General features: G+C 42.5%; 3 protein-coding genes and 1 pseudogene across 7 annotated transcripts; 2 read left to right on the top strand and 2 right to left on the bottom strand.

The window, feature by feature from the left end:
• Nucleotides 1-4,356: 4,356 nt before the first annotated feature.
• LOC130869719 (zinc finger protein 60-like) lies at nucleotides 4,357-52,304 on the bottom strand. 4 transcript variants are annotated; one of them, XM_057762119.1, is made up of 7 exons: nucleotides 52,272-52,304; nucleotides 20,755-21,029; nucleotides 20,543-20,612; nucleotides 18,332-18,382; nucleotides 17,255-17,381; nucleotides 15,080-15,178; nucleotides 4,357-8,992 (listed from the first exon to the last, which is right to left on the bottom strand). In XM_057762119.1, the coding sequence occupies exons 4-7, from the start codon at nucleotides 18,362-18,364 to the stop codon at nucleotides 6,390-6,392; spliced, it is 2,862 nt and encodes a 953-aa protein (XP_057618102.1). In that variant the 5' UTR covers nucleotides 18,365-18,382; nucleotides 20,543-20,612; nucleotides 20,755-21,029; nucleotides 52,272-52,304; the 3' UTR covers nucleotides 4,357-6,389. The 4 variants fall into 4 exon arrangements, with proteins under 4 accessions (XP_057618102.1, XP_057618106.1, XP_057618105.1 ...); XM_057762123.1 differs by lacking the exon at nucleotides 52,272-52,304 and having other exon boundaries at nucleotides 17,255-17,339; nucleotides 20,755-21,250; XM_057762122.1 differs by lacking the exons at nucleotides 20,543-20,612; nucleotides 20,755-21,029; nucleotides 52,272-52,304 and adding an exon at nucleotides 21,268-21,347.
• LOC130869720 (zinc finger protein 60-like) lies at nucleotides 27,655-52,485 on the bottom strand. Of its 2 annotated transcripts, XM_057762124.1 has the most exons (5): nucleotides 52,002-52,485; nucleotides 47,189-47,239; nucleotides 44,325-44,451; nucleotides 41,534-41,632; nucleotides 27,656-31,482 (listed from the first exon to the last, which is right to left on the bottom strand). In XM_057762124.1, the coding sequence occupies exons 2-5, from the start codon at nucleotides 47,219-47,221 to the stop codon at nucleotides 29,621-29,623; spliced, it is 2,121 nt and encodes a 706-aa protein (XP_057618107.1). In that variant the 5' UTR covers nucleotides 47,222-47,239; nucleotides 52,002-52,485; the 3' UTR covers nucleotides 27,656-29,620. The 2 variants fall into 2 exon arrangements, with proteins under 2 accessions (XP_057618108.1, XP_057618107.1); XM_057762125.1 differs by lacking the exons at nucleotides 44,325-44,451; nucleotides 52,002-52,485 and having other exon boundaries at nucleotides 27,655-31,482; nucleotides 47,189-47,233.
• LOC130862520 (beta-klotho-like) lies at nucleotides 34,389-37,362 on the top strand (annotated as a pseudogene).
• A 10,356-nt stretch (nucleotides 52,486-62,841) lies between the features above and the next one.
• Nucleotides 62,842-64,024, top strand: LOC130869722 (heterogeneous nuclear ribonucleoprotein A3-like). The gene has a single exon (XM_057762127.1). The coding sequence runs from the start codon at nucleotides 62,842-62,844 to the stop codon at nucleotides 63,946-63,948; it is 1,107 nt and encodes a 368-aa protein (XP_057618110.1). The 3' UTR covers nucleotides 63,949-64,024.
• Nucleotides 64,025-64,903: the final 879 nt, after the last annotated feature.

The following is a 64,903-nucleotide window of genomic DNA, read 5'->3' as shown; positions in this document are numbered from 1 at the left end:
ACACCTGTGGATCCGAACCCCTTTTCTCCTCTAACGGTCTCTTTGGCAGGAAATTTGTTGTGTAAGCTTGGCAATATTAATAACTGGGCTATGAGATCCCCTAGCGAGATAACTGAGATTCCGCGAGGGGATGCACACATGACTTTAACTACTCCTGTATAATCTGGGTCTATGAATCCAGGAGTCACCACCAATCCCCTCAAGGCTGAGGAGGACCGTCCCAACAAGAAGCCGACCGTGTCCTTTAGTAAGGGACCTCGGAAGTCAGATTCAAGGGGTTGCACCCCCATCTGAGGGGTTAGTACCATCCGGGTGGTGGCACAGATGTCCAACCCTGCGGAGCCTGAGGTTGCTCTTCTGGCTTCTGTGGGAAATGTTCTGTCTGACCCTGCAATGCCCCATACATTTGAGGGCCCTGGGGACGAGGGCCCCGTTTGCCGTTTTTTGACCCAGGTGGTGTTATTATGGGTCGCCCATTAATGTCCTTGACTGATCTACATTCATTGGCCCAGTGTTTCCCCTTTTTACAACGAGGGCATAAGCCTGGTTGACGGCCTCCCTCACCAATTCTCTGGCTTCCATTTGGGCAATTCTTTCTCACGTGTCCAGGTTTCCCACACTTAAAGCATGCTCCATTCTTTCCCCCTGAGGTCCTGGCAGCAGCTAGTACTGCGGCCGCTAAGCCTGCGTTGAATAATGGCCCTCCAATTTCTCTACATGCTTTCATCCAAGCCTGAAGGCCATTCCCCTTCCAGGGTGTAATAGCCCTTCAGCAATCTTTAGTGCATTGCTCGAATATAAGCTGTTTGATCAAGGGCATAGATTGATCTGCGTCTCCAAAAATTCTTCCTGCAGCTTCTATCATACGAGCCACGAAGTCTGAAAATGGCTCTGTGGGCCCCTGAATAACCTTAGTCAAGTTGCCAGACACTTGCCCTCTATTGGGCAAAGACTTCCAGGCCCTAATGGCCATTTCATTAATCTGCTGATATACTTGTATTGGAAAAACTGTCTGGTTATTAATCCATTGCCCTTGTCCTAGCAACATATCAGCCGTCCAAGTGGCATTGCCATTAGTCGCATTAGTGCGGGCCTGTGCGATGGCAAGATCAGTATATATAGATTTAAAATCCAGGTACTGTCCTAAAGAAATACATGCTTTCACTGTGCTCATCCAATCAGCGGGGGTCATAGCTGACTGCCCTAAATGCTCCACCAACCCTAGAGTAAAGCTGGCTGATACTCTGTAAGTCCGTGTAGCCTCCGCCAAATCCCTTAGTTGTTTATATCCTATTGGCTCGTGATATCTCTGTCCAGTATTGGGGTCTTTTTTTTTAATTTTCATTTTTATTCTTTTTTAATTAAAATTTCCACCTGCTCCCCGTTTCCCATTTCCCTCCCTTCCTCCCAAATATTCAGTATTGGGGTCTTGAAAAACAGGGTAAGCGCTGGCCAATTTGTTCCAGGTGCTATGCTTGATAAAGGAAGCAGACGCCGCTGAAGGCGCTGTTGGTCTATGACAAGAATCGTAGGGCGGAGGCTTAGTATATTCTGGACTATACCGCTCTCTCTCGCACTGTGCCGCTGCTTCCTATAAGTCTTGCTCCTCCTCCTCATCCAACCAATCCTCCTCATCCGAAGATTGGTCAATAGAAAAATTAGCAAACTCATCCAAAGGTGGATATATACTTTTCTTTTCTGGGGTAGCACTATTCTGGAATTCCTTTTCTCCGTTCTGAGAGCTATTGTCGCTCTCCTTAGTTTCTTTCCTTTTAGGTCCTCCCTTTCCTTTTGATTCTGACTCTGACATGCTGTCTTGGTAGGCAGAGAGTGCTCTGCGGCCTTCCTTCAATGCCTCAACACACTTACCTTCCTTCAGACAAGCCTTCACTAATCTCCATAGGGGAAATGTCCCCCGCCGGAGTGTGCCCTGTTCTTTGGCTGTCTCAAGATCTTTACCCAATTTCTCCCAGCAGGGAAGATTAATGTCCCCTGAACCGGCGAACCAAGGAGCTGCTTGATACACGTCCTCCAAGAACTTCCTCAAAGTTCCGTCCAAGACTTTCAGATCTCGGGTTCTCAGTAGTTGCTGGAGCAGACGCAAAAATGAGCTCACATTCGTTGAACCGGAGGCAGCATTCCCCAAGCGGTGTGCTTACCTACGCACAACTTATACACGGGGGAAATGCCGAGCTATCTATGCTGGACTTACTTTCGCTTTGCCTATGACAGGTATCAGCGGACACACTCCCGTCCTGGCTTATGACAGCGTAAGAAGAAACAGCACAACAAAACAGCGATGAACGCAAGAAAAAGGGCCAGAGCACAGATCAGTGGATCGGCTCCCCCCACCAGCATGTCAGGAAATTAACTTTCGGAGGACTTACCGGCGCCGCCGCTCCGCACGTCCAAGTTCTGAATCCTCTCACTGATGCAAGGATCTTTTGCCTGGTGCCTGGATGTCAAAGTCTCGGGTTTCGGCACCACTTGTGGCGCGCAACTCTGCCAGCAGAGAAGACGACCATAACAGGATTCTTTTTTTTTTTTTTTTAAATATTTATTTATTTATTATGTATACAATATTCTGTCTGTGTGTATGTCTGCAGGTCAGAAGAGGGCACCAGACCTCATTACAGATGGTTGTGAGCCACCATGTGGTTGCTGGGAATTGAACTCAGGACCTTTGGAAGAGCAGGCAATGCTCTTAACCACTGAGCCATCTCTCCAGCCCCCCCCCACAACAGGATTCTTCTTGGAACATACTTTATTGGAGCGCAGAAGACTGAAGATAAGATGGAGGCGAAAAGACCCCGAGCCCGACCGCGCGGGGGAATATATACAGCGCCTGGTCCGCCTATGATGTGTCATTGCATGATTGGCTCGGCCCACACTGATGCGATCGCAGAGGAAGACGTGTGAGCAATTGATAGGTGGAATTCAAACCACTCTTGGGCCAGAGGCGAGCGTGCGCAGAAGTTGTTTACTAACTAGGGACAACTAGCAAATGGCGGCAACGGGCTTAGTGCCAGACCCTGAGAACATGACAGCACCGTGGCGTGCAGAGTGCCATGGCGCACTACAAATAACTTTCAGTTTTGAATTGTTTCAGACCGGCTCTGACTTCGGCCACGTGGACTCAGGTGCATTTCTTTCGCCACCACTGGCAGGAACCGGTCATTACAGGTAAAAAATTTTCTTTTAAATACTGATTTGATTGAAAATGTCTGAAAACGTTACCATTCAAGATTTTAACAGCCTTTTTGATTGTACCATGTGGGAGATTTTACAAGAGGTGTCTGTCACCCCACATCTATGAATTTTTCTGGGATTCGTAGTCTTCCTTGGTACTATATGGTTTGATAATAGAAATATGATAAAGTCTTTATGAGACGAATCCAGGATTCTTAAGGCAGAGGTTGAACGCTTAAAAACAATTGAGAATGACAACGATCTTCTTAAGAATCAGTTTGAAGTTCTCCAGGAAGAGAACAGATCTTTGTTTAACATGACTCGATCAACCGAGCAAAATTTAGAAAAGGTACAGGCTGATATTAAGGAAAAATTCATTACTATGAAAGAGGGAACAGCTGATTTGGATCGTAAGCTTCAGTCCCTTTCTGTAGGAACTGAAACATTAACTGAGAGAATCAAAATTGCTGAATGTGACAATCGGATTTTGTCTAAAGCCTGTGACAGATTGGCGGAAAGATTGTCAATTCACGAAGGCATGGTTTATGCCATGAAAATTCTGTCCAAAGATGAGATGTTATCTCTAATGGACAAACTTCATACTTTAGAATCCTCAATGAAGGCTTTGGAACATAATTCTGGACAGGACATTCAGACATTGCAGAAGGCAATGGTGAATAGAATTGAAAAGATTGAGGAATTTCTAAATTCTGATGAAGAGGAGCTAGGGGTAGAAAGGCAAATTTTAACTCCATCTGTGGGTAAATCTCTCCGGGACAATTCCCACAAAGCTCGACCTACAGCTCTACCTGCATTTCCAGTAATAACATTAGAGAACGTGATTGGTTCCAGAAACCCTAGAGTCATCAAGGAAGATACATGGGAGCCTGTCCGTATGAATGATCTCAAAGAAATTAAACAGGCTGTGATAAATAAAGGATTTATATATTTATATAACACCAACATAAGAAATTGATAACAATTTTAAATCTAGATGATGATACAGATTAGTGTTAACTATTCAACTTTTCTATAAGTATGAAAATATTCATATTTTGGGGGGGGGGGGTGATGGAGATAGGGTCCCTCTGCGTAGCCCTGGCCATCCTGGAACTCATTCTGTAGACCAGGCTGGCCTCACTAAGATCCACCTGCCTCTACCTGCCAAGTGCTGGGATTAAAGATGTGCACTATCACTGTCTGGCTCACACATGTATTTTTATAAATGTTTTTTATTTAGCTATTTTTGTTAATGTGTTAGAGGGAGCCCACCAGAGAAGATCACTCCGACAGTTTATATTAACTAAAAGGATTTATTATAACCAGCTGAGATTACATTCAGGTATTCAGGACCTAAGTGTAGCTCTAAGCATTTAGACTAAATCCCACATTCTGTAATCTTGCTCAACAGTGCAGAGGGAGATTTTGCCCAAGCAGACAGTTTAACAGTAGCCAAGATAAGCAGTAGCTGGAGGGGAAGTTTTCAACATACGGGCCCTTTAAGTGAAGCCAGGCAAACTATCAGGGGTAATTTGACCTCAGATTCTCTGAATAGAGTTATGTAATTTTTCATGAGATTCTCCATCAAGACAATCAAATTCTACCCAAACATGACAAGCCTCAGCAAGACTAAGAGATGGACGATCCTGTGAACTTTTTTGCCCTGTCACAAATGTACAGTTTATCTTACTGTGTGGGTGGAGGACATAAATCAGAGATCTTTTACCTTTTGAAATTCTTAAGGGTTTAAGTCCTTTAGAAAGTACTTATTCATCGATAGCTGTTTTTAATATCTCCACACAAATACTTAAGGAATGGATTTGCGACTCAAATCCTTTCATATTCCTTTTTATGCATTACATGTATACAGAATGAAGTTGTTTAAAATCTAATAGAAAATGAATGCATGAGGTTTTCTAAACTATCTAAAGTACAATGGTCTGTCATATCAATTACAGTAATGTCAGGGGAGAAAAATGTAAAACCTATTTTACAGAACACAGGCATTGACCAAATACGCTGAAAAATCATATTACTTATTATAACTCTGTTCCCACTACTTTGACTGGTACTGGGCTGGCCATTCACAAATTCTGCAATAAGAAAGCAAACATTCAGTATGTTTATGTTAATATGACAGGAGACATACAGCATTAATCGTGACAAGGAAGGTGCCTCAGATAAACCAAGTTTGAGTAACTGCTCTCCCTAAGCTGACTGTCCTGGGTTAATAGTGTTTGACAAATTAAGTTTATAGAATGAGATGAGTTAACTCAAGAACATGAGGTTATCCTTTATTTCTGACATTCAAAGATATTCTCAATAGAGTTTCATCTCTAAACAACAGACTTCCCACACTCTGATTCGCTAAGGGTTTCTTGGAATACTTTGATGTTGACCAAATCCTAGGTCAGATTAAAGTTCTTCCCACATTCTTTCAGCCACAGTCTTGCCAATGAATTCTCTGACGTTCAGTAAAATTTCCATACAAAGTCTTGTCCATCCTCCTTACATGCATAGGACTCCTAACAATGATGGATTTTCTGATGTGTAAGTTCATGATTGACAATAAAGGCTTTCCCACATACTTCACATTTATAGGGATGCAGAACTAGAAGGGCTCTGATGACATTTAAGAGCTCAGCTAAGGGGCTGGAGAGATGGCTCAGTGGTTAAGAGCACTGACTGCTCTTCCAGAGGTCCTGAGTTCAATTCTCAGCAACCACATGGTGGCTTACGGCCATCTATAATGAGACCTGGCGCCCCCTTCTGGCTTGTGGGCACACATGGAAGGAATGCTGTATACATAATAAATATTTTTTTTTTAAAAAAGAGCTGAGCTAATTCTATAAATGTTCCCACATTCCTTGTATTCACAGGGTTTCAATCCAGCATGGATTCCCTTATGTTAAAACAAGGCCTCAGCTCGAATTGAAAGTCTCTGCATTCTTTACAGAGACAGTGTTCATGCCTGTATGACTGCTCCACTGTGCAGTGAAGGCTGAACTAAATCTAAACATTTCCCAACCTTTCTTAGATTCACATGGTTTCTCACCAGTGTGAATTCTCTGATATACTTCTAGATTAGAATTATCACTAAAGGCTTTTCCACATTCCTTACATCCGTAAGGTTTCTTACCAATATGAATTTTAGCATGCCAAACCAAGCTTGATTTTCAACTAAAGGCCTTCCCACATTCCTAACATTGGTAAAATTTCTCACTAGTATGACTTCTTTGATGTACTTCAAGGTCTCTACCACAAGTAAAGTACTTCTCACATTCTTTACATTCATAAGGATTCTTATCAGTATGAATTCTAAAATGTCTAAGAAATTGGTACCGATATTGAAAGGCTTCCCCACATTCCTTACACTGAAAGGGCTTCTCACCAGTGTGGATTCTCTGGTGAATTCTAAGGCCTGTACTACGAAAAAAGTCCTTCCCACACTCCTTGCACTGAAAGAGTTTCATGTTGGTATGAATTCTCTGATGTTGACGAAGTTGGGACTGAAGTCTGAAGGCTGACCCACACTGCTGACATTCAAATGATTTCTCTCCAGTATGAATGTTCTGGTGCCGAGTGAGCTGTGCCAGAACAGTGAAGGATTTTCCACATTCGTTACACTGAAAGGGTCTCTCACCAGAGTGAAGTTTCTGATGTTGCATGAGGTTTGAGCGACGATTAAAGGTTTTCCCACACTCTTTACATTCATAAGGCTTCACACCAGCATGAATAATCCTATGTTCAACAAGGCTGGAGACACGCTTAAAGGACTTCCCACATTTCTCACACTCAAATATTTTTTGACCTGTATGAAGAATGTTTTTGTGGTAATGAAGCTGGCTGGGAAGATGGAAAGTCTTTCCACATTCCTTACATTCGAAAGGTCTCTCACCACTATGAAATCTTTGATGTCGAATGAGATGTATATTAAGTCTAAAGACTTTCCCACAGTCCTTACACTGAAATGGTTTCTTTCCAGTGTGAATACTCTGATGTTCAGTAAAATTTGAACGTCGACGGAAGTTTTTCCCACATTCCTTGCACTGATAGGGTCTCTCATCAGTATGGATTCTATGATGCTCACTAAGTTGGTTCTTACGTCTGAAGGCTGACCCACACAGCTTGCACTTGAAAGGCTTCTCATCAGTGTGAGTTTTCTGATGTTCAGAAAGGTATACCTGAAGCCTAAAAGCCTTCCCACAAACATTACACTCAAAAGGTTTCTCACCGGTATGAACACTCTGGTGACGCAAAAGGAATGAGCCACAACTAAATATCTTGCCACACTGCTGACATTCAAATGATTTCTCTCCAGTATGAATGTTCTGGTGGCGAGTGAGCTGTGCCAGAACAGTGAAGGCTTTTCCACATTCCTTACACTGAAAGGGTCTCTCACCAGAGTGAATTTTCTGATGTTGTGTGAGGTTTGAGCTACGATTAAAGGCTTTCCCGCATTCATTACATTCATATGGTTTCACATCGGCATGAATAATTCTATGTTGAACAAGGGAGGAAACACGTTTGAAGGACTTCCCACATGCATTGCATTCAAAGGGTTTTTTGCTTGTATGAACAGTTTTATGGTTATTCAGCTGACTGGGAAGATGAAAAGTCTTTCCACATTCTTTACATTCAAAAGGTCTCTCACCACTGTGAGATTTCTGATGACGAATGAGAAGTATATTAAGTCTAAAGACCTTCCCGCATTCTTTACACTTGAAGGGTTTCTGTCCAGTGTGAATACTCTGATGGTCAATCAAATTTGAACGTTGACGAAAGAATTTGCCACATTCCTTGCACTGATAGGGTCTCTCATCAGTATGAGTTCTCTGATGTTCACTAAGTTGGTTCTTACGTCTGAAGGCTGATCCACACAGTTTGCACTTGAAAGGTTTCTCATCGGTGTGAGTTTTCTGATGCTCAGAAAGGTATACCTGAAGCCTAAAAGCCTTCCCACAGACATTACACTCAAAGGGTTTCTCACCAGTATGAATACTCTGGTGTTGCACAAGGTATGAACCAGTTCTGAATATCTTCCCACACTGCTGACATTCACATGATTTCTCTCCAGTATGAATGTTCTGGTGGCGAATGAGCTGTGCCAGAACAGTGAAGGCTTTTCCACATTCCTTACACTGAAAGGGTCTCTCACCAGAGTGAAATTTCTGATGTTGTGTGAGGTTTGAGCGACGATTAAAGGTTTTCCCACACTCTTTACATTCATATGGCTTCACACCAGCATGAATAAACCTATGTTCAACAAGGCTGGAGACTCGCTTGAAAAACTTCCCACATTCCTCACATTCAAATGGTTTTGTACCTGTATGAATGGTTTTATGGTACTTAAGCAGGCTGAGAAGTTGAAAATCCTTTCCACATTCCTCACATTCAAAAGGTTTCTTACCACTGTGAGACTTCTGAGGTCTTATAAGTTGTTGGTGGAATCTAAAGGTTTTCCCACACTCCTTACATCCACAGGGTTTCTCTCCAGTGTGCATACTCTGATGCTGAATAAGAGTTGAACTACACTCTTTACATTCATAGGCTTTTTCTATATTGTGAACAAGAGTCTGACAGGTGCAAGTAGGCAGATTTTCTTTGTTACTAATCTTTTGATCAACATGTCCTTGATAACTCTGTAGTTCCTTGAATGTACTATAATTGGGGCCATTACTGAAACTGGAGGCCTTGAGGGCAAAAGCTTTACTTAATTGTTGTATACTCTGTTTGAGTAAATTTCTATTATAAATATGATTTTCTGGAGATGTATTTTCAGCTTCATTACATGACTCCAAATCTGAAAGAAAAGAAGTGAAAATACATTATTTTCTATAACAAAAACACATTTTCCTGTAACATAAAATTTTAAATGAACAGACAGGCTCTAAGTCAGACTCTGAAGTTTCAGAGAAACTGAACAGGAGCAAGTACAGCAGCAATAATAAGGCTTATATGAGACAATACTCTTTATAGCAGAACAGATTGTAAATGGGAAGAAATATCTGTTTAATGAAATTATAACAAATTAATCTGAAATAGTCTTATGTCCTTCCTTCCATACTACTTAAAATAAACACCTTTTCGTAAAGCTTTTTGAAACAAATCATGAAAAAAGAGTATACCACATAAATATATAATATGTGTCATGCTTTAAGAAAACTGGCCTGACTGGGACTTCTTATAGAGGACGTAAAAGTCTGTGCTGATGGTGGCGTACAATTGTAACCCAAGCAAAAGGGATCCAGTAGTAACACCAGCTTAAGTTTCAGGCCATCATTGTCTATATAGTAAGATCTATCTGTGAAAAAAAAACAAGCTATAAAACCAAAGCAAACCAACAGAAAGAAAGTAGGGAAGAGAATTCATTAAAAATTTTAAGAAGACTAAGGATCTCCAGCCAGGGAAACAAGTCTTTCCCTGCAGATCTTTACCTAATTGCAGATCTTCACCTATCTCTCCTCTTCTCCTAATCCAATCCCATAGTCTTATCCCTAGCTATGTAGCAGACCACCTGCTGTGGTCTCCTCTTCATTCCTGCCTTGATCTCCAATACATCCAAACTTAAGGAACACAATGAAGCCAGTTCTATGAGGCACATTCATAGCACTGTTTACATACATAGAACAACTGGGAGAGATCTCTCTCAAGCAACTTAATAGCACAACTAAAAGCTCAAAAACAAAAACATGAAATTACACCCACAAAGAGTAAACAGAAAGAAATAATTAAACTTGCAGCTGAAATAAACAAAATAGGAACAAAGGAAAGAAATACAAAAAACAAAACAAAACAATGAAATAAGAAGCTGGTTCTTTGCGAAAATCAGTAAGATTGACAATCCCTTAGCCAAATTAACTAAAAGTCAGACAGAAGATCCAAATTAACAAAATTAGAGATAAAAAAAGACATAACAACCACACCTAGGAAATCCAGAGAATCATTAGGACATAAAAGCCTAAACTCTGTCAAATTGGAAAAATCGAAAAGAAATGGGTAATTTTTAGGATACATATAACTTATGAAAGTTATATGAAAATCAGATAAGAACAGAATAAGAATAGAATCAGTAACATTAGTCTCCCAAACAAACAAAAAACTGTATAGGGCCAGATGATTTTAGTGTAAAAATCTACCAGACTTTCAAATAAGAGTTCAGGTCAATACTCCTCAAATTATTGTCCAAAATTGAAACGGAAGGAACAGGCCTTAGGCATCCTGATACCCAATCTACATAAATATCCACAAAGAAAATTACAATTCAATTTCCCAGATGAACATAGATGCAAAAATTCTCAGTAAAATAATTTCAAACTGAATCCAAGAACACTAAAAAAGATCATCCATTAGGAACAATTAGGCTTCACCCAGAGATGCTGGGAGGGTTCGACAGATGTAATCCCACCATGTAAACTGACTGGAAGACAAGGCAATAGGGTCATTGCATTACATACAGAAAAGGCCTTTGACAACATTCCACACCATTTCATGGTAAGAACCCTGGAGGGATTAAGGGGAAAACAAGGGACATAACTCAACATTAAAAGACAGTGTACAAGCCGGGCGGTGGTGGCGCACGCCTTTAATCCCAGCACTCGGGAGGCAGAGGCAGGTGGATCTCTGTGAGTTCGAGACCAGCCTGGTCTACAAGAGCTAGTTCCAGGACAGGCTCCAAAACCACAGAGAAACCCTGTTTCGAAAAAAACCAAAAAAAAAAAAAAAAAAAAAAAAAAAAGACAGTGTACAGCAAGCCCATAACCATCACCAACTTAAATATAGAGAAATTCAAAGCAATTACACTAAAATCCAAAAAAAGGCAAGGCTGCCTACATTCTCCACACCTGGACAATAAAGTACTTGAAGTTTTACGTGGAACAGTAAGACAACTGAAAGAGATCAAAGGTGTTGAGCATCATGAGTGCCAGGCGTGAGGCCCAGTGTAATTTTCTGAGCCTAACTTGAGATGGCATGAGGCCTAGTGTAACTTCCTGAGCCTAGCTAGAGTTTGGAGACCTGTCTCTGGCTACCTGACCTAGACCCGCCTCCACCCAGCCACCTCTAGTTATGATTGGTCCTTGTTTCTTGATCTGCCTTGGGCCATCCCAGGCTTCTCCACGCCATCACAACCCTATATAAGGCCCTGCTTGATACCATTAAAGGAGTTCCTGTTTTGACAGTCTTCCAACTCAGTGGGTGTGTTTCTCCCCAGTGCCCAGAGGGAGGGCTGAGTCAGGAAACTCAACATCCTGTTTAGCCCCAGGGAGAGTCCCAGGATCTGCCAGCCAACCCAGCAAATAAGATGCAAAGCAGAAAGGTCAAAGAATCTTGTTTGTAGATGATACAAGTGACCTTGAAGATTCCACAGGGGAACTCCTACAGCTGCTAAACACATTCAGAAAAGAAGGCGGATACAAATGGCAAATATCTTACACCCATCAGAATGGCTAAGAGCAATAAAACAAGTGTCTGCCCAGGGAGACAGAGGCAGGCACAGGCAGCTCTCTAAGTTCGAGGCCACCTTGGTCTACAAAACTTGGAAGGCAGAGGCATGTGGATCTCTGGGAGTTCGAGGCCAGCCTAGTCTACAAGAGCTAGTTCCAGGACAGGCACCAAAGCTACAGAGAAACCCTGTCTCGAAAAACCAAAAAGAGCTGATGGAGAGAATGTTAAGAGCATTGCCTGCTCTTCCAAAGGTCATGAGTTCAATTCCCGGCAACCACATGGTGATCACAACCATCTATAACGAGGTCTGCTGCCCTCTTCTGGTCTGCAAACACACACAGACAGAATATTACATATATAATAAATAAAACAAAAACAAAAACAAAAAAACAAGTTCCAGGATTGGCTCCAAAGCTATACAGAAAAGCCTTGTCTCCCAAAAAACCAAAATAATAATAATAATAACAAACAACAATAATAATTTGGAAAAATCTCAGTAACGTGTAACTATACAGCATAACTCTGCTTACTCCCCACACAGGAATCCCCATTGTGCCCCCCAGTTACACCAGGAATAGAAATAGAGAAGTGAAAGATTTACTAACTGGGCATACCTAGTCCCAAGGATGAAAAACTATCTGGAGAAACACAGAGCCTGAGGCCCCTTAGGGCAAGAGCTCAGTTAGTAAGTATAGGACAGTGCCCACAATGAGTGGCTTATGGGTAAATGGGAAGATCTGGAATGCCCCACGGTGGAGCCACCATATCTGATGGGAATGGAAGAGTCATGAAGCCAGCATAGCTGTCTGACAGAGATCCAGCAAAGCGGAGCCACACAATGGTTCTGATCTCCACATGTTGCATGCTTGCGTGGGATTTATTCTGTACAATTTAGGGACAGTGGATTGGTGGGAATTTTCTTAGGAATCATTTATGCCTTTTCCCAGACTACTGCTTCTAAGCTTCCCCATGAAACTCCTGAACATACTACCCCTCCCAATTGTAGGAAGATATCCTTATCTACTTGAAGGTCTTCCTTAGGCCTTAAAGGTTGTGACTGCACACAAGAAGTCAGAACTCTCTTTATGAGGCTCTGAAACATTCTTAAAACACCTGCACCTACACTTGCCCAGCAACAAGATGATCAGAACAAAGGAAGGTCAGCAAGACTCGGTGGCCGCAGATCAGAAGTCTCTTCCCATTGTACACTCGGGTGATTATGTGGCATCTACAGCAACAAAGTTAGGTTAGCTGGAGTTCCTCTGCCCGACACAGGGACTTATATTGATGGGCAAAGAATATGGTAGAAAGATAATAAAAGAGCGAGGTGTCAGGACCCCCCTTTTTGAGAAAATTAGCTCATGCAGAAGAACTGTGATGTCATATGACCAAGGAACAAAAAAAGCCAGGATTAGATATATAAACAAAGTCTATAAAGATATAAAATGCAAACATTGTATTATGCCAGAAACTGAATAAAAACTGCAGAAGCTCTGGCCTGAGGAACTTTCTTGGGCACCCTGACCATTAAGAGTTGATAATACACTGCTTGGGATAGGCCAACTGCCCGGGCTGGCTAGGAGATTTTCTTTCTGTCTAACATCCTTGAAGCCAAAGAGCTACCAGCCTGATTCTTAAAAATTGGGGTATGGGTTGATGAGTAAAAATGATTGTAAAAAGTAACTTTGTTTATCAAGGATGACTAAACCTGAGAGAAAATGATTGTGAAAATAACTCTGTTCTATCACGGTTCATCAAAAATGACTACCCTTATGACCCCAGATGTGCAAGAAAGAAAGTTTAATACATGTCCAAAGCCAGAAATGATACGATCTATGCTTTGGAACAACATGAACCTTTCCCTGCTTACTGAATTCTGTATAAATCAAGAAGCAACTCTGATTGCTAGTCAGTCAGGCTGCAAGATTCTCGCCACCACCATGGCCTGCCTCACTCCTTCCCTGTTGCCTATTCCTTACGTCCTCTCTAAAACCTGTCAACAGCAGGGCTTGGTCCCCAACACTACGGGGAAAAGATTCTGTTGAGAAGTTAGACTGGCTTGATCCCCCTCTGCCATATATAGGAACATACACTGTAGGTATCAGAATGTTATGGTATAATGGAAAGTGAGCTTATGAGGGGAACAGGCCCATATCATAAGACTAAGGCACAAAGGAAAGCAATTTGGAAACAGCCCCGGGCTTGTTGTACTATGTGGTACAAACACCATGCATGCCCTTGAAGAATGCAAGCTACTCTTATGAGTTTCTCTCAGGACATCTGACACCTCCTGGCCACAGAGGCTCAGTCAGTGCAGCAGGAAGTGTAGGGGGGCACCTGGCGGGGTTACTGAACCTTAGAGGACAAGAGGCATTTAGATTCTTGCTAAATTTATTGGGTTTTGCTTCAAGAAAAATGCCGTAGTGACGTTGATGACCGCGTTCACCCCAGAATTAAGTCTCCTTTCAACATTGCTTATGGTTAAACTACAATGCACTTTCAGAGTATATCAGGTGCTGCCTATTTTTAATAAACAGGCAGCCATCCTGACCCACCCTCACCAGGTCAGTCTCCTTCCCTCGCTGACTCCACACCTCCTCTTTGGGACCTGAACCCCACTGGAGCTGGACACAGGCAACACCACCATGCCGAGCAAGGTGGGCGGCTGTGTGTGTGCTCACATGTTGTTTCAATCGCTTGGCCATCTACTCTCTCTGAGCCAGGGTTCCGCATGTACCTGGAGTTGAGAGGTAAACTAGACTGACTTGCCAAAGTGAAAAGTACAGGCTACACCATCACACCGTCTTTAGAGGGACTGTGAAGATAGACAACTGAAAGCCGGGCAGTGGTGGCGCACGCCTTTAATCCCAGCACTCGGGAGGTAGAGGCAGGCGGATCTCTGTGAGTTCAACGCCAGTCTGGTCTACAAGAGCTAGTTCCAGGACAGGAACCAAAAGCTACAGAGAAACCCTGTCTAGAAAAACCAAACAAACAAACAAAAAAATATATACAATTGAAAATATATGCTATGTATTATTGGGCTACTGTTTGCACAGGTATTCAAACTGTCTTCTCAGTGGATCAGAGGTTAAGAACATTGTAATTCCAGAGGACCTGGGTCGAGTACCAGCAGCCACCTGTAACTCCAGCCCCAGGGGATCTGACTTTCTCTTTGGGTACCTGCACACACGTGCACACACACAACCAATAATAAAATACATTTAAAATGACACAAAGAGGGTAACTGCTCCAGTACGACGAAGAGGGGAGAACTACTTAGACTCATGAACTAGCAGCCCCTGTGGCAGCTTTTGCTATGACCTTGACTTCCTTCCACAGGCCCTGGCACTCTGAAGGGAGTGTGTCAACCCCGGGTCAGGCGTGGGGACCTCTGCGACCACACACTGAGATGGCAACGCTGCAGCCCTGCCTTCCTCTTACTCACCTGGGCTGGGCCTGTCTGCTTCTTCCGTCACAGCCATCCAGGGCTCTCTCTCCTGCTCCAATAAGGTGATCAGATCGGGTTTGGAAATGGAACTTCCCACTTAAAAGAAAGGAAAAATGACACATGTGGAGACTTTCTTTCTTTCTTTCTTTTTTTTTTTTGTGTGTAGCTTTGGTGCCTGTCCCGGAACTAGCTCTTGTAGACCAGGCTGGCCTCGAACTCCCAGAGATCCACCTGCCTCTGCCTCCCGAGTGCTGGGATTAAAGGCGTGCGCCACCACTGCCCGGCCAGACTTTTCTTTTTTTGAGAGTTAGTCTCTCTAATTATCCCAGGATGTCCTGGAACACAATATGTAGACCAGGCTGGCTTTGAACTTATTCATCTGCCTGCCTCTGCCTCCTAAATGCTGGGATTAAGGCTGTGTGGCACAATGAGCTGCCAGTATAAATTTTTAAAGATGCAGACGTATTTATTATAAAGTTCTATACAGGCTCACATGGTGGATCATCCTGTAAGCCCAGCAGCTGGGGGAATGAGCAGGCCAGTCAGTGCTGTAGAGTAGAAATAATCACACAGAAACTATACTATTTGCAATACTCTTTGGCCAATAGCTTAAGTGAATTGCTACCTAGCTCTTACATCTAGAGTTAACCCATTTACATTATTTTATATTTTGCCACAAGGCTTGTGACCTACCAGCAAAGTTCCAGCTGGCAGCTCGTGTCTTTCCCCTCTGGCAGCTACATGGTGTCTCCATGACTCTGCCTACTCTCTCTCTCTCTCTGTCTCTCTGTCTCTCTGTCTCTGTCTCTCTCTCTCTCCATATATGTGTATGTAGATGTGTGTGTGTACATATCTATATATCTATCTATATATATAATGTTCAGCCTCACTATATTCTGTTAAGCCATTGGCCTAAAGCAGGTTCTTTATTCATTAACCAATAAAAGCAATACATATACAAAAGGACTTCCCACACCATAGTTTCATAGCCAAGCCAAAGCCACCCTGAGCTACACGAGACGTGGGCTCATTCTTACAGATTTGCTCAATAAAAAAGACAAACATCACACCCTAAAACTAAAGCAGGTAAAGGAAGTCTTCAGAGAAAGAAATAGACTGTGTGCACTTCTGTTCTGAATCGATTTTACTGATTCATTAGTAACTTGATCATAAAGATGCTTGTATTTATGCATGTATGCATAGTGTATGTATGTTTTTATGAGGGTGTGTGCACAAGTGTGGTTGGGCATGCATGCATGGGTCTGTGTATAGGCCAGAGAGCAGTATGAGGTGTCTTCTTTGATTGCTCCCCACTTTGGTTTTTGAGACAGGGTCTCTCATTGAACCCAGACCACTCTGAGGGGATCTCCAAGGTGTGGAAAAAAGGCAGGTGGTTCAGGAAGCGCCTATTTTAAACCCAACAAACCTCACAATATTCCTCTGGGAAGAAGGAGGAGCTCAGCTCCCTCTTTAAAAATATATTGACTTCAATTTCTTTTATGTGCATGTGAGTGTCTGTCTGCATGTATGTCTGAGCACCACATGCATGCATGATCACCATGGAGGCCAGATGGCATCAGGTCCCTGGAACTGGTGTTACAGAAGGTTGTGAGCCACACTGGGGAGCTGGAAATTGAACCTGGGTCCTCAGAAAGAGGATTCAGCTCCCTTAATCAACAAGCTATCTCACTAGCCACTAATTCTATTTACTGATTTATCTCCTTATTTATTTCATTTTGTTTGTTTCTTTCTTTTATTTTATTTGAAACAAGGTGTGTAGACTAGGCTATACTGGAGTTCACTATGGATCTGACGGTGACCTTGAACTCACAGCAATCATCTTCGCCTCAGTCTTCTGAGTGAAGGAATGACAGGCATGGGCCACCAGGCCCAGCTTTAGCTATCACAGGAAAGATGGCGTTGTCTTTTCATTCAGTGAGGAAAGCCAAAAGTGTAAAGAACTCATCCCCTGCCGGGCAGTGGTAACACATGCCTTTAATCCCAGCACTTGGGAGGCAGAGGCAGGCGGATCTCTGTGAGTTCGAGGCCAGCCTGGTCTACAAGAGCTAGTTCCAGGACAGGAACCAAAAGCTACGGAGAAACCCTGTCTCGAAAATCAAAAAAAAAAAAAAAAAACCAACAACTCATCCCCGATTCATGAGATGGCCTTACCCACTGTGAGGAGGTTTCTGTAGGTCTCCAACATCATGTCTCTGTATAAGACCCTCTCCGCAGCATCCAGGCAGGCCCACTCCTCCTGAGAGAAGACAACAGCCACATCCCTAAACGTCACTGACCCCTGAAACCACAAACACAAGTAGAGCGAAATTGGGGAAGCGTTCAAGATGGAAAAAGAGAAGGGAAAGGACTCGAGGGTGGGAAGGAGTCACATGGAGATGCTCAAGGCACCTGACTGTGTGAGCTCACCCAGGAAAGGAGGACTGTGGCCCTACACATCCAACAGAAGTGCGCTTCCATTCCATCCACAGCCTTCCAGTTACAGCACAAAAGAGAACTGTCACCAGGCTCAGTGTAAAACACCTAAGAACCAGTGTAAGTCCCTGAGTTTATTGTGGCATCAGGAGATAGCATAAAGATTTCAGTTTCTCACCAGCATGATTCTTATAAACTATGTAAGATTTCATAAACTATGTAGGGGTGCATATTACTGGCATATTAGGTTTAAGGGGTTTTTCGTAAAAACAAAAACAAGAACTTTCAAGATGGCACATGTGTCTCAGGTCTTCCTGAACTCTGGAGACTACAGTCCCCTCCCAATCACAGCCTGGATCCCTTTCCCTCTCATCACTGCACTCTCTCTTAAAGTCCCTCAAGCAGGTCATCTCGTCACACACATGCACCGAGGTCATTCAATCTCAAACCCTGTGTCATCAGCCTGAAAACACCAAAGATGTCAATCAGGATCGCCAGTGCAGTCAAAGGAGACCATCACCTCAACGGTCTGAAACCCCCAAAGACCCTGGTTCCCTGTGGGACTGTGGTCCTCTGCAACGACAGTCCTCCCTGACCACAGGCAGGAGAGAGCAGGTGTGCAGGAATGCACTCAGAGCAAACTGCAGAAGCAGCTGGAAACAGGCCAGACAGGAAGTGCTCTGACCTTCCAACCCTCACTGTAACGGGGCAGACCGGGCTGGAGGATTTCGGGTCCTGGAAAGCTTCACAAGAGAAAGACAGCAAAGAGTCATCTAACCTGGAAGCCGCCTGTGTAGAGAGAGAATGTCAACTTACACAGACCACGTCTTGAGAACCAGAGCTGGCCATTCTTCTTCAGGATCCTCCCTGGGGGACAAAAAGAAAGCCTCTCATTGGACTGTCACTTGATGTCCCACACTGACTCATGACACCATGATTTTCTTCTCAAGCATCCCCACTCACACTCCTCTCCCACGGCTCATGGCCTCCCACACACAAATCAGAAGCAGACAGGAGTCTACACAAAGTCGATTCTGTCCTAACCCCCACAACCACTGTGCAAGGACTCAACGTGGTTGTGCGGAGCATAAGCCCGTCTGCCTTGAAGTTCCTCCAGAAGATGTCAGCAGAAGGGATCCCATCTTCCATCCTGAGCTCCAGCTAGCCCTACACGGGGTCACTCCGCCTACTGTGAGCAGGTCTTCCTACTGGACCCCCACCTTCAGGGCTGACAGCATCCAAACTGTACATCCTTTGGAAACTCAGGGCTGAGTGAGACACAGCAAGGCTGGAGGGTCAGGAGGGTCTTCAGCTGCAGTTCCCATCTCTAACTAGGGGGATTTGATACGTTCTCCTAGGCAAAACACTAATAATATAAAAATATAAGATTTTTTTTTAAAGTGTCCATTATCAGAAAGAAAAGATCATGTGGAAAATGGGAAGGGGCATTAGTGGCGATAATGTAGATTAACACAGTCACTGCAGAAAGCAATACTGTAGACTCTCAACAATTACAAACAAAACTGTCACGTGATCCATGGATCCCTTTCTGAGTAGAGATACAAGGGAAATAAGACCAGTATCTCTAAGTGGCACAGTCCCGCATTTATTCCAGCAGAGCTTACATAGCTGTGACTCACAACCCCACCAAGAGATGAGTGGACAAAGCAAATCAAGATTGAGGTTCACGGGCACAGTGGAAAGATATCCCACCATTTACTACAATATGGTGATCATGGAGGAAAATGAGAGAAATAAGCTAAACACAAAAAGAAAATGCTGGGGCTGGAGAGATGACTCCGCAGCTGAGAGCTGGTTTGGCTTTTCCAGAGGTCAGGAGTTCAGTTCCCCGACAGCTCCCAATGCCTGTAACTCCAGCTCCTGTAGATCCTAACTATCTGGTCTCTGTGGCACCAGTGCTCATGTGCACATAACCCCACCTGCAGAATTCTAAATAATAACTAACCTTTAAACCAAAAAACACCACCATCTCCATGCAGAACCTGAAACCGTTATCTCAGAGGACCAGGTACAATGGTGGGTAACGGGGTGTGAGCAGCTGAGGCTGGATGTGCAACACCGTGGTTGAGAGTGGGAGATGCCGACCCGTAAGGCAGTCGGGACGACGCTGACCAAGGACTACAAAATTTCAGCGACACAACACAAGTTCCAGATACCTCATGCAGCACAGCGACTATGACAAGGGGTTTTGAAAAACTCGGAGAGCAGACGTTGAGTGTGCTCACTACAAAAACATGACAGGCAGATTTAGTCATCCCAAAGGACACGAAGACTCCAAATGACCATGCTGTACACAATATGAAAAATTTCATTTCCACGTTAAAGAAAATCTGTTCTACATTAGTTGTTTCATTTTCATTTTGTTGTTTTGAGACGGTCGCCCTGTTTCCCCCAGCTACTCTGGAACCTGCTAAGTGGACTGAGCTGACCATGAGCACAGCTTCTGTCTCTCAAGTGCTGACATTAAAATGTGTACCATAAAACCTACCTTTCCCTTTTGTTGAGTAATTTTCTTAAAAATACAGCCAGTAATCACATTATTTCTAACACTCCTTTGTCCTACATAAAACTGAATAGAAAGAACCCAAAAATGACCACACAAAGCAACAACATTAGGTCCTTACTCTACGGCTGGCACTGCACTAACAGGCTTTACAGCTGTCATTCAGAGGCACATGACAAGCCGAGAGACCCAGAGAAAGGTAGAACCCAGACTCCAACCCAGATACCACGGAGCCACATCCCCACGTTCAACCACAGCACTGCACATCTGGACCTGGCCAATGTTACCCATTTCCACACAGCCACCCTGACAATTACTAGGTCTCAAACAAGCCGACTTTGGTGGTGTCCCTTTCCCATTCCTGAAATCCTCAGGAGGGAGCAGAAATTGCCTCCCACCTTCATTGGTCCCCTACTTTGAAAACAAAGCCAACCGATGTGTGAGCAAATCGATATAGTAAATCACAGTTTGAAAACCCAAACACAAACCTCCGAGGTTCCCACCTGTAACATCTTGGAGAAAGGGAGTGATTGTGGAGAGAAGATGTCAAGGGTCTCCGAAACGATCATGTGACTATTGAGTAGAAAGGGAGGGGACAATGTAAGGGGCACAATGGTGGAGGCATCAATTTACATATTCCTACCTCACTTACTGACAATTGTATATTCTAAAACTAAAACCTCGTTTCTCAAAGAGGGAGAAAGCGCAAACTCACTCTTGAATCTCAGATGTGTAGCGATAAAGCCCGCACTCTTCTCCAGGCCCTCCTTGTGAACACCGGCCGACGCGGGAGCCTGGGCAAGCACGAGATCCCAGACTGCACATCCTAGTGACACATCCTAGTGAGCACTGTCCTTCACTCCGCACGACACTCACGGCGGCGGCTGGAGCGCTGAGAAAGTTACGGACTCAACAAGTAGCTGCGCTCCTAGGCGACCCCGGGAGGCGCCTCCGGCCTCAAACGCGCGGCGCCTGCGCTCAAGTCTGGACCTCAGGGGCAGCTCCCCTTCAGACTCCGTCCCTGACCTCTCATCGCCGCAGCCTGGTCCTCTGCTTCAGCCGCTGTGGCCGTGAGGGAAAGCAGAAGCAGATCCGACTGGCAGAGTGATGCAGACAATGCTCAAAGTGTACACACACACGGACACACACACACACACGCGCGCGTACACACACACATACGCACTCACACACACATACACCACCGCCCGCCCGCGCGCCCCGCACGCACCCAGCCCAGTGGCTCCCGCCTTACTCGTGGAGGATTAACCAACCAGCAATTTCTTACTCCTACCCGAGAGCTCTGACCGTCCACGGTAGCGCCTGCAGAACGCCGGAAGTTGATGTTTTAATCCAGCGCTGCAGCCCCTGGGAAATAGAGTCCCGAAGTCCAGAACGCCAGGAAGCCTAGAGCTCTGCGGGTCGGAGAAATCCCAGCATGCAACTCGGGCCTTCAGGGAGCTGAGCCCGGTGGTTTGTGGGAGTTCCCACGGGGTGCGCGCTTAAAGGGGAGGCTCCCTCCCGCGATCAAAACGTACTTCCTGGTTCCGCTGTAGCTTGTCTTCTCTCTGTGGAGTCTACAGGCGAGCGTAAGATTAAAGTGCAGAACTGGAATAAAATCAGATCGAGCCATAACTGCTTTGAGTACGCTTTGCCTGAGACCGGCTGCAGAAGGATTCCACCTCGCTGTGCGATGGGAGGGTCTATGATAAATCTCAAAAGACTGAACTAGAGAATTGGTTGGCTTTAAACGTGAAGAGAAAGAGCAGGGCTACATCAGAGATTTCTGTTTGGACGCTTCCAGGGTTCAGTTGAAATTTCAAAATCACTTTTGTTGTTTCGTATATTTAAATAAATCTTTTTTATTAAGAATGGGATAGGAAACTAATGTCAAGAGAACAGACGATCCTAGTAATACCAGTAATCATATAAATGTATTACAAATTATCTAAACCTAAGTATAGCGTGTCAGGTGAGATTTGAAAACAAGCAGACCCAACCATGTGTTAACTACAGAACATATGTTAAAGGTAAGTACTCTAGCAGATTAAAGTGGTCATCCTCACAATAATCAAAGGAAGACTTAAATCAATTTTAAAATCGAAGCAGATGGAAAACAAAGAACTTTGCCAGTGATAATAAGGAACGGCAGTTCATCGAGAGAACATAAAACTTGTTGTGCATATTCTCTGAGATTATGGTTTGTGGGCTGGTTTTCCTTGCTTTATGTTTAAAAACCACCTATGAGTGAGTACATGTGATAATTGTCTTTCTGTGCCTGGGTTACCTCACTCAATATAATGTTTTCTAGCTCCATCCATTTTCCTGCAAAATTCAAGCTGTCGTTATTTTTTCTGCTGTGTAGTACTCCATTGTGTAAATGTAACACATTTTCCTTATCCATTCTTCGGTCGAGGGGCATTTAGGTAGTTTCCAGGTTCTGGCTATGACAAACAAAGCTACTATGAACATAGTTGAGCACATGTCCTTGTGACACAATTGAGCATCCTTTGGATAGATACCCAAAAGTGGCATTACTGGGTCTTGAGGAAGGTTGTTTCCTAGTTTTCTGAGATATCACCACACTGACATCCAAAGGGGTTGTACCAGCTTGCATTCCCACCAGCAATGCGGAAGTGTTCCCTTTTCCCCACAACCTCTCCAGCATAAGTTGTCATCAGTGTTTTTGATCTTGGCCATTCTTACAGATGTAAAATGGAATCTCAGAGTTGTTTTGATTTGCATTTCTCTGATGACTAAGGATATTGAACATTTTCTTAAGTGTCTTTCAGCCATTTTAGATTCCTCTGTTGAGAGTTCTCTGTTTAGGTCTGTACTCCGTTTTTTAATTGGATTATGTGATCTTTTGGTGTCCAATTTCTTGAGTTCTTTGTATATTTTGGTGATCAGACCTCTGTGTGATGTGGGGATAGAGAAGATCTTTTCCCATTCTGTAGGATGTCGTTTTGTCTTGTTGACCGTGTCCTTTGCTTTACAGAAGCTTTTCAGTTTCAGGAGGTCCCATTTATTAATTGTTTCTCTCAGTGTCTGTGCTGCGTGGAGTTATATTTAGGAAGTGGTTCCCTGTGCCAGTGCATTCAAGTGTACTTCCCACTTTCTCTTCTATAAGGTTCATTGTGGCTGGCTTTATGTTGAGGTCTTTGATCCATTTGGACTTGAGTTTTGTGCATGGTGATAGATATGGACCTATTTTCATTCTTCTATTGTTGATATCCAGTTATACCAGCACCATTTATTAAATATGCTTTCTTTTTTCCATTTGATTTTTTTTTTTTTGCTTCTTTGACAAAAATCAGATGTTTGAAGGAGTGTGGATTGATATCTGGTTCTTCTATTTGGTTCCATTGGTCCTTCTGTCTGTTCTTCTTTTTTTTTTTTTTTTTTTTTTTTTTTGGTTTTTCGAGACAGGGTTTCTCTGTGGTTTTGCTTCTGTCTGTTCTTATGCCAACACCAGGCTGTTTTTAGTACTGTAGCTCTATAGTAGAGTTTGAAGTCAGGGATTGTGATGCATCTAGAAGTTCTTTTATTGTACAGGATTGTTTTGGCTATCCTGGGGTTTTTGTTTTTCCATATGAAGTTGGGTACCGTTCTTTCAAGGTCTGTGAAGAATTTTGCTGGGATTTTGATAGGCATAGCATTGAATCCTGTTTACTTTCTTAAAGTTTTTTCTTTTTTTATCTCCCATGAAAAAGGTTGATGTGCCTACAACTGTTAAGCCAGCTGTGCCACTCTAACCAGGAGTGGGATGAGGACAGACACACTCGTATCATTTTTGGTCTAGGGTCCATTTTAAAATGTATTTCTCCTTCTTCCCCATTATGTAAGTATACATGGGGCAGAGTGTGTACTATGATGCATAAAAGGTGTTTCTCAGTTGGAAAGCAGCGGAAGAGGCACATGTAGTCAAAATATTAGTATATGCCAACTGAAGAGTCCAAGAATAAGATTATAGAAATGTAGGTTCCCGAAATAAGAATGAAGAAATAAAGAAGATAATGAGGGCAGACTGTCAGCAGCCTTTTCAGCACTTTAAGAATTAACTATTAACAGTGGCTCACTTTGCTTTACAACCCATAGCTGTCTGCAAGGCTGAAGCGGCCCTCCGCAAACTGAGAGTCAGCTTTTAGATAACCTCCTCCACCCCTTTGCATTTAACTATTCTAGTGCTCCTTTTCCTTTCATCTCTGTATTGTGGAAGCCAAAAAAATGTACGTTCAATTTTACCTTGTCTGATGGTCAAAGTTTGGAGATTTGACAAGCATAGTTGCCCGTCCTAAAGCTGGAGGTGGTTGCTTGGTTCTTTTGAAATTAAGATAGCTCAATGCCATTCTGACGTGTGGTCAGGATATGCAAATGTACTTCTGCTCTTTCCTTAACTATGAGGTCACCTAGGGAAGGGCAGTCTTCATCATATGTGACCTAGAGAACCTAGAGTATGTGGCCTAGAGCACCCTCAGTCCTTAGACAAGAGAACGCTAATGATTTGATGCCTTAGAGTTGACTGTGTGAGTTACCCTTGTTAAATAAAGTTATCATGTTAAATAAAGTCTTTTGTTACCTTCTCCCCATTTATGTTGGGTATAAAAGCTGTGGGAAAATAAACACAGGCAAATTTCAGGATTTCAGTCACTGGAACACCCTCCTGATACTTTCTATGATTTCTATATTATTTTTATGTGTCTTCATAGTTTTATTTATATTTTTTCAATTCCCATCCCCCTACCCTGGTAAGAAATATTTTTGTTGAGGCCAGTCCTCGACACTGTATCTACACAATACACCTAATGTCACCCTACAGTGTTATGACAGAAAAGTCTTTAAGAGAAATAAACCAAGGGTTTGGATGGTCCTGGGCTTAACAACACATGCTATTCTTGCAATGAACCCGAGTTCAGATTCCAGAACCTACACCAAATGACTCACAATTACTGGTAACTCAAGCTCCAGGCTGTCCAACAACCTCTTCTAAACTGCATAGGCTCCTGCACTCATATGCACGTACTCACAGATTTACATGTGTACACAAAAACCAAACAAAAAATAGATCTTAAATGAGTAAACCACCTGTTTTTAATTTCTACCTGAAATGTTTCATCTTTAAACCTTGTTGTAAACTACATCTTTGTGCAATATAATATATATAGCCCTTATCCCCAACCCCTATAACTTAATAATCTAATTTTGCCTTATTTTAGATCATCCTGAAAACCTCTTCTGTGCTGTAAACAAGAATTCAACTCTATTTGGGAATCCCTAAGAATAATGGTCTCATCTGGCTACCAGCAGGGTAGAGCATTATCTCCCTGCTGCTGATGACAAAATGAGGCTTTTAAACTTACAAAAAAATTTTAAAACTCCTTTTTAAATTTAAAATCTTTAAGACAGATTTTACAAATACTAAGTCATTTGAAAGAAGGGGTTCTAGAATTGCCAAAATACCTTCAATCTGGACAGCTGAATCCAGCAGAATCTTAGAATAAATTTAATCAATCCTACATATCCATGGCCAATTGTTAACTATTACCGTTTCTGTAACTGTGTAAGCAGGATGTAATGAATGGGAGCCCAGGGTCTGGAAAAATAACAGTATTTACCGGGGAACTAGAGATTGTTTTCACTATGATTGATGTGGTGCATAACAACAGAAACCTAGAGACCACAACTGGCACAAAAGAGTCACTGACGTGGAATGTGGTCCCGAGAATGAAACACAGGTCCCTCGCGCCCCAAACCTGATGAGCTCATGTAGAGAGTAGCTGGGCTGGCTTTGGGTTACTCTGAATTGTATGAAGAATCAGCTTTCTGCCTATCACTGAATGGCTCCATTTTAGAAAGCAGGAAACCTGACTCAATTACTCTACCTTGAGTTGTAAATGCCATGAAGAAATGATTCTCCACCATTTGCCAGCACACCAGGAGGCACAAACTGGTAACTTATTTGTACCAAAATGACACCTGAAAATCTACTGTGCCTGACACCTGAACGTATCAGTTGTGGAAGATGGGATAACCTCACCTGGGACCAAAAAAAGAGCATCCCAGTACCAAAGTGTGCCAGACAACGCTGACTAGTCACCACATCACTCATCATGAGCCTCATTCTCAGGAAAACTACAAATGAAGAACACCTCCAGCTGTCACCAGACTCTAGGCTGGTTTCTCCTGTCCTTGACACCCAGCTCACAAGATTGAGCCTTGGGTGATCTCTGTTCTTGATTTTTTTGTTTTGTTTTGTTTTGTTTTTCAAGACAGGGTTTCTCTGTAGCTTCTGGAGCCTGTCCTGGAACTAGCTCTTGTAGACCAGGCTAGTCTCAAACTCACAGAGATCCACCTGCCTCCGCCTCCCAAGTGCTGGGATTAAAGGTGTGAGCCACCACCGCCCAGCAATATCTGTTCTTGAACACCTGCACTCCTTGTCATTTTTCTGGTCTCTCCAGACACTTCTATGGGCCTCTATCAGCTGTGCCTGGACTTCAGCACAGCCTCTTTGAACTCTGAAATTTCTTTAGCACTATCTGAGTCATTTTGTAACCTGAATGTTTGTGTATTACTGTGTGATGTGTTAATGTGTAATGGAAAACTTCATATTGGTAATCAAGATTAGAATAAAAGAGCAGGGCAGTGGTGGCAGCACTCAGGAAGTAGGTGGATCTCTGTGAGTCCAGGGCCAGCCTGATCTGCAGAATGAGTTCCAGGACAGCCAGAAATACACAGATAAATCCTGTCTCAAAAAAAAAAAAAAATGAACAAACAAAAAAATTGGAATAAAAGAACCTGTTATTGTCAGCAACCAGCTACCAAGCAAAATTGGGATACTTGACAAATTGTAACCAGCAAGCCAAATCTTGTAAACGTATTGCTTACTCAATAACTGATATCATAGAAACACACATGAACATCTTTCCACATCACACACATACACGACTACACATAGCATATGCACAGATCCATTTCTGTTTCCACATAACACAAGCATGAACATACAGTATCTTGCAAAGTGTTAGCTTCCCTCCAGTTTATTTTGGTGGCATGATGGTTATTCTTGGTTGTCAACTTGACTATATCTGGAATGAACTACAGTCCAGAAATGGAGGGCACACCTGTGAGACATTTCCTGCTTCAAGTGGGAGAATCCACTTCTAGTCCAAATCTTTCAGGAAAGAAAAAACACATCTTTGTTGCATGGATTCTTCATGCAACGGCCCTGCCTGTTCCAGAATTCACTTTGTAGACTGTAGTAGAATATTAATTTAAGATGCATCACATTTATTTATGCTGTACAGTATTTGTTTAATGATGCAAAGACGTAATGATGCAATCTTTTACGTTCCATTTCTTTAACTCTGTGAAGCTGTATTAATTTTCCTGTTTAAAACACCCGATTGGTCTAATAAAGAGCGGAATGGCCAAAGCAAGGCAGGAGAAAGGATAGGAGGGGTTAGTAGGCAGAGATAATAGGAGAAATCTGGGAAGAGAAAATCAAGGAATGAACATTAGGGGCTATAAAATCCAGGTATACAGCAAGCAATAGAGTAAGAAGAAAAGAAATAGAGAAAGGTAAAAGCCCAAAGGAAAAGGTTGATGGAATAATTTAAGTTAGGAAAAGCTGACAAGAAACAAGTCAAGCTAAGACCGGGCATCTGTAAGTAAGAATAAGCCTGCATATGTTTATTTGTGAACTTGTAGGAAAGCCCCACCACCACCACCACCAGAGAGTAAAAGAATAACCAATTACAGTAAATCAGGCTGGGTTTAAACTCACAGAGAGCCACCTGCCTCTGACTCCTGAATGCTGGGATTAAGGCTTGCACCATCCTCCCTCCAGCCAATTTTGGCTATTTTTGTTAATCTTTTATGGGTCACCAGAGAAGATCACTCAGATGGTTTATAGTCAACTAAAAGTCTTTATTCCAAACAGCAAGGACTACAATCTGGTAGTGGGGACCTGTGTAGCTCCAAGCATTTAGAGCAAGAGACTATTAAAAGCAAAACCCACATCCTGTTATCTTGCTCAGCAGATGTAAGGGAAGGTTTTGCCTAAGCTGGTAGTTTAACAGAAGCCAAAATAAGCAGTTAGCTGCAAGGAGAGGTTTGTATATGCAGGCAGGTTAACAGAAGCCAGACTAATTAGCTGGGGAATCTTGACCTCTAGTTCCAAGAACAGAGTTATGTAATTTTCCACAAGGTTCTCCATTAGAAGTCAAATTCTATTCACCCCCCAAATAGCTTCAGCAAGACTAGGTGACAGAGGAGACTGCACTATCATGCCCTGTCACAAATGTATAGTTTGTCTTAATGGTGGACAGAGAGTACAAATTATAGGGTTTTAGCTTTTGAAATTTTTATGTATTAAACTCCATTAAAAAGTTCTTACTCATCAATAGCTTTGTTTATTAACTTCACACAAACACCTAAGGAATGGATTCTCAACAAAAATCCTTTCATATACATTTTCAGTCACCAGACTTTGTACAGAATGAAGCTTTTTAAAATTGAATAGTGGAGGAATGCGTGAGTCTTTTCTAAACTATCTGCAATACAATTTGCCTTTCGTATCAGTTACAGGAATGGCAATAAAAGCAAGAACACCATAAAAGTCACTTTACAGAATACAGGCATGAACCAAATGCTTTTTCAAGGATTTTATATCTGTTGGACCCTGCATCCACATTTTTGTCTGGTACTGTGCTCACCATTAATCAACTAAACAGAATGTAAAGACTGTGCCTAAACCACAGGAGCCATGGGACAAGGAAGGAGCCTCAGGTAACCCTAGTTCCAATAACCGTTCTTCCTATGTTGGTTGTATAGTGTTTGGTAAATTAAATTTATTAAAAAAACAAGAGTACATCAAGAACATGACGGCTACCCTATATTTCTGACATTCAAAGGTATTACCAACAGAGTATCATCTCTGAACAACAGACTTCCCACAATCTCACTCTCTAAGGCTTTCTCCTCATCAAAAATACATGAATACTCTGATGCTGACCAAATCTTAGGGCACATTCTTTTTAGTCACAGTCTTTCCAATGAGTACTCTGATGTTCAGTAAAATTTCCATATAAAAGACTTGTCCACCTTCCTTACACGCATAGGACTTCTGATGATGTTGTGTAAGCTCATAGTTTACAATAAGGCTTTCCCGCACTCTTCATATTCACCAGGTTTCGGGCCTAGAAGGGCTCTCTGATGAGGCTGAAGAGCTAATTCTAGAAATGTTCCCACAGTCCTTGCATTCACAGGATTTTACACCAGCATGGATTCTTTATGTTGAAGGCCAAAGCTCAAATTGAAGGTTTTTCCACATTCTTTACAGTGACAAAGAGTTTTATATCAGTATGAATTCTCCACAGAGTAGTAACAGCTGAACTAAATATAAATATTTTCTGAAATTTCTTATATTCATATGGTTTTTCATCATAATGAACTCTCCAATATACAATATACAGCTATCTTAGAATTACTGAAGGCCTTCACATTTCTTAAATCATAAGGCTTCTTAATAATATGAATTTTAGCATGTCAAACCAAGCTTGATTTTCACCAAAGGGCTTCCCACATTAACACTGGTAAGGTTTCTCACCAGTGTGAATTCTTTGATGTACTTTAAGGTCTCCACCACGAGTAAAGAACTTCCCACACTGTGTACATTCATAAGGATTCTTTCCAGTATGAATTCTAAAATGTCCAAGAAATTGGTAATGATACTGAAATGCTTCTCCACATTCCTTACACTGAAAGGGCTTCTCACCAGTGTGGATTCTCTCATGAATTCTAAGGCCTGTACCACGAATAAAGCCTTTTCCACATTCCTTGCACTGAAAAGGTTTTACATCAGTATGAATTCTCTGATGTTGTGTAAGTTGGTACTGAAGTCTGAATGCAGACCCACACTGTTCACATGCAAATGATTTCTCTCCAGAATGAATACTTCGGTGCCGAGTAAGCTGTGCCAGAACAGTGAAGCCTTTTCCACACTCCTTACACTGAAAGGGTCTCTCACCAGAGTGAATTTTCTGATGTTGCTTGAGGTTTGAGCGACGATTAAAGGTTTTCCCACACTCTTTACATTCATATGGCTTCACACCAGCATGAATAATCCTATGTTCAACAAGGCTGGAGACACGCTTGAAGGACTTCCCACATTCCTCACATTCAAAAGGTGTTTGAACTGTATGAATGGTTTTATGGTAATTAAGCTGGCTGGAAAAATGAAAAGTCTTTCCACATTCTTTACACTCAAAAGGTCTCTCACCACTATGAAATCTCTGGTGGCGAATGAGATGTATATTAAGTCTAAAGACTTTCCCACAGTCCTTACACTCAAATGGTTTCTTTCCAATGTGAATACTCTGATGTTCAGTAAAATTTGAACGTCGACGGAAGTGTTTCCCACATTCCTTGCACTGATAGGGTTTCACATCAGTATGGATTCTCAGATGTTCACTAAGTTGGTACTTACGTCTGAAGGCTGACCCACACAGTTTGCACTTAAAAGGTTTCTCATCAGTGTGAGTTTTCATATGTTCAGAAAGATACAGGTGAAGCCTAAAAGCCTTCCCACAGACATTACATTCAAAGGGTTTCTCACTGGTATGAACACTCTGGTGTCGTGCAAGGTATGAGCCACTACTGAATATCTTGCCACACTGCTGACATTCAAATGATTTCTCTCCAGTATGAATGTTCTGGTGCCGAGTGAGCTGTGCCAGAACAGTGAAGGCTTTTCCACATTCCTTACACTGAAAGGGTCTCTCACCAGAGTGAATTTTCTGATGTTGCATGAGGTTTGAGCGACGATTAAAGGTTTTCCCACACTCTTTACATTCATATGGCTTCACACCAGCATGAATAATTCTGTGTTGAAAAAGAGTGGAGACACGATTGAAGGACTTCCCACACTCCTCACATTCAAATGGTTTTGTACCTGTATGAATGGTTTTATGGTACTTAAGCAGGTTGGGAAGATGAAAGGCCTTTCCACACTCATCACATTCAAAAGGTCTCTCAGCACTGTGAGACTTCTGATGTCTTGTAAGTTGTTGGTGGAGTCTGAAGGCTTTCCCACACTCCTTACATTCATAGGGTTTCTCTCCAGTGTGAATAGTCTGATGTTGGACAAGATTTGAACTACAACCAAAATACTTCCCACACTCTTTACATTCATAGGCTTTTTCTCTGTAGTGAGTAAGAGTCCGGCAGGTGTAAGCAGGCAGTTTTTCCTTGTTACTAATTTTTAGATCAGCATCTCCTTGACAACTCTGTAGTCTCTTGAATGTATTATAGTTGGGACCATTACTAAAACTGGAGCCCTGGAGATCAAGAGATTTATTTAATTGCTCCATGCTCTGATTGGGCAGATTTATATTATAAATATGACTTTCTGGAGATATACTTTCAGCTTTGTAACATGACTCCATATCTGAAAGAGAGAAGAAAGGAAGAATACATTATTTCTCTACAACACACACACACACACACACACACACACACACACACACACACACTCCATTAAATGAACGGCCACACTCAAACATATTTTCTGATGAGCTGAGCAGGAACACGGAGAACAGCAATCACAAAAGACAAAAGCAGGACAGGCTAGAAACGGGAAGGCATGTTTGCTTAGCAAGATTATAACTAACCAGAGTGAAATAATTCTGCATGTCTCTTTATATACTACTAGAAACACATACCCCGCAATGAAGGTTTTTGAAGTTGAGGATATGTAAAGTCAACCCCAACCTGATGGCACTGTGTTATTATTGCCTGCCCAAAAATGAACTGTTGTATCCCGGTCCTTAGTGTTCAGGTGTTACTAGGAATTTACACAGGTCCCCTGTGATGGCTAAAGAAACTTAATATGGAGACAGACATCCCTTAAAGGTCACTGACCTTCTGCTCTGGAATACCTTGGAAATCCTAGTGACTGCAAGTGAGATAAAAGAAACTGGGCCAGAAAATGTTAACCCTTGCTTTTGCTTCTGGAAAATTTGTGTATCTCTCAGAAAACAAACCAAACAAGAAACAAAACAAAATAATTACTTGCATATCGCTGTGGAATAGAGGTGAGATGGTCTTTTCTTACTAGACAGCAGGAAACAAAAAAACAACTGAGGGAAGTAAAACAATTGTCCTGCCCAGCTGTGGAATCTACGGGTAGTTGTAATGCGCACCTTTCTGATGTCTGCTTTAAAACCCCACCTTACCACACATGTGTACAGCATGCTACTTTGTTCTAAGGCTGCAATCCCTCTGCTAGTAGTGGAATGCATCCATTCAATCTAAATTTGAATAGGCTCTAAGTCTTTGGTCTTTCCCAATGGATCTGAATGTCACAACACACCAAACCAAGGGGGGAAGTATACCACAAAAAATACATATCTGTCATGACAAGGAAACTGGCTTGGACTTGGAATTCTTTTGTTTGTTTGTTTTTTGGGTTTGGTTTTTTTTGTTTGTTTTTTTTTTTTTTTTGAGATAGGGATTTTCTGTATAGTCAGGGCTGTCCCAGAACTCACTCTGTAGACCAGGTTTTCCTGGAACTCAGAAGTCCACTGTCCTCTGCCTCTTGAGTGCTGGTATTAAAGAGGTGCACCACTAACTCCTGCCCTGGACTTGGAATTCTTAAAAATTAAAAGGGGGTATTAATATGTAGTGGTATTGGTAGACAACTGTAATCCCAACAACGAGTCATAGGTAACAGGGTCATGAACTCTGGGCCATCTTGGATTAGATTGTGAGACACTGTTTGAGAAAAACAAAAACAACCTAAAAAGAAAAAAAAATGGGGAGAGAATTCATTACAATTTTAAAGAACACTAAGGAACTCCAGTCAGGGAAGAAGGTAAGCTAAGTGTAGATCTTTACCTATCCCGCCTATCCACCAATTCCAATTTCCTAGTCTCATCCATAGCTCTGTAGCAGAACACCTTTTCACAGACGTCGTGGAGTGGATATGTGGGTTCACATGGGCCATTGAAATGAAGACTAGAGACACTTGAGAACTGACTTAGCCTTTTGAGGCCACAGGGAATCTTTCACAGACTGAAGCACTTTCCCTTCGCCCAGGGCATTTTTATTTTTTCCCATATGTACAGTTCAGCCAGCTGGTTTCCATATGCTCAAAACAACCTGAATGAAGCTTTCAAAAGTACAATGCCAAATGCAAATACCTGGTTCAGGAGGTACCATAGTTTTCCAGGTTGCCCCTAACCAAGTTCTGCATAGGCTTTGTACACTTGGGAAACTATCAGACAAGATTCACACAGGGCAACAGAAGGTACCTGTAACACAGAGGATGGACTAGGGCTAGGTGCTAACTCCGGAGCTAGATCAGGTATGGCTAGTGGGGACTGGTGCTAGCTGCTAACTCTCTGGTGCAAGGCCAGCAGAAAATTCTGCAACACCACCTGCTGTGGACTCCCCTTCATTCCGGCCCTGATCTCCAGTCAATCACGCAGATCGACACTTCCCAATTTTCTTATCCCCACTGCTTTACTCCAACCCCCAATCCAACAGGCATTCTCTGGAAACCAAAAGGTCACTCTAGTCACTGAAACAAACAGGCAGACTAACTACAGATCTTCACCTCTCCCTCTATTCCGCCAAATCCAATCCCCAGTCTCATCTCCAAATCTGTAGTCGACCATCTGCTGTGGCCTCTCCTAACTCTCTTTTCCTATTCCCCAGGGGGCTAAGAAGATCCTAGCGAAACACCTGCTCTCCTCCCTCTTGTAGTCCCATTCAACACCACTTACCTAGTCTATCCAGCTCCCAAGACATTTCACCTGGAACCCCAGTGGCCATACCTACCCGAATCCCACAAGAATTTCCCACTGTGTTACCACACTCTCCTAAGAACCAGACTGGGCAAGAGAAGCCAAGGAACAAAATACTCACCCAACAAAGACAAGACCAGATAACGGCACCTAGAATTACAATCTTCCCAAACCCAGCTGCCTAGATGCCAGAAGAGAAACAATAATGGTATGTCAGCACTGGAGCCCACACCCTACCACAGCAGGACCTGAGTACTGCAACATAGCTAAAGCACAAGAAAAAGACATCACAGTACCCTTTATAAATGTGGTAGAGGTCAGGGGAGAGGAAATAAATGAATCCCTTAAAGAATCTATGAAAATACAAACAGTAGAAGAAAATGAATCAAACAGTTCAAGACCTGAAAGTACAAACAGAGTCAATAAGAAAAACTCAAACTGAGGTAAATCTGGAAAGGAAAAGTTTAAGAACTGAAACAGGAACCTCAGAGACAAGTCTCACCAACAGGAATCAAGAGATAGAAGACAGAATCTCAGTATTGAAGATATGATAGAAGAAATGGATACCTCCGTGAAAGAAAATGGTAAAGCTAAACACATTCCAGCACAAAACACTCAGGTAATCTACCACACCATAAAAAGATCAAATCTAGGAATAGAGAAAGGAGAAAAACTCAGGTCAGAGACACAAAATATTTTCAATAAAATCACAGAAGAAAATTCCCCTAACTTAAAGAATAAGATGCCTGTTAAAGGAAAAGAAGCATACAGAACACCATATAGACTAGGCCAGAGAAGAAAGTTTCTGGGCACATAAAATTAAAACACTAAATGTACAGAACAAAGGAAGAATATTAAAAGCTGCAAAGGAAACAGACCAAGTAACATACAAAGGTAGACATATTAGAATAACACCTGGTTTCTCAATAGAGACTTTAAAAGTCAAGGCACTAGATAGGTGTTCACAGAATCTGAGAGACTACAGATGCCAGCCTAGACTATGATAACCATCCAAACTTTCCATCACCAAAGATAGAGAAAGTAAGACAATCCATGATAAATACAACAGATTTAAGCAGTATCTATCTACAGATCCAGACCACCAAATCAAGAGGAAAACATGCACAGCACAACAAAATAAAGGGAGTCAACAAACACTTCTCAATGTGTCTCTCAACAACGTTATCAGTTCCCCCAGCAAAAAGACAAGAGACTAACAGAATGGATGTGAAAACAGGATCTGTCCTTCTGCTCTACCCAAGAATCACACCTTAACACCAAGGCCAGACATCATGTTACAGTAAAAGAATGGAAAAATATCTTCTAATTCCAAGCAAGCTGGTGTAAATATTTTAGTATCTGACAAAACAGACTTCAAACCAAAACTAAACAGAGCAGAGGTCCCACTGGATGGAAGCAAACCGAACAGAAAACATGGAGGATGCACTCCACTGCCAGCACTCCATGGCTTCCGTGCAGGGATAGTTCGCCAACCCCATCCACAGGGACGGCGACTACCCTGAGTACATGAGGACGATGGTCGGCATGCCCGTGCTGAGGCAGAGAAGGAGGAGACAGGTGCTGAACTGGATTAAGCTACAATATGACAACCCTCGGATCTTGATTTCAGAGAATGGCTGGTTCACAGATAGTTATATAAGGACAGAGGACACCATGGCCATCTACATGATGAAGAATTTCCTCAACCAGGTTCTTCAAGCCATGAAGTTCGATGACATTTGAGTGTTTGGCTACACAGCCTGGTCCCTTCTGGATGGCTTTGAATGGCAGGATGCCTACACTACTCGCCGAGGGCTGTTTTATGTGGACTTTAATAGTGAGCAGAAAGAAAGGAGGCCCAAGTCCTCAGCCACTACTACAGACAGATCATACGAGACAACGGTTTCCCTTTGAAAGAGTCCATGCCAGACATGCAGAGGCAGTTTCCCTGTGACTTCTCCTGGGGAGTCACTGAGTCTGTTCTTAAGCCAGAGTTTATGGTTTCCTCCCCCCAGTTTACCGACCCTCACCTGTATGTGTGGAATGCCACCAGTAACAGACTGCTACACCGCATGGAAGGAGTAAGGCTAAAAACAAGACCATCCCAGTGCACAGATTACGTGAGCATCAAAAAGCGAGTGGAGATGTTGGCCAAAATGAAAGTCACCCACTACCAGTTTGCTCTGGACTGGGCCTCTGTCCTTCCCACTGGCAACCTGTCTGAAGTTAATAGACAAGTGCTGAGGTACTATAGGTGTGTGGTGAGCGAAGGACTGAAGCTGGGTGTCTCCCCTATGGTGACGTTGTACCACCCCACCCACTCCCATCTAGGCCTTCTGGAGCCACTCCGGAGCAGTGGGGTTTGGCTAAACACACACACTGCCAAGGCCTTCCAGGACTATGCGGGGCTGTGCTTCCGGGAACTGGGAGACTTGGTGAAGCTCTGGATCACCATCAACGAGCCTAATAGGCTGAGTGACATGTACAACCGCACGAGTAATGACACCTACCGTGCAGCCCACAACCTGATGATTGCCCATGCCCAGGTCTGGCGCCTCTACGACAGGCAGTATAGGCCTGTCCAGCGTGGGGCTGTGTCGCTGTCTCTACATTCTGACTGGGCCGAACCTGCCAACCCCTATGTGGACTCACACTGGAAGGCAGCCGATTGCTTCCTCCAGTTTGAGATCGCCTGGTTCGCAGATCCGCTCTTCAAGACTGGGGACTACCCATTGGCCATGAAGGAGTACATCACCTCCAAGAACCAGTAAGGGCTGTCCAGCTCAGTCCTGCCACGCTTCACCCCGGAGGAGAGCAGACTGGTGAAGGGCACCATTGACTTCTATGCGCTGAACCACTTCACTACTAGGTTCGTGATACATAAGCAGCTGAACAGTAGCCGCTCTGTTGCGGATAGGGACGTCCAGTTCCTGCAGGACATCACCCGCCTCAGCTCGCCCAGTCGCCTGGCTGTAACGCCCTGGGGAGCTCGCAAGCTGCTTGGGTGGATCCGGAGGAACTACAGGGACAAGGATATCTACATCACAGCCAATGGCATCAATGACCTGGCTCTGGAGAATGATCGGATCCGAAAGTACTACTTGGAGAAGTATGTCCAGGAGGCTCTGAAAGCCTACCTCATTGACAAGGTCAGTGTCAAAGGCTATTATGCATTCAAACTGACAGAAGAGAAATCTAAGCCGAGATTTGGATTTTTCACATCTGACTTCAAAGCTAAATCCTCTGTAGAGTTTTACAGCAAGCTGATCAGCAGCAGTGGCTTTCCTTCTGAGATCAGCAGGCCTGCATGTGGTCAGCCAGTAGAAGACACCGAGTGCACCATCTGCTCATTTTTCACTCAGAAGAAACCACTGATCTTCTTTGGTTGTTGCTTCATGGCCACTCTGGCTCTACTACTGTCAATCACCACTTTTCATCATTGAAAGAGAAGAAAATTTCAGAAAGCAAAGAACTTAGAAAATATACCATTGAAGAAAGGCCAGAGTAGAGTTCTTAGCTAAACTATCATTTCTGACATGGTTTAAAGAGTCACTCCAGTTCCAAATACTGGTAACTTACAATGTGAGAGACAGCTGTAACCAAGGTGATGACAATCTATGCCTTTGCAGTGTGGTCCAAATCCTTCCCTTCGGTATTGACAATCAATCAGTGAATGGAGTTCTTAGAGCTGAAGGCTTCATCTTGACAGGAATTCTGGGGATGACCCCAAACACGGCTAACATGGCTTTAGGAAGTTTGAAGCATGTTTCACATCATTTTTCTCTAGCTCTTTTGTAAATAGCAATCACTATTCATGGTAAAGAAATTAATTTTAAGCGGAAAAAAAAAAAAAAAAAAAACTAAACAGAGCAGATGGGACGGAGACTACAGGCTTACCAAAAGAAAAGTCAAGCCACATCTATGCACCAAACACAGGACAATAAGCCCATAAAAGTACTGTGTGACGCCCAGCTCCCAAATAAATCACACACAGAGGCTTAGTTATGAATGCCTGGCCCTAGCTTGGCTCATTTCTTCCAGCTTTTCTTAACTTAAATCACCCCGACTACCTTTTTCCTCTGGGCTTTTCTCTTTCTGTTTCTATATACCTTTCTTTCCTCCTTACTCCATGACTGGCTGGGTGGCTGACCCTGATGTCCTCTCCTTGCTCTCTGGCTCCTCTTCCTCTCCCTTCTCAGCTCTCTCTGCCTTCCAACCCCGCTATCCTTGCTCATCCCCTGCTATTGGCTGTTCATCTCTATTAGAACCACCAGGCACAGCAACACAGCTTCAGAGTTCAACAAATGCAGCAAAACTAAAGTCACACACCTGAAAATAATATCCCCAACACAAAAGAAACAATACCACAGTTTAAATCACACATTGACACTCACATACTGATAGTGGGAGGCTGCAATACTTGCCAATATTTACAGAACATTTCACAAAAATACAAAAGAAAATATATCTTCTCAGCACATCATCAAACTTCCTCCAAGACTGTACTTGGATACAAAGCAAGTCCCAACAGACACAAGAAAATTCAAATACCATCTTACAGTCTAACCACCAGAAACAACAGAAAACATTCAAACTTACAAAAACCAAACAACTCAATATTGAATAAAAAATGAATCAAAACAGTTATTGAGAAAATTAAAACTCTTCCTAGAAATGAATGAAAATGAAGACACAACATACCCAAGCTTACAGGACACAACAAAGGCAATTCTAAGAGGCAATTGCACGGGAGCATGTATCGCTGTAAGAACCTGGAGCAATCTCATGCTATCAGCTTAACACTATACCTAAAAGCTCTAGAGCAAAAGGACAAAATTACACCCAAAAGGATAGACATCAATAAATAATTATGTGGACTGAAATTAGTAAAACAGAGACAACAACAATAACAAAAAAAATACAAAGAATCAATATAACAAAAAGTTGGTTCTTTGAGAAAACCAGTAAGACTGACAAACCCTTAACCAAAATAACCAAAAGGAGAAAAAAGATACAAAAGAAGAAAATTAGAGGTGAAAGAAAGAAATATCAACAGACACTGTGGTGGTCTGAGTAGGAAAGAGCTCCACAGATGGACGTGTTTGAAAACTTGGTCATAGGGAGTGGCACTATGAGGAGGTGTGGCCTAGTCAGGCCTAGTGCTCATCACCGCTACCTGTGGATCAAGACACAGAAAGCACTTTCCTCCACAGCACAATCTCTGCCTGCACACAACCATGCTGCCCGCCATGAAGATAACGGACTAAACTTCTAAACTGTAAAACAGCTCCAGTTAAATGTTTTCCTTTCTAAGAGCTACCATGGTTATGGTGTCTCTTTACCACAATAAAAACTTAGCAGACACCAAGGAAATCCAGAGAAGCATAAGGACATAGTTTAAAAGTCTATACTCCAAAAAAAATTTGGAAGATTAAAAGAAATTGGTAATTTTTTTCAATAAATACCCCTTACCAAAGTTAAATCAAGATTAGATAAATAATTTGAACAAACCTATAACTCCTAGTGAAATGCAATCAGTAATTAAATCTCCCAACCAAAAAAAAAGTCCAGAGCCAGACAGTCTTAGCACACAATTCTACCAGACTTCCAAAGAAGAGTTCAGGCCAATATCCCCCAAATTATTCCTCAAAAGAAAAAGAGAAGGAATGTTACCCAATTCTTTTTTCAAGGTCAAAGGAACCACAATACCCAAACCACATAAAGACCCAACAAAGGGAGTAACTGATCAATTTCACTGATGAACACAGATGAATTTTTTTAAATACTTGCAAACCAAATACAAGAAAACATCAAAAAGACTACCCACCATAATCAAGTAAGCGTCCCCCCAGAGATGCAGGGATGGCTTTACATACATAAATGAGCAGACGTAGTCCACCACAGAAACAAACAGAAAGACAAAAGCCATAGGAGCATCTCATTAGACGCAGAAAAGGTCTGGGACAAAATTCAACACCACTTCATGATAAAAGTTCTGGAAAAATTAGGGATACAAAGGCCATACCTCAACATAATAAAGGTAGTGTGCAGTCAAGTGCATAGCCATCACCAACTTAAATGGGGAACAAGACAAGACTGTCCAACCTATCCATACTTATTCCATAGAGTACATGAAATCTATCGATTAGATAAAGACTAGATATCAATAAAACAAATAACCCAATTTAAAAATGGAGCCAATATCTAAACAGAGCCTTCTCAAAAAGGAAACTCAAATGGCTGTGAAACAAAGAAACGTACAACATCCTTGGACATCAAAAAAATGCAAAAAAAACCTGTTTTGAGCTTTCACACACCCGTCAGAATGGCTAAGATCAGCAAAACAAGTGAGGAGCTGTGGAGTAGAAACCTGTACAGCTCTCACGGAAGTCATGTGGAGGTTCCCCAGGAAGATGAGAACCGATCTACCTCAGGATTCAGCATGTACAGGGTCTGCCCCACCCAAGCTGTGCCAGGTGCTTTCTGCATAAGTTTATTAGGGCCTCCAGTTTAGTGTTTGTGTGGGATTCATAAGTGTGTGAACAAGAGTGTTTCTGTTTCTTGTGCCTTCTCTTTGGTGCCTTCTATTTATTTTGTCCAACTCCAATGTGTTAATTTTGTTTTAGCCTACTTTATTTTATTATATTGTATTTTATTACTATCCCTTAGAAGCATGCTTGTTTTCTAAGAAGAGAGAAATGGAGTAGATCCAGATAGGAGGTGAAGTGGGGAGGAACTGGGAGGAGCAGAGGGAGGTGAAGCCAGAAGCAGCATATAATCTATGGGGGAATGCACATGGGTTCTGGGGCTGATCTGTCTCTCACTTGTACTATGTACACGATTAACCATGTGAGGGGGATGGAAGGCACACTGTTTTCACTGTTTGTTCTGTATCCACTGGAAAATAGAACGGAACCACACTGTAATTCCGATATTGTCTGGAAATATATAAGCTTCAGAAAAAAGTATACAGTAGAAAGAACACAGAGAAAGCATAGAAGAATAGAGAATAAAGAAAAGTCATCAAGACACATTGTGACTGTCATTTTCCCTTAACTCTCTCAGATTAAAAAAAAAAAAGTGCTGCTGGAGGCTGGGTCCCCGCCCCCAGGCGGTTATGCTCTCTTTTGCCTGGAGCTTGTCAAGTAAACTAGGTAGAGTTGCCAGGAAAACAAGGGATCTGCCTCTTCCACCTCCCCAGTGCAGCAGTGAGAAGCATAGGCTACACCATCACACCTTGTTTAGAGGGTCTATGAAGACACAGAATTAGATTGTTTGCTATGCCTCACAGTGTTACTGCATTCACTGGTGTTCAAAGTGTCTTACTATTGGATCAGCAGTCAAAGGTACTGACTGCTCTTCCAGGACCTGGGTTCAAGTACCAGCCCCAAGGGATCTGACACTCCCTTATGGCCCCTTTGGGTACCTGCACACACGTGCACACACACAACCAATAATAAAATACATTTAAAATGACACAAAGAGGGTAACTGCTCCAGTACGAGGGAAGAGGGGAGAACTACTTAGACTCATGAACTAGCAGCCCCTGTGGCAGCTTTTGCTATGACCTTGACTTCCTTCCACATGCCCTGGCACTCTGAAGGGAGTGTGTCAACCCCGGGTCAGGCGTGGGGACCTCTGCGACCACACACTGAGATGGCAACGCTGCTGCCCTGCCTTCCTCTTACTCACCTGGGCTGGGCCTGTCTGCTTCTTCCGTCACAGCCATCCAGGGCTCTCTCTCCTGCTCCAATAAGGTGATCAGATCGGGTTTGGAAATGGAACTTCCCACTTAAAAGAAAGGAAAAATGACACGTGTTGGAGACTTTTCTTTTTTTTTTTTTTTGGTTTTTCGAGACAGGGTTTCTCGGTAGCTTTGGTGCCTGTCCCGGAACTAGCTCTTGTAGACGAGGCTGGCCTCGAACTCCCAGAGATCCGCCTGCCTCTGCCTCCCGAGTGCTGGGATTAAAGGCGTGCGCTACCACCGCCCGGCCAGACTTTTCTTTTTTGAGAGTTACTCTCTCTAATTATCCCAGGATGTCCTGAAATACAATATGTAGACCAGGCTGGCTTTGAACTTATTCATCTGCCTGCCTCTGCCTCCTAAATGCTGGGATTAAGGCTGTGTGGCACAATGAGCTGCCAGTATAAATTTTTGAAGATGCAAACGTATTTAAAGTCTATACAGGCTCACATGGTGGAACATCCTGTAAGCCTAGCAGCTGGGGGAATGAGCAGGCCAGTCAGTGCTGCAGAGCAGGACCCTTATTTGGAAAAACAGAATAAAGAGCCCAACTAATGCTGAGGAAAGACTTCAGAGAAGGAGACCTGGGTGAGGAACCAGCTGTTTCAGAAAAGGGTTTTAATCTCATTTAAATGCAGACAGGAGCTTGTACTTAAGAGGAAAGTATACATAGTGGGTGAGAACATGAACCCTTAGGCTACACTGTCTAGGGTAAACCCCATCTCTACAGCTCACTAACAGTGCCGTCTATTTAGGCAAGTCCCATAAGATTCTATGTGCAATGTTCCCATCTAAAACATGGGCATGGTGGCACAGACTTGAAATCACAATACTTGAGGAATGGAAGAAGGTAAAGGAGACGTTCAAAGTCAACCTTAGTTTTGTTGGCGGAAGCTGCTTGTTTATTTCCCAGCTGCCCAGACTCCCGAAATAATCACACAGAAACTATATTATTTGCAATACTGTTTGGCCAATAGCTTAAGAGTATTGCTAGTTGGCTCTTACATCTAGAATTAACCCATTTCCATTATTTTATATTCTTACCACAAAGTTTGTTGCCTACCGGCAAGGTTCCCACATTGGGCACTAATTTGTTAGCAGAAGCTGCTTGTTCATTTCCTGGCCATTCAGACTCCCAAAATAATCACACAGAAACTATATTATTTGCAATACTGTCTGGCTAATAGATTAAGCATACTGCTAGCTAGCTCTTACATCTAGAATTAACCCATTTCCATTATTTTATATTTTGCCATGAGGTTTGTGGCCTACCAGCAAGGTTCCACCTAGCACCTCGCGTCTTTCCCCTCTGGCAGCTACACTTTGTCTCTTTGACAACACCTATTCTCTCTCTCTCTCCATATATATTATATATATATATATTTTCTGTTAAGCCATCGGCCAAAAGCAGCTTCTTTATTCACTAACAAAAGCAACACATATACAAAAGGACTTCCTATACCATAGTTTCATAGCCAATCCAAAACCACCCTGAGCTACCAGAGACATGGCCTCAAAAAAAAAAAGAGTAAGTATAAGAATGAAAATAATTTAGATTGAGTTGATGATATGTACTGGATAGGGTTACTACTAAGATTAAATACTATATTAAAATATTTCAATGTTGCCTGACACATAGTAACACAAAATCATTTTTTTACATTTTATTTATTGATTTACTAATGCTGGGGAGGGAACTAGGGTCCTGAGTATGCTAGGTAGTGCTGTACTAGAGCCACAGGCCCAGCCATGAAAATAGTCACCATAATTATCTATGCTGCCTTCTTTCATATATACACCCTATTCTTACAGATTTGCTCAATGAAAAAGACAAACATCACACCCTAAAACTAAAGCAGGTAAAGGAAGTCTTCAGAGAAAGAAATAGACTGTGTGCACTTCTGTTCTGAATCGATTTTATTGATTCATTAGTAAGTTGATCATAAAGACGCTTGTATTTCTGCATGCATACATGCACAGTGTATGTATGTTTTTATGAGGGTGTGTGCACAAGTGTGTATAGGCATGCATGCATGGGTCTGTATATAGGCCAGAGAGCAGTATGAGGTGTCTTCTTTGATTGCTCCCCACTTTGGTTTTTGAGACAGGGTCTCTCATTGAACCCAGACCACTCTGAGGGGATCTCCAAGGTATGGGAAAAAGGCAGGTGGTTCAGGAACCGCCTATTTTCAACCCAACAAACCTCACAATATTCCTCTGGGAAGAAGGAGAAGCTCAGCTCCCTCTTTAAAAATATATTGACTTCAATTTCTTTTATGTGCATGTGAGTGTCTGTCTGCATGTATGTCTGAGCACGACATGCATGCATGATCACCATGGAGGCCAGATGGCATCAGGTCCCTGGAACTGGTGTTACAGAAGGTTGTGAGCCGCACTGGGGAGCTGGAAATTGAACCTGGGTCTTCAGAAAGAATATTCAGCTCCCTTAATCAACAAGCTATCTCACTAGCCACTAATTCTATTTACTGATTTATCTCCTTATTTACTTCATTTTGTTTCTTTGTTTTATTTGAAACAAGGCTTGTAGACTAGGCTATACTAGAATTCACTATGGATCTGAGGGTGACCTTGAATTCACAGCAATCATCTTTGCCTCAGCCTTCTGAGCGAAGGAATGACAGGCATTGGTCACCAGGCCCAGCTTTAGCTGCCACAGGAAAGATGGCCCTGTCTTCTCATTCAGAGGGAAGAAAGCCAATAGTTTAGAGGATACCTTACCCACTGTGAGGAGGTTTCTGTAGGTCTCCAACATCATGTCCCTGTATAAGACCCTCTGAGCAGCATCCAGGCAGGCCCACTCCTCCTGAGAGAAGTCAACAGCCACATCCCTAAATGTCACTGACCCCTGAAACCACAAACACAAGTAGAGTCAAACTGGGGAAGCGTTCAAGATGGAAAAAGAGAAGGGAAAGGACTCAAGGGTGGAAGGAGCCACATGGAGATGCTCAAGGCACCTGACTGTGTGAGCTCTCCCAGGAAAGGAGGACTGTGGCCCTACACATCCAACAGAGGTGAGCTTCCATTCCATCCGCAGACTTCCAGTTATTGATAGGATAAAAGGGTAGACTATTGAATCTACTCTGAAAAGAAAAATGGGAGGATACAGATATAATAAGATAAAAAGGAAGATTTTGAATTTACTTTTAAAAAGCAACTACTAGTTTTAAATGTTTTACATGGGATTTGGACTTTTGTACATTGAATACAAATTTTTTATATTGAGCTTAATTTTGTTAGAACATACTGTACATATAGATTTCTACTCTTGTTCAAGGTATTGTACCAATAAAAATCATTTAGCAATGTAATGCAAATTTCTAGTATTTGAAATTATCAACTGTTTAGGATAAGGAAATGCAGGTTAGTAGTTAATCAATTTGATTATTATAATCAAACTTGTAGTCACACTAGATATGTTTTCAAGATCAAACAAAGATATATTTTAGATAGACAGGTCATCTTGATACACTTCAGAGATCTACAGATTTTGGCATTTAAGATGTTTTAATAACCTAGGTTCCTCTTTTTTGACAATGAGACATGTCTGCTCCTGGCAGCACCAATCTACTTCAGAGAAGATACTGGGCATTGAAGAAGTGTCACATGGAGTTCACTTTCTTTGTGGCAAAAGTAAGTTGCTAGGCAATAAAATGCCCTGTCTCGACTGCTGACAATATGCTGTCCTAATTGGACAAGCAGGATACAAAAGACAGTGACTGCCAAACATTGTCAAGACAAGGAGGGACAGCCCTTGAGAATATCCTGCTTCCCAGAAAAGTCTGTTGGATGTGCTAGGCCTGGAGACCGAAGATGGATGCCCCAACATTGCAGAGGAACTGTGGGTGACTGTCCAGGCACCCAGCTGTTTGTCATTTCTCACATTTTTTGGAAGTCGCTTGCTCTTCCTGCTTACTCAGTTAATATTATTTCCTTCTCAGGTCTCTGAGGGAGTTAAAGACTAGATAGTTATAGTTTTCCTTGTTTACCAGATACAGAAAGCAAGTTATGATAGAAAGTAAATTAGGTACAAGACTTTGGACTCATCAAGAGAGGACAGACATGTAGTATTTTCTTTGAATATGTCAAATGCAACTGGGCTAGACATTGTAGATGTATTTATTGCCTGTGTGTATTATAGACAGTTATAGTAATTATTGTGTATAGTTTTTCCTAGTTATAATCATTTTATTTTAGATAAAAAAGGAGAAATATAGTGATATTTTATGTTTTAATAAATAAAGCCTGCCTAAAGATCAGAAGGACAAAGTTAAGCCACTATAAGTCAGGTAGTAGTGGCATACACCTTTAATCCCAGGATTTGGGAGTCAGATGGATCTCTGTGAGTTCAGTGCCACCCTGGGCAATACAAAGTCACTACAGAAACAAATCCAGGTGGTGGTGGCTCACTGATGGGGAATCTTTGTCAGCCAATGATCTTTAAGGGGTGGGATGAGGTTAAGACGTGACTTTTGAGTAACAGGAGAAAAAAATGCCAGGAGGCCCAAAGTTCGTTTGCTCGCTTGCTCGCCCCCCCCCCCCCCCATGGTCCCTGCTCTACACAGCTGAGCTTGGACTTCTTGTTCCTGTTTTGTGAGTTTGTCCCTTATAATAAAGTTAAATATATTTGATCTATCTTTTAGCTAGCCTGTTTTTTTTCTTGATCTGAGATAATTCAACAGTACACATTTAATCCCAGTCCTAGGGAGTCACACACCTTTAATCCCAGCACTAGAGAGAATACAAAATGGGAGGAGAGAGGCTTAGCCTGTTTATTTTGTGATCGCCCAGACTTGGTACATGTAAGACTTATCTAGTGGCTTGGCTGCTTTGCTTTTCTGGTTTTCAGGTTCAACCCCAATTTCTGTCTCTGGGTTTTTAAATTCCTGCTACAAGTTATACTGCACAAGACAGAACTGTCACCCAGGATCAATGTAAAGTACCTAAGAAATAGAGTTTATTACCGTATCAGAAGGATTTTTGTAAACTACGTAAGAGTCCATATACTGCTGGTATAATGGGTTTAACCCTTTCGTCCTTTTAGAAAAAAACTAAAACCTTCAAGATGGCACATGTGTCTCAGGTCTTCCTGAACTCTGGAGACTACGGTCCCCCGTCCCAATCACAGCCTGGATGACCTTCCCTCTCATCCCTGAACTCTCTATTAAAGTCCCTCAAGCAGGTCATCTCGTCACACACATGCATGGAGGCCATTCACTCTCAAACCCTGTGTCATCAGCCTGAAAACACCAAAGATGTCAATCAGGATCCCCAGTGCAGTCAAAGGAGACCATCACCTCAACGGTCTGAAACCCCCAAAGACCTTGGTTCCCTGTGGGACTGTGACGCCCCTCTGCTACGACAGTCCTCCCTGACCACAGGCAGGAGAGAGCAGGTGTGCAGGAGAAAACTGCAAAAGCAGCAGGAAACAGGCCAGGCAGGAAGTGCTCTGACCTTCCAACCCTCACTGTAATGGGGTGGACGGGGCTGGAGGATTTCAGGTCCTGGAAAGCTTCACAAAAGAAAGACAGCAAAGAGTCATCTAACCTGGAAGCTACCTGTGTAGAGAGAGAATGTCAACTTACACAGACCACGTCCTGAGAACCAGAGCTGGCCATTCTTCTTCAGGATCCTCCCTGGGGGACAAAAAGAAAGCCTCTCATTGGACTGTCACTTGATGTCCCACACTGACTTATGACACCATGACTTTCTTCTCAAGCATCCCCACTCACACTCCTCTCCCACGGCTCATGGCCTCCCACACACAAATCAGAAGCAGACAGGAGTCTACACAAAGTCGATTCTGTCCTAACCCCGACAACCACTGCGCAAGGACTCAACGTGGTTGTGCGGAGCATAAGCCCGTCTGCCTTGAACTTCCTCCAGAAGATGTTGGCAGAAGGGATCCCATCCTCCATCCTGAACTCCAGCTAGCCCTACACGGGGTCTGCCCTCCTACTGTGAGCAGGTCTTCCTACTGGAACCCCACCTTCATGGCTGATAGGGCTGACAGCATCCAAACTGTACATCCTTTGGAAACTCAGGGCTGAGTGAGGCACAGCAAGGCTGGAGGGGCAGGAGGTCTGCAGTGCAATCCTCAGGCAGTGTTCAGCAGTCTGAACCCACTTTTAGTAAATGGAATCCTACACCATGGAGCACTTTCCTGAGAACCTTCGCTCATCTATGGTCATGGCTTATGTTGTACCAATAACCATGAATCCTGATGAAGATAATTAGCTGGAAAATGTTATCAGAGGACATGAATGTGAATTGTTCCCCATTTTCAATAATTATGAGATATTTTACACACACACAAGAAATTCAAGATGTCATAAGTCTTTAAATTCTAGAATTCAGTTTCTCAACTTCACCATGCTGACACAATGATTGTGTGTTGGGGTGTGAGGACTATCTTGTGCTGACACAATGATTGTGTGTTGGGGTGTGAGGACTATCTTGTGCTGACACAATGATTGTGTGTTGGGGTGTGAGGACTATCTTGTGCTGACACAATGATTGTGTGTTGTGGTGTGAGGACTATCTTGTGCTGACACAATGATTGTGTGTTGTGGTGTGAGGACTATCTTGTGCTGACACAATGATTGTGTGTTGGGGTGTGAGGACTATCTTGGGCTGACACATAATTCTGTGTTGGGCTGAGAGGAATTTTTTTTTTTTTTTTTAGTTTTTCGAGGCAGGGTTTCTCTGTAGCTTTGGAGTCTGTCCTGGCACTAGCTCTTGTAGACCAGGCTGGCCTCGAACTCTCAGAGATCCGCCTGCCTCTGCCTCCCGAATGCTGGGATTAAAGGCGTGTGCCACCCACTGTCCGGCTGAGAGGACTATCTTGTGCTGACACAATGATTGTGTGTTGGGCTGGGAGGACTATCTTGTACTGACACAATGATTGTGTGTTGGGCTGGGAAGACTATCTTGTGCTCTGTACAGTGTTCAGCCACATTCTAGCTGTACTCACAAGATCTACACAGCACACATAACCTCAAACTCCCTAAAATGTTGGCCTAGGGAAGAGCATTACCAAAGGGTGTAGTAGGAGCTGCGGGCTGCATTCCTGCCACCCAGCTCCCGGCTGCCTGGCTAGCTTATGCCCCAAAATAACAACACACAAACTGTATTCTTTTAAACACTGTTTGGCCCATTATATCTAGCCTCTTCTAGGCTAATTCTCACATATTAATTTAGCCCATTTCTAATAATCTGCGTAGCACCACTAGGTGCGCTTACCGGGAAAGATTCAGCATGTCTGACCTGGTGGCTGGCTGCATCGCATCTGGCTCTGAGAGGAGCTGCCCTGCATCTGAGCTCACTTCCTCTTCCTCCCAGCATTCTGTTCTGTTTACTCCACATACCTATGTTCTAACCTATGAGGCCAAGCAGTTTTTTTATTAATTAACCAATGACCTTCCTCCATCAAAAGGGGGAATGAGTGCTCTAGTTCTACAGGTTTTTTCCATATCCTTTTGGATGTTTGTTTAATTGTTTGGGGCAGAGCATTGTATATCCCTGACTGTCCTCAACTCTTACTCCTTCCTCCAACTCCCATGCTGAGAGTGCAGCCATACACTACCATGTCCAGGTCTCAAGTACACATGTGGTAATATAATGAAATCATACATTTTTATCTCCCCACAAAATTCATAGACAAATTTTCATTTTATCTTTCCTTCCCTTGTGCCTCTGCATATAGCAGGCTAGCTAGCCTTTCAGGGTGCTCTTGGCTCCACCTCCCATCTTGCAATAAGCTGGGGTTAGAGCTGTCTCTGGCCCCGCATAGTTTCATGCCTGAGCACCGTACACAGTGATCCATCGCCCCAGCCCCCACTGACACATTTCTCTGATAGTTTAGTGTGTGACCTCATGACTTTTATGACTGTGCTTCATGAAGTGTGTGACCCCAAAGGCCACAAATAAAAGTACAGGAAGTCCTGCTGGATGTGGTAGCACAAGTCTATACTGCCAGCACTGCGGAGGCAGAGGCATGAGGCTTGTTCACAGTTCCAGGAGTTCCAGGCCAGCCTCTCGCTGGCAAAACTGAATATTACCATTCAGGAGAACGACACTAGACCTTTAGTGACACTACATGCAAAGTCAACTCAAAACAGATCAGAATTTAAGAACTGAAACTAAAACTACTAGAAAAATATAGGGAGGAAAGTCTCCATGACACTGGACTACTAGAAAAATACACAGAGAAAAGTCTCTATGACAATGAACTATAGAAAAATACAGAGATGAAAGTCTCCATGACACTGGACTACTAGAAAAATACACAGAGAAAAGTCTCCATTACACTGGATGCTTTGGGTATTACTACAAAACACAAGCAACAAAGGCAAAACGGACAAATGGGATTAATATCAAACTAAAAGCTTTGGACAGCAGAGGAAACTATGATCTAGATAATTGAGAGAAAGGGAGAAAGTATTTTCAAATTACACATCTGACGCAGAGTTAACGTCTAAACTCCAACACAGTGATGTTGACTTTTTAAGGAATGCAGACAATTCAGTGTCAAGGACACATGCTACTTAAGAAACAGGCAAACGTACAAAAAAGACATTTCCTCCCCTAGAACACCAATGTGACCTACTAGTGGTACATGAAAAATAAGCATAGGTACACATTTGAGAGGCCTCCTCGAGACAGAGTGTCAGTTACCAGGGGGCTGGAGAAAGAGATGGATCAGTGGTTTAGAGTATTTCATACTCTTGCAGAGATTGTGGGTTCGATTTCCAGCACCCCGGTGGTGACTCACAACCATCCCTAACTCCACTTTCAGAAGATCTGACACCCTCTTCTGGCCTCCACAGGTACCAGGCGAGTACATGCTGCACATCAGTTGTCTAGGGAAAATACGCACAAATATGAAAAAAAAAAACTAAATAAAAATTTTTAAGTGACCATATCAGCAAGATAACATAATGAGTACAATGAGGTGGGAAAAGCACATTATTGGAGGAAATGCAAATTAATACAGTCATTGTAGAAAACAGCATGCTGTAGGCCAAAACAATTATGAATAAAGCTTACAAACGGTCCATGGATGACAATACTGAGTAGAGACACAGAATGGAAATAAAATCAGTGTCTCAAAGAGACACTTACAGTCCCGCATTTATTCCAGCAGAGCTTACACAACTGTGATTCGCAACCCCACCAAGAGATGAGTGAACAAAGCAAATCGAGATTGAGGTTCACGGACACAGTGGAAAGATAGCCAACCATTTAATACAATATGGTGATCATGGAGGAAAATGAGAGAAATAAGCTAAAGACAAAAAGAAAATGCTGGGGCTAGAGAGATGACTCCGCAGCTGAGAGCTGGGATGGCTTTTCCAGAGGTCAGGAGTTCAGTTCCCCGACAGCTCCCAATGCCTGTAACTCCAGCTCCTGTAGATCCTAACTATCTGGTCTCTGCGGCACCAGTGCTCATGTGTACATAACCCCACCCGCAGAATTCTAAATAATAACTAACCTTTAAACCAAAAAACACCACCATCTCCATGCAGAACCTGAAACCGTTATCTCAGAGGACCAGGTACAATGGTGGGTAATGGGGTGTGAGCAGCTGAGGCTGGATGTGCAACACCGTGGTTGAGAGTGGGAGATGCCGACCCGTAAGGCAGTCGGGAAGACGCTGACCAAGGACTACACAATTTCAGCGACACAACACAAGTTCCAGATACCTCATGCAGCACAGCGACTATGACAAGGGGTTTTGAAAAACTCGGAGAGCAGACGTTGAGTGTGCTCACTACAAAAATATGACAGGCAGATTTAGTCATCCCAAAGGACACGAAGACTCCAAATGACCATGCTGTACACAATACGAGAAATTTCATCTAAAAAAAAAAAAAAACTGTTCTACATTAGTTCATTTTCTTTACCTTGTTATTGAGACCGGGTTTACTGTGTAGCCCAGCTAGGCTGAAACTGACTGTACGGCTAAAATGACCATGTAATCTCTCAGGTACTCATTTTAAGTGTACACCATAAAGCTTACCGTTTATTAGTCATTTTCATAAAAATACAGTCAGTAATCCCATTATTTCTAACACGCCCTCATACTGCAGAAAACTGAAGAGAATGAACTCAAACGGCCACAGAGAGCGACAACTAAACACATTAGGTCCTTATTCTGCGGCTGGCACTGCACCAACAGGCTTTACAGCTGTCATTCGGAGGCACATGACAAGCCTCCGGACCCAGATGTCAAGGGTCTCTGAAACGATCATGTGACTATTGAGTGGAAAGGGAGGGGACAATGTAAGGGGCACAATGGTGGAGGCATCAATTTACATATTCCTACATCATTTACTGACAATTCTATATTCTAAAACTAAAACCTCGTTTCTCAAGAGGGAGAAAGCGCAAACTCACTCTTGAATCTCAGATGTGTAGCGATAAAGCCCGCACTCTTCTCCAGGCCCTCCTTGTGAACACCGGCCGACGCGGGGAGCCTGGGCAAGCACGAGATCCCAGACTGCACATCCTAGTGACACATCCTAGTGAGCACTGTCCTTCACCCCCCATGACACTCACGGCGGCTGGAGCGCTGAGAAAGTTACGGACTCAACAAGTAGCTGCGCTCCTAGGCGACCGCGGGAGGCGCCTCCGGCCTCAAATGCGCGCCAGCGCTCAAGTCTGGACCTCAGGGGCAGCTCCCTTCAGACTCCGTCCCTGACCTCTCATCGCCGCAGCCTGGTCCTCTGCTTCAGCCGCCGTGGCCGTGAGGGAAAGCAGGAGCAGATCCGACTGGCACAGTGACACGGACAATCAGAGAGCTCGAGGTGTGTAAACGCACACACATGCACACACGCACGCACCAGAGCACACACGTACACACACCACCATCCCTACACACTCGCACACATCACCATCCACCCACCCCACACCACCGCTCACACCCAGCCCGCTGGCTCCCGCCTTAGTCACTGAAGAATTACACCAACGACAACTTCCTCCTACCAGAAAGTTCTGACCGTCCCCAGTACCTCAACCAAGACACCGGAAGTTGATATTTTACATCCAGCACGGAGGCTCCTGGGAAATGTAGTCCCGATTGACAGAAATCCAGGAGGCCTACAGCTTCGGAGAAATCCCAGCATGCAACTTGAGCAGCCTCTCTGGGAACTTCGTCCAGTGGTTTGTGGGAGTTCCCACGGTGTGCGCGCTTAAAGGGGTGGCTCCCTAGCGTGGTTGTGGCTCAGGCCTTTAATCCAAGCAACTCGAAGCCAGTTTGGTCTACAGATTGAGTTCTAGGGAAGGCTCCAAAGGTACCGAGAAACCCTGTCTCAAAAAAAAAAAAAAAAAAAAAAAAAGTTACTTCCGGGTAATTTATTTTCTCTCCTATGAATTGTACAGACGAGCCTAAATTTAAAGTACAGAATTTGAATAAAATTAGATCAAGACGCCAGGCGGTGGTGGCGCACGTCTTTAATCCCAGCACTTGGTAGGCAGAGACAGGCGGATCTCTGTGAGTTTATGGCCAGCCTGGTCTACAGAGTAAGTTCCAGTACAACCAGGCTGTTACATACAGGAACCCTGTCTCGAAAAACAAACCAAAACAACAAAAGAAGCTCGAGACATAACTGCTCTGAATACGCTTTGCATGAGACTCTGGAGTAGGATTCCACCTCGCTGTGAGACAGTGGAACTATGATAAATTTGAAAAGACTGAACTAGAGAGTTGGTTTGTTTGGTTGGTTTAAAACGAGAGTGCTTAACATCACAGATTTCAGAGAATCAGATGTGCCAGGCCCTTCCATGGTTCAGTGTCCATGGTATTTACACAAGAAAATATTATTGAGGACTGAAGGGTCCAAGAATAAGAATATAAAAATATAAACCGGGCAGTGGTGGCGCACGCCTTTAATCCCAGCACTTGGGAGGCAGAGGCAGGCAGATCTCTGTGAGTTCTAGGCCAACCTGGTCTATGGAGTAAGTTTTAGGACAGGCTACAGAGCTACAGAGAAAACCTGAATCGAAAAACCAATATACACACATGCCTAGGAGAATAGGAACAGACTTCAGCAGCTTTCTCAGTAGCTGAAGGATTAACTATTAACAGTGGGTTACTCCACTTTACAACCCGTAGCTCTGTTTACAAGGCCAAAGCATCTGTCTGCAAACTGAGAGCTAGCCTACAGATATGAGCTGTGTCAACTTTTAGGAAATGGATATATGACCTCTGGGTTATGCATTATCCCTGCTATGGGAAACTGGCAGCATCAAAGGGGAGAGCACAGGGCTCAGTAAACACTATCTGGAAGTACCAAGAAAGACAATAGATTAAGTCACTAGTTTAACTGAAAAACTCTGTTAATGGAGATTGTGAAGTAAGGCTATCTGTATCTGAGATTTACCTGGAGATTATAAAAATTCCTTTGTTCAGACCTAATGCTTGGTGCCCCTACTGTAAAAGGTGGGTTCAGAAACCAGCCTTTGCCACAGCCTTACAGAAGCCATCTCTGACTGTGGTCTCAACTAGCTGATAAGCTTTTTGTGCCCCATGGAGATTTTTTTTTTCCTGGATTCTGGTTTCTGGAATAAAGTTTGCTTCTTGTTTATTAGACTGTGGTGGTCTGTCCCTATCTTTGCACAACCCCCCTGAACCCAACAAGGACCACGTTGGTATGTGATACAAGAGCTGTGACCATGTTGAAGGATGAAGGATTAGCATGTGGCAGTATCCTAAACAACTCGGAAGAACGCTTCCCTTTTGTAGAAAAAAAAAAACCTACTTTTGTGGTAATACAACACTGTTGAAGTTTCAAAGTCACTTTTGTTGTTTATTTACACATTTTTTCATTCCAGAATGTTATGAGGAACAAATTTCAAGACAGTTGATGTCCCTAATAAGACCACTAAGCGTATGAAATGAATTATGAGTGCCCGAGAAGCTGAAAGTATAAATTGTCAGATTGGTCTGGAAACATGCAAGCCCAACTGTGTTCTACAGAAAATATATTAAAGGTATGTACTCTAGCATAGCACAATAGTTAAGAGAAGACTGAAGTCGACTTTAAAATTGAGGGAGCTGGGAACAAATAATATTGCCAGTGAAAATAAAGAGAGCAAGGGCATGGTAGGGCATGGCTTTTAATCCCTGCACAGGAGAGGCAAAACCAGATGTACGTCTGTGAGATGAAGACCAACTAGGAGGAGTTCAGCTAAGACTATATAGTGAAACCCTGCCTAAATATTGAAATAAGCTCATAGTACACTCCTATTGGCATAACTTCAAAGATGAAGGAGGGGAAAACTTAGAGCATTATTAAGGAATGACAGCCAAATCTACCCTCGTATTCAAATGTTTTCAATTTCACTGATGAACAAGTCCAGAAAAGCACCACAGCATTGTCGAATTGCACAGCATTTCAGCTATGAATGCTGTCAGAATCAAAATGGAGACAGTGAAACATTAATGGAACCAAGGGTGTCTTGAAGGGAGGGCTTTCATCCTCACACAACTACAGCAAAAATGGTTCCTAGACGCCTTTGAAGTCCATAGTAGTACTCAAGGCCCACATGACCTTACACACGAAAGGTACTTCGGTGAGTACATCTGTTGGTTCTGTTTCTCTAACTACAGGATGATGTCATCTTGTCATTGCTTCTTGTAGCCAAGGATGTTCCAAAACCACTTCTCTTTCCTACATGTCACCTTTACAAACTCTTGCTTCCCTGATCTCTCCGAATTATCAGGTGCTCTATTGTACATCTTCCATATTGCAGTCTTCTGATTGCCCCTGAACTATTTTAAGACATCTACTCTCTCGGGTTTTTTTTATTGGTGTACATTCTTATGTATACACACTTGGGGGGAGAACTTGGTTCCTGGTATTCTTCTTTACCACTCTCCACCTTATTTTTTGAAAGAGATTTTCAGTGACCCAAGAATGCCCAGTTTACTAGATAAGCACACCAGTGAGGTTCTATGATCCACCTGATCTAGACAATAAGCTCTGCAGAGGCTTGGTTTATGTCCCTACCTCTGGCTTTTTTATTATTGATTTTTATTGAGCTCTACATTTTTCTCTGCTCCCCTCCCTGCCTCTCCCCTCCTCCCTTAAACCCTCTCCCAAGGTCCCCATGCTCCAATTTACACAGGAGATCTTGTCTTTTGATACTTCTCATGTAGATTAGATCTATATATATAAGTCTCTCTTAGTGTCTTCATTGTTGTCTAAGTTCTCTGGGATTGTGGTTTATAGGCTTGGTTGTTTTTTTTTTTTTTTTTGCTTTATGTTTAAAAACCACCTATGAGTGAGTACATGTGATAATTGTCTTTCTGTGTCTGGGTTACCTCACTCAAAATAATGTTTTCTAGCTCTGTCTGTTCTCCTGCAAAATTTAAGATGTCATTTTTTTTCCTGCTGTGTAGTACTCCATTGTGTAAATGTAACACATTTTCCTTATCCATTCTTAGGTCAAGGGGTATTTAGGTAGTTTCCAGGTTCTGGCTATGACAAACAAAGCTGCTATAAACATAGTTAAGCACATGTCCTTGTGGCAAGATTGAGCATCCTTTGGATAGATACCCAAAAGTGGTATTACTGGGTCTTGAGGAAGGTTGTTTCCTAATTTTCTGAGAAATCGCCACACTGACATCCAAAGGGGCTGTTCCAGCTTGCACTCCCACCAGCAATGCGGAAGTGTTCCCTTTTCCCCACAACCTCTCCAGCATAAGTTGTCATCAGTGTTTTTGATCTTGGCCATTCTTACAGGTGTAAGATGGAATCTCAGAGTTGCTTTGATTTGCATTTCTCTGATGACTAAGGATGTTGAACATTTCCTTAAGTGTCTTTCAGCCATTTTAGATTCCTCTGTTGAGAGCTGGAGCTGATGGGCCAGGCAGTGTTTAAATGAATACAGTTCCTGTGTGATTATTTCAGGTATAAACTAGCAGGGCAGCTGGGATGAAAAGCAGGCGCACCCCTCCTTTTAAATGAACTACACAATCACAATACCTTAATTAAGATCAGAAATACATATACATGGGGACTGGAGAGATGGCTCAGTGGTTAAGAGCATTGCCTGTTCTTCCAAAGGTCCTGAGTTCAATTCCCAGCAACCACATGGTGGCTCACAACCATCTATAATGAGGTCTTGTGCCCTCTTCTGGCCTGCAGACATACACACAGACAGAATATTGTATACATAATAAATAAATAAATTAAAAAAGAAATACATATAACAAAATTGACCTTAAATTTGTATCCATAAATCAAGATTTATACCAATGCAAATTATTCATATCTATATCCCCCTTTAAATGTAAAAGAACATTTATAAACAATATTTGGGAATATGGGTGTAGTTTTTTCTCTCCATACTGCTTCGTGCTGTATGGGGGTGCTGTTAATCATGTCTTTCATGGTGTATCCTGTATGCTAGGTTCATCTCAGTCAGCAGTTAAGCAAAGTAAGTTTTTGAGGCTGTTCACAGCAACCTTTCAGCAAGGCGTGGTCTATCATACCATATTGGTCTAGAAGAACTCCACAGGATCTCATCCTCAGTGAAAACAAAAGAAGAGCCTCTTTTCCAAAGCATCATTTCCTTAGACCCAAATTCTGAAGTCATTATACCTTTATAATATACATGCTGGATTAGCTTAGCAGCACATACAATGAAAAGTCTCTCTGTACTTAGCTCCTTCACAGTCAAAAATATTTTTTAAAACACAATAATACACATAATCCAGACTCTCTGTGAATTTTCCATTTTTACATGGCTTATTTTTTTTATCTATGACTATCTGTACTGTCTCTTTACAGACTTTACCCTTTTTTAAAAAGTATTAACTTTATTTTATGACTCTGTGTACTCTTTATCTTTTCTCTCCCAAGCCTACATATATTTATACAACATTGTGACCCATTTAGAGGTCTTTTATGTCTGAATCTGTCCTTATTGCTTTGTCTGAAATTCTCTACTGTCTTGAAGAGCTTTTAAAATGCTAAGCTCTTAAGAATCTAAGCTGTGACAATCCCAGGTCAAATACAGGTACTGCCTGCTTGCCCTGCCCAGTCCAACAGGGCGGAGCCACTTGTGCCTCTGAGCCACAGGCATGCAGTGCCCCTCTTCCAGGCACACTGTAGCACTTTATTCACAAACCGCATCTGAATGCTCTGTCTCCCATAAGAGACAGAGGTCATGCTAGGAGCATAGCCGAGAAAGCGAGCATTTTAAAACTGTATGGCTTTTTTTTTTCACTACTGCTGAATCAGGAAAATCTCTCTTAAAGTAGCTGTGGCAAGCCGCCAGCAAACAGCAAGAAGCTGTGTTAAACTTTGCATTCTTTTTGAAGCTCTCTCAGATTTTGTGTGGAGTCAGTTTACCACATTGGAGCACCATTCTGTTACAAGGAGGGGTGGGCCTGCTTTTCATCCAAGCTGCCCTGCTAGCTTACACCTGAAATAATCACACAGAAACTGTATTCATTTAAACACTGCCTGGCCCATCAGCTCCAACCTCCCATTGGCCAACTCTTACTTCCCAATTCAACCCATTTCCATCAATCTGTGCATTGCCACATGACTGTGGCTTATTGGCAAGATTCTAACTGGCATCCATCCCAGGCAGGAGATCCATGGCATTTCGACTCTGCCCTTCTTCCTCCCAGCATTCAGTTCTGTCTACTCCGCCTACCTAAGTTCTGCCCTATCAAAAGGCTAAGGCAGTTTCTTTGTTCAACCAATGAAAGCAACACATAAACAGAAGGACCTCCTACACCAATACAATATCTTATAAAGTGATAGATATCTTTCCTCCAGTTTTTTTAATTATTTATTTTGGTGGTGTGATAGCTATTCTTGGTTGTTAACTTGTTTCTATCTGGAATGAACTACAATCCAGAATTGGAGGGCACACCTGTGAAGAATTTTCTGCTTGGTTTTGAGGTAAGTCAATCCACTTCTAATCAGGACCTTTGAAGTAAGAAGACATACACCTTTGATTCATCAGATCTTAAGGCTGAAAGACAAAGACCTGTAATTCAGGTCTTGAGTCAGGATGATATGTGCCTTTAAACCAAATCTTGAGGCAGGAAGGCGTACCTTTAATATGGGCCATACCTTCTGGTTGAAATCTATAAAAGGACATAGAAGAAGGAAGCTTTTGTTCTTTGCCTGCGTGTCTTCACCTAACTAGCACATTCATTCCTTCACAGACATGGAAACCTACCTCACTAAGGTTCTAGCATATACAGGTAAGACACCCTGTCTTGTGGGAGTGAGCAACTACTAGATTATTGCACTTTCCCTTCCAACTAGGCAGTGTTCGATTAGCTGGACTGCACCTGTAGTCATTCCATTAAACCCTGTGTGAGTGTGTTCATTCCATAAGTTCTGTGACCCTAGAGAACCCTAACTAATGTAGGTGGAAACAATATCATTATTGAATTTTATACTAGGTAACTCTTCAACATGATGAACTTAAATCAGAGTAATCTTTCCCCAAAGTATCATACATGTGAATGTATCATTCCAAATAGGTACTAACAAACAGGAAGTAAATTTTTGAGATACCACCATAACAGTATAATTTAGAATCCAATATCTTGTCAGATACAAATGACTGTAGACGCATAAACAGAACAAAGCATCAATTATTTTATATAGAAGAAATAGCTCTTCTTGGACATTCCAGTTATCATCAAGCCTGGAGACATTGCTCAGCAGTTAAGATCACTGACTGTACTTTCTTGCTGAGAACTCACATGCAGTGTTCATCACCCACATGGTGGTTCAGACTGTCTTAACTTCAGTCCCAGGCCTTCTTTTGACCCCCTCATGTATCAGGCACACACAAAAAAAGTGCACTTACAGGCACAGCCTCCACCTGTACCTATTGGAGAAAGAAATAAGCAACTCATCTCCTGGCTGGACAGCCCAGGCCTCTAGGCCCTAGACCCTGGGGCATATCCTGTGCCCCTCCCCCACCCATCACTGCTCCATCAGCTGGGTAGCAGGTAACACCTGCAGGAAGAACCTCCACCACCACCCCTGCCAGCTATTTCCCTGCCAACCAACTCCACAACATCAGAGACCTCCTAAGCACAGGGTTCACCTGTACTGATTGGAGGAAGAGGTGAGTAACTGGTCTCCCAGTTGGGAGCTGATACCAATACTCCTCAAATTGTCCAACACAATAGAAAAGAAGGAACATTGCCAAATTCTTTTTATGAGGCTACAGTTACCCTGATACTCAAACAACACAAAGATGCAACGAAGAAAGAGAATTACAGACAAATCTCCCTCATGGACGTATATGCAAAAATACTCAATAAAATAGTGGGAAACCAAATCCAATAATACATCAAAAATTCATTCATCATGATATAGTGGGCTTCATCCCAGAGATGAAGGGATGGTTCAACATACAAAACTTTGTCAATGTAATCCACCATATAAACAAACGGACAGAAAAAAAAAACACGTGATCATCTCATTAGATACTGAAAAAAACTTAGACAAAATCCAACACCCCTTCATGATAAAGGTCTTGGAGAGATCATGGCTAGAAGGAACATAGTAAAGTCAATATACAGCAAGCCAACAATTAACATCAAACTAAATGGAGAGAAATTTAAAGTAATTCCATTAAAATCAAGAACAAGACAAGGCTGTCCACTCTCTTCATATCTATTAAATATAGCACTTGAAGTTCTAGCTAGAGCAGCAAGACAACAAACAGAGATCAAGGGGATACAAATAGGAAAGGAAGAAGTCAAACTTTTGTTAGTTGTAGATGATGTGATAGTATATACAAGGACCACAAAAATTCTACCAGGGATTTCCTACAGTTGATAAAAACCTTCAGTAATGTGCTGGGATAGAAAATTAACTAAAAAAAAATCAGTAGCCCTCCTATATCTAAATGATAAATTGTCCGAGGAAAAAAAGTGAAGCATCTTTAAAATAGCCACAAATAATATGAAATATCTTGGGGTAACTCTAACAAAACAACTGAAAGACCTGTATGACAAGAACTTTAAGTCTTTGAAGAAAGAAATTAAAGAAGATAGCAGAAAACGGAAGCATCTCCTGTGATCAGGGATAGGTAGGATCAACATGGTTAAAAAAATGGCATTCTTACCAAAAGCAATATACAGATTCAGTGCAATGGCCAACAAAATACCAACACAATTCTTCACAGACATCAAAAGAACAATACTCAATTTTATATGGAAAAAAACACAATACCCAAAACAATCCTATATGATAAAGGAACTTCTGAAGGCATCACCATCCCTGACTTCGAGTTCTACTATAGAACTATAGTAATAAAAACAACTTGGTACTGATATAGAAACAGAAATGTGGATCAGTGGAATTAAATTAAAGATCCTGATACTAATCCAGATACCTATGGACACCTGATATTTGACAATGAAATCAAAATTGTACAATGGAAAAAGAAAACCTCTTCAATAAATGGTGCTGGCATAACTGGATGGCAACATGTAGAAGAATACAAATAGATTGATATCTAACCCCATGCACAAAACTCAAATAAAAATGGGTCAAAGACCTCAACATAAATCCACCTACACTGAACCTCATTGAAGAGTAAGTGGGAAGTACCCTTGAACATATGGGCACAGGAGACCACTTCCTAAATATAACCCCAATAACATAGACATTGAAAGCAACAATCAATAAATGGAACCCCTGAAACAGAAGCTTCTTTAAGGCAAGGGCTATGGTAAATAAGACAAAATGGAAGCCTACAGAATGGGTAGTGTGGGAGAATTGTCTGTATTCTGTCAATCATGTTTTGAATAAATGCTGAATGGCCAGGTAGGAAGTATAGGCGGGTCAACCAGACAGGAAATAGAGGCGAGACAATGAGAACAGGAGAATTCCTGGAAGGAGGAAGCCCATTCCCCAGAGTCCTACCCAGACTACCGAAGAAGCAGGATGTAATCTACCCAGCTAAAAAAGGTACTAAGCCATGTGGCTATCGTAGATAAGGATAATGGGTTAATATAAATTACAAGAGTTAACAAGAAGCCTGAGCTAATGGCCCAATTAGTTTATAATTAATGCAGACTCTGTGTTTGATCTTCTTTGGGACTTGCCAGCTGTGGGAATTGGGCAGGTCATAAACCCCCACAAGCCAGCCCTCATACTACAAGTGGGAAAAGATCTTCATCAATCCCACATCTGATAGAGGACTTACCTCTAAAGTATATTTAAAAAATCAAGAAATTAGACATCAAAATACTAAACAATCCAATCAAAAATAGAGAAATCTCAACAGAAGAATCTCAAATGGCTAAAAGACATTTAAGTAATTTCTCAACATCCTTAGTATTCAGGGAAATGCAAATCAAAACTACTCAGATACCATCTTACACCAGTCAGAATGGCGAAAATCAAAACCACTGATGACAGCTTATGTTGAAGAGAATGTAGAGTAAGGGGAACACTCTTCCACGCTGAGGGGAGTGCAAACTTTTACAGCCACTTTGGAAACTAATATGATGATTTCTCAGAAAATTGGGAATCAATCTACATCAAGACCCAGCAATACCACTCTTGGGCATATACTCAAGGAATGCTCAATCATACCACAAGTACACTTGCTCAACTATGTTCATAGCAGCATTATACATAATAGCCAGAACCTGGAAACAACCTAGATGCCCCTCAACCAAATAATGCACAAAGAAAATGTGGTACATTTATACAATGGAGTATTACTCAACAATAAAAAAATTACATCATGAAATTTGCAGGCAAATGGATGGAACTAGAACAAAATCATCCTGTGTCAGTGTAGCAATTCCTCAGAAAATTACAAAACAACCTTCCACAAGGCCTAGTAATACCACTTTTGGGTATCTATCCAAAGGATGCTCAATCATACCACAAGAACATGTGCTCAACTATGTTCATAGCGGCATTGTTTGTCATACCCAGAACCTGAAAACAACCTAAATGCCCCTCAACCGAAGAATAGATAAGGAACTGCCACACCAGCACGGCAACTGTAGTTCTGTGAGTGAGGGACATCAGGATTAACACACAACACAACTTCAGATTCTGCAAGCAAGCCTTTATTCCACTTTCTCACACATATAAGCAGGGGAGGCCGAACCAGCAAAAGCAGGAAGCTCATCACCACAACTCACATGGCTTAGGGGTAAACATACTTAAAAACATTGCTCCCATACTGAACTCGAGTTGGAAGAGGCGAGTCCGGTCTCAAAATGAAGGGCCATGATCCAAAGGAACCAGAACAGTTGAGGAAACTGTTTATTGGTGGTCTGAGCTTTGAAACCACAGATGATAGCTTAAGAGAACATTTTGAGAAATGGGGCACACTTACAGATTGTGTGGTAATGAGAGATCCCCAAACAAAACGTTCCAGGGGCTTTGGTTTTGTGACCTACTCTTGTGTTGAAGAGGTGGATGCTGCAATGTGTGCTCGGCCACACAAAGTTGGTGGGCGTGTGGTGGAACCAAAGAGAGCCGTTTCTAGAGAGGATTCTGTAAAGCCTGGTGCCCATTTAACAGTGAAGAAAATCTTTGTTGGTGGTATTAAAGAGGATACAGAAGAGTACAACCTGAGAGACTACTTTGAAAAGTATGGCAAGATTGAAACCATAGAAGTTATGGAAGACAGGCAGAGTGGGAAAAAGAGAGGATTTGCTTTTGTGACTTTTGATGACCATGACACAGTTGATAAAATTGTTGTTCAGAAATACCACACTATTAATGGGCATAATTGTGAAGTGAAAAAGGCCCTTTCTAAACAAGAGATGCAGTCTTCTGGATCACAGAGAGGCTGTGGAGGTGGATCTGGCAATTTTATGGGTCGTGGAAGGAACTTTGGAGGTGGTGGAGGTAATTTTGGTCGTGGTGGAAACTTTGGTGGAAGAGGAGGCTATGGTGGTGGAGGTGGTGGCAGCAGAGGTAGTTATGGAGGTGGTGATGGTGGATATAATGGATTTGGAGGTGATGGTGGCAACTATGGTGGTGGTCCTGGTTACAGCAGTAGAGGAGGCTATGGTGGTGGTGGACCAGGCTATGGAAACCAAGGTGGTGGATATGGTGGTGGTGGAGGAGGAGGATATGACGGTTACAATGAAGGAGGAAATTTTGGTGGAGGTAACTATGGTGGTGGGAGCTATAATGACTTTGGAAATTATAGTGGACAACAGCAATCAAATTATGGACCCATGAAAGGGGGCAGTTTTGGTGGAAGAAGCTCAGGCAGTCCCTATGGTGGTGGCTATGGATCAGGTGGTGGAAGTGGTGGATATGGTAGCAGAAGGTTTAAAAATAAAACAGCAGAAAAGGGCTACAGTTCTTAGCAGGAGAGAGAGCGAGGAGTTGTCAGGAAAGCTGCAGGTTACTTTGAGACAGTCATCCTAAATGCATTAGAGGAACTGTAAAAATCTGCCACAGAAGGAGCGATGATCCATAGTCAGAAAAGTTACTGCAGCTTAAACAGGAGGCCCTTCTTGTTCAGGACTGTCAGAGCCACAGTTTGCAAAAAGTGCAGCTATTGATTAATGCAATGTAGTGTCAATTAGATGTACATTCCTGAGGTATTTTATCTGTTGTAGCTTTGTCTTTCTTTTTCTTTTCATTACATCAGGTATATTGCCCTGTAAATTGTGGTAGTGGTACCAGGAATAAAAAATTAAGGAATTTTTAACTTTTCAATATTTGTGTAGTTCAGTTTTTCTACATTTTAGTACAGAAACTTTAACAAAAATAACGCAGTTTTGAAGGTGTTTCCTTGTGAGTTAACAAGTAAAGAAGATCATTGTTAATTACTATTTTGTATAAATTTTGCTAAAGTTAACTGTAAAGAAACACCTACTGACTTGCAACTTAAGGGGAATCTATTCTCCCCATTTCCAAAACCATGATAAATGGGCGCTGACATGTGGAGAGAATAGATATTTGTATGTTTGCAATGTGTGTTTTAGATAATTAGGATTGGGTAATAAAAAATAGCATATTTGTGAATTTAATAGCATTAAGATTACTTTCAAATGAAAAAGATCTCAAAAGTTAAAAAAAACATTACTGAGAACAACAGATTGTTCCTGTTTTCAGAACAACCAACCACAAGAGTGCAAAACAGGTCAAGTGGCGGTGTGAAGGTCTGTCCTCAAGGGACCCAACAGGAACATGTGGTACATTTACACAATGGAGTACTACACAGCAGAAAAAAATAACGTCAATTTAAATTTTGCAGGAAAATGGTCACAGCTAGAAAACATTATTTTGAGTGAGGTAACCCAGACACAGAAAGAA

Source organism: Chionomys nivalis, chromosome 2 (genome assembly GCF_950005125.1).
Source record: "Chionomys nivalis chromosome 2, mChiNiv1.1, whole genome shotgun sequence".
NCBI lineage: Eukaryota > Metazoa > Chordata > Mammalia > Rodentia > Cricetidae > Chionomys > Chionomys nivalis.
Note: the sequence above shows the minus strand (reverse complement) of the source record. Positions and strands in the feature narration are given on the sequence as shown.

Excerpts from the sequence above, each read along its gene's own strand:
- LOC130869719 (XM_057762119.1), bottom strand. The coding sequence starts at position 18,364 with ATGGCCAGCTCTGGTTCTCAAGACGTGGTCTGT. Across the intron at positions 17,382-18,331 it reads GTTCTCAAGACGTGGTCTGT|GGGTCAGTGACGTTTAGGGA; the intron begins GTAAGTTGACAT and ends TTGTGGTTTCAG. Across the intron at positions 15,179-17,254 it reads CAGAAACCTCCTCACAGTGG|TGGGAAGTTCCATTTCCAAA; the intron begins GTAAGGCCATCT and ends CTTTCTTTTAAG.
- LOC130869720 (XM_057762124.1), bottom strand. The coding sequence starts at position 47,221 with ATGGCCAGCTCTGGTTCTCAGGACGTGGTCTGT. Across the intron at positions 41,633-44,324 it reads CAGAAACCTCCTCACAGTGG|TGGGAAGTTCCATTTCCAAA; the intron begins GTAAGGTATCCT and ends CTTTCTTTTAAG. Across the intron at positions 31,483-41,533 it reads AGCAGACAGGCCCAGCCCAG|ATATGGAGTCATGTTACAAA; the intron begins GTGAGTAAGAGG and ends TCTCTCTTTCAG.
- LOC130869722 (XM_057762127.1), top strand. The coding sequence starts at position 62,842 with ATGAAGGGCCATGATCCAAAGGAACCAGAACAGTTGAGGAAACTGTTT.